The sequence below is a fragment of the Pinus tabuliformis genome, chromosome 6 (genome assembly GCF_031772625.1).
Source record: "Pinus tabuliformis cultivar Carrire ecotype Pingquan chromosome 6, CPIR1, whole genome shotgun sequence".
NCBI classification, from domain to species: Eukaryota; Viridiplantae; Streptophyta; class Pinopsida; order Pinales; family Pinaceae; genus Pinus; species Pinus tabuliformis.
The window spans coordinates 1298237482-1298309570 of record NC_142292.1 but is presented as its reverse complement, the minus strand read 5'-3'; the positions used below and the strand labels follow the sequence as shown (position 1 = coordinate 1298309570).

The following is a 72089-nucleotide window of genomic DNA, read 5'->3' as shown; positions in this document are numbered from 1 at the left end:
TCCACCTTGTATGATAATACAGATAGTGGGGTTTTTAGTTGAGGCTTTCCCCAAAGTACTCTCATGTGTATTGTGTGATTGATTCTTCTTCTTCTGGTTATATGTGTTCAGCTCGATCTCTAAGCTTCCACAAATTGATAATAGAAGTAGGTTATAATATTTTTCCTTAGTTATATTGCATTATCGGGTTAATCTACAGTCAGATTTTCTACATGGTCTCACAGCGAGAACTGTAGAGAATAGGAAAGAATTTCTACAGGAAAAACCCAAAGCAAGAAAATTGGTGTAGCAGTTCTAATGGTTTTATTATCATGCAGATTTCTTGAGTACAAGTAGGGTGCCAAACTGGCTCACCCAACAAAGATTTTTACACGACAGTAATACCTCTTCTTGGAGACAGGTATTCAACAAGTCTAACCCATGAAAATCCTTCTAATGCTTCTCCAAGGCTCTGCGTCAACCCTAATAGCATCAACGTAGCTCTAGAATGCTCTGCATTAGCCTTCTACCTCTTTTCATAAGCTCTCTGGCCTTCTGTGTCACCCACGCAGGCCCCTTAGCCTCTGGGTAGTCTCTAGCCACCTCTGCGTGGCTCCTGCTACCTCCACGTAGCTCCGACTGCCTCTACGTCAACCTCCTCATTTGTTTCGTTGATCCTTTGGCACTATCTTTGCGTCTTTCCTATGTACTCACTACCCCTTGCTGCAACAGATCACTTGTTAGAACTTTTTCAGCAAGCCCTACTCTAGAAAATCGAATAACTGATCAATCTTGGTGTGTCTCCAACTGACCCTCAAACCTCCTCTTATACTTTTCATGCTGAATCTTCAATGGCCAAGATTAAGTCCCTAATAAACAGCTAAGATTAGATTTGGCTTGATCCATTGCATTTAGAACATTATCACCCAATCTTATATTAATACCCGTTAATATTTTAATTTTCCTAAGTTTAGACTTAGGAACCCAATTAAAAATATTAATTATTTTATTACCTCTCTAATCGAGTGGAATTTCCCCAAACCCTTTCTGTGTCCTGGATATCTCATGTGCTTTAGCCTCTCCACGGATTTTCATGGCTATAACACATCCAATGCTACCACAAATCAACATTATTTTGGTTTTCTATATAATTGATAAACTTCACTATTACCACTTGTAATTAAACATAAGTATGTTTTATATTTTTCCAACAACATTTACACCTATAATAATATGTGAAGGGGAAAATAATCTAAGTAAATGCATTGGTATGGTGGAATTATGGAACATAGTGATGTAAATAAGGAATAATACTCACTTCTAAAGCCCTATTGAAACATCTACATGCATTTTTGTTCGCAATTAGGCATAGTATGGTTGAATACATACACATTTCTAGTAGCTTAGATGTTGTGCATGAATTTTGTTTAAACATGGTTGAATTTCTATGTAATAACTTGTAAATTTCAAAACATGAGGTGTAGAACAATTCTTTCGAGTGGGGTTTGGTCCCCACTAGATGTTAGGCTTAAAGCCTCTTGCGGAGGGGTTAAAGATGTAAGCGGAATTTGGGGGAATTAAACTATCCATTAGGGCAATTTTGAAGTGTAAAATGGGCCTCCTAAGAAAAATCTACAACAAAATATACTTTATAAGAACCAATAGGATTCAAGATGATGATATCAACAATTTTTGAAGTAAAGAAGTAAAAATATAAAAAAATAATAAAATAATAAAACTATGTTTTCAACTCATATTTTAAACTTATCTCCGTAAGGTTTTACTCAAATTTCAAGCAAGGGTACTCATTAGATGCGAAATTTAAGTCTTCATCCAAGGAGTACCCATCTTGCATGGTTTCTATGGACCATTCTACACAAAAAAAAATGAGAAATACATTAAAAAACATGATTGCAATCACGTTTTTCATGTATTTATCTTTTTTTCATGTAGCAGGGTCTATCGAATGTATGCAATATGGGTACTCCTTGGATGAGGATTCAAATTCTACATCCAACGAGTGTTATCACTCGAAATTTGAGCAAACCCATAAAGAGATAAGTTGAAAATACGAGTTGAAAAATGGTTTTCTTTCCCTCTAAAATTTGATGATGTAATCTAATATTATTTTATTATTTCCACTATTATTTTTTATTTCCTTAGGAGGACCATTTTAGACCTCAAAATTCCCCTAATCTCAAGAGGCATGCATGCTTAATTGAGCTTTTCACAATCTTGATGATAACATCTCATTGTGTATAGATTATTATTCCATCCAATAAATGAGCTATCCTCAACTTAGACTCATTCTAATTACAATAAAATTAACTAACAACTTGTAAATTTCAAAAACTAAACTATTAATATGTAATTTTAAATTAATCAAGAAAGTAAATATAATCCTTGATCTTGTGTCTAAATAGAGATTGTTGGACACCTAATCCTCAATGGGTTAGTGTGGAAGCCAAATAGACAAAAGGTTTCCAAGAGACCTTGGGATGTGAAATCCAACAGTCACAACATGTACTATAAATGTAAATCATTTGTTAATAAAAATTGTACTCTCATGTTTTATCCTTTAGATTCTCTTGCTGCCCATGTGTGTTTAACATCGTATCAGAGCAAGCGATTGTTGGTATTGCTCCAATTGGAGCCACTTATTTTGTGGTCTCTATATATATGTCAGTTCTCCCTTTCTCCTAATCAGAATTGAGCAGAATTGCCACCTTATAAAGCATTTTACTGTGTGCAGATCTGCCAGTTCTGCCCATTACCTGTAATGCTCCATTAATTCATTGTCCACCAGAAATATGCTACCCCTATTCATTTACATTGTCATATATTTACACTACTCCTATACAGTCTTGGGTATTGATCAAACAACTGAAGCAGGAAGCGCGGTCCTCGGTAACTTTTGGGTCGTTAAAATTTCCATTGCGTGAGAGCTGTTGAGTTTGATTTGTGGCCTCTATCATATATCCCATGCCTCCATCTCTGTGTGCGCTTGTGATAAATGATATATGTGCTGATGTATTAATCGTTATGGGTTTGGGTTGAGTCAGTGATTTATGTATAACAGTGTATTGAAAGAAGGTTTTGGAGTTTTCTCAGATTTTATGCTGATAAGGTGTAGAAGAACTGCGTTGCAGTGTGCCTCTCTTTGATTCGAACCTTGGACCGTTGGGCTGAGTGAGAATGACACTAGGCCATTGAAATAATGTCCAACAGCCACGACCAGATGTGATGTGCAGTTAACATGATAGCTCCGAAGGCCACAGACCATTTCTTGGAAAGATTTCTCTTCTTTGCCTTTTTGTTCTCTAAAGCTCCTTCTTTGGACACTGAATTCAGCTCCTCACTCAGCACAGCGGACTCGCAGAAGGCACTTCGTTCGAATGTTCATTTTAAATCAAAGTTTTGCTGCAGATTAATTTGATTTATATCCAATAGTTTGCTGGATAGATTCACGCGCCCGTCGAATCTCTATGTGTGTAGCGAAGACAAGTTTGATGTTTGCTGGCCCTTCATCTTTAGTCTTCTCCATGTGTGTCTAACATACAGAACTGTCCCTTTGTCTGTGCTATCTACACTTTGAAAATAGAAACAACAAAAAAAATTGTCAGCCTGCAAATCCAAACATTTTCTGTCAGCCTGCATTACCTGGGTTTGTCCTATTCTCTATTGAAATGTGTAGGTTCTATTGATACGTTGATGGTCAGTCTGCACTTGCCTTACAAGTTTGTCGATGCGGCACTATCTTTGAAATCTCCACATTATTTTCTCTCTACATTTATACAAAGCGTTATTTTTTCTCTGCATTATTCGTTCTCTACCTTTTTGGACAAAGAGTTCTCTGCTTTCTGCATTTAACAATTTAGGTTGCTCTGGGCTCTCCAGTGAATTGAATGTTATACCTACTGTCGGACAGTGCACTGATTAAACTATGAAGTTGTGGAACCTGGGTTGAATTGAATATGATATGCGTTTGACTACATCTTTGAGACCTCATAACCGCTCTCAGAAGTCGAAAGGAAGTGATGACTTCAATGATCCCGGTTTGAGTGGTGTCTATCAGAAATTTTTGAACCAGAAGATTTGTTGCTCTTCACCTCTCCTAGAGATGCTTGGGTAAAGGCGTATTGTGGGGTCTCCTTTATCAGTTCTAAGGTTGTGCTAAGAAAGCACCTCCCACCGTTATTAATCACTAGAAAATTATCCAAATAAGGTTAATGCTCTCCCATGCATCTGAATTTTCCCTTACAACAATCAAATCTACTTCTGGAACTGATTTGAGACATCTAGACAAGACTCGAGTGGAGACAAGCATTTTTGGACAGTGCTATATCAGGTTCACTATTCCTTGGAAATCTTTGCTATTATTTCTCTGGTTGTGACTGGTGTATGAACTTCTAAGTTCATTTATTTCACCGTATATCTATAACCAAATTTTACTTGCACTTTATACAATTTTGAAGTGCTAAATATTGAAGAAAAAATGGTGAACCCGACATGAGAACTGAACTGAACTGGAGATGACCGAGCATTTGAGGGCTTCGTAGTGTGGTTCCTGACAAGGGCATCTTCTGGAGCAGCTCGAGGTGACTCTTCCTCTTCCACACGGACAGGTATGCCAACAATCACAATCTACTATATAGAGGATGGTGGAGAGAGCTGGTGATAATGAGGCCATGCTTTTTAGGCTTTAAATGTGAATGACGAGATCCAACATATCATTTCGAAATTTAAAGAAATGATGAAGGCCCCAACATCTCAATCTGCACCTGAACCTGCAAACTCTTGGATGAACGGTTCGGCAAGTTTCCACGCATAATGTTTGCTAGTGAGATTTATCTTACAAAGGCACAGGGAAAGATTTTATAATGGAAGAGTTCTAGTCCATATTCATCCTTGCATTTTGGCAAAGATATATTGGTTTGTGTTCTATGTACATTGAAGCTGACTTGTGACAAAAGAGTTGCTGGGAAGAGAATATATGCCTCCTATATGTTGTATTATATGATTGGATAGCGTGAATGTACAGTAGTTCATGTGCTAGTTATATGCTTCGTGTGTCCTCACTCTTTACATGTTCATGAAGGTGCTCTTCACATATAGCGTTGAAGGCTATACGGTGAAATCATGTCTTTTGGAGTGGTATAGTATTGTTATTGAATTGTGTTGATGGTTGAGTGCTACGTTGAGCACTTAAAGCTGATGTTGGTTATACATGCACCTTGGAATGATGGGTCTCTAATTTTTAACATGTTTATGAAGATGTATTAGAATTTTGTTGCAAGCATTGTGATTATTTAGGGTACATTTTCACCTCAACTCATACTAAAACAAGCATCTAGTGGTGTATTTCTAAGTGTTGAGAAAAATGGCTACAATTACTAAAGTATTAGAGTTCATGAAAACTCTTATACAATCTACTGTTGATGACACATTCCAGATCAGCAAAGACTCTCTCTCAAAAATTCAAACATTTCTACAATGTGCACAAGAACAGATTGAATTTTTGCAGCTTGAATCTCAATTACAACGGGAAGAATTACAGTAGAGGAGTCATCATTTTGAACATGTTTCTATTCTAAAGATTGAAACAAACTCCCATAAAGCAGCAGTTGTACATGCAAACGCGGAAACTCGGTCTGCGATTCCCAAGCCCATCATCAGACCTTGGGAACAGCTTGTCCACAACAAGCACAGAACTGGTCTTGGGTATGATAAGGACTTGTCCTTTCATATTCCAGACTACTCAAAGCCCATTCAATTTCAGAGTGCTGGATTGATTCATGACAATTCACCTCCAGCTATTCTAGATTCTGCTCCTCTTCCACAACAACAACAACAACAGATTATAAAATGCCAACACTGTGACCGAGTTGGCCATCTGAAAGATCACTGTTTTGATCTTCATCCATGTAAGCACTGTCCTAAAACCAACCATTCTTCACACAGATGCTTCAGAAACAATGTCCTGCAATAACAAAGATTCATCTTGGATGGATTGCTTCTTGGCAATGGGCATTGAAAACCAAGAAGATAATCCAGTCACATGTCAGAACTTGTTCCCGAGTATTGAACAGTCTTGCAGTTGAGTTTTCTCCATCATCTCACCTTGTATCTGACAGGGGGGGAAATGATGGTCATCTACAAGCTTCAAAGTCACATCAAGCGAGCCTGAGCCACAACCTGCCACATCAGTTTCAGAGTTGTATCTAGAGACAAAGATGCCCGTGAACATGCCTTCAGTTGGTAATCTGGGACACTTCCCCTAGCAGAAGACTCCAGCTTCTTGCCAGTTTTGGAAAAATTCCAGGAACAAAATTAGGGACACTTCCTCTAGCAGAAGACTCCAGCTTCTTGCCAGTTTTGGAAGAGTTCTACGAATTGCATTAAGCATTCCCGAGTTGTTGGTAATCCTTAAACCATCACAGGTTGAGACTTCCCTTTTCAGGTTGAAGTACTCCCTTTTATGCGGGGTGAGACCTCCCTTTATTGGTTGAAGGTTTCCCTCTTCAAAACAATAGGGGCATTTCCTCTAGCATAAGACTTCAGCTTCTTTCAAGTTTTGCAAGAGTTCCGGGAACTACAATAAGCATTCCAGTGTTGGTGGTCATCCTTAAATCACCGCCCTTTATACCAACATTACATAGAGCACATTCAGCCTAGTGCTGCCATGGATTTTTTGCACATTTTGTATTACAGCTCTTTTCTTGGACTCATACATAACCCTTCGGATTAAGGGGGGGAATGTTGGACACCTAATCCTCAATGGGTTAGTGTGGAAGCCGAATAGGCAAAAGGAGTCCAAGAGACCTTGGGATGTGAAACCCAACAGTCACAACATGTACTATAAATGTAAATCATTTGTTAATAAAAATTGTACTCTTATGTTTTATCCTTCAGATTCTCTCGCTGCCCATGTGTGTTTAACAAAGATACTCATTCAAACATAAGAAAAATCTGATTCCATAAAAATTATATATTAACAAAATAGACAAATTATAAATATATCATTTAGACTAAAAGTAATCGATTATTATGCCCCATCTAATAATATTATTATCATTAAAAAAAACATAAATACATTATTCACATTTTAATAAAATAATAATTTATTTTTTTATTATATACATAAATATTTTATTGTTATTTTAATAAACTAATATACATTTTTTTCATATATAAAATTTTTTGTTTCTCTCATATGCATATGATGCATGTTGTAGTGACGTTGTTCTAGTGTTTGTAATTAAGTGTAAATATTTTAATATTTTAATATAGAGAGACATTGTACTAGATGTAAATGAGTATAAATATTTAAACATGGACTTAATAACAACATATCAAAAAAGAATAATAACAAAGCATAATGTTCACTCAATTGAAAAAAGTAATTAAAAGTAAAAAGTAATAAAAATAATAAATCAATTAAATTCGATTGGTTGTATTATAATTTGTTTTTATTAATAAAATTACTAACAATTTTTTGCAAGAAAAAATCATAATATACATATTACATTAAAATCATTTTAAACAAGAGAAACAAGTGTTGCAAGGCAACTTAGTGTCTTCCACTTAAGAAAGAGATTATGGAAAGTTTGCATAAAAATTTATAACCTACATTGGTGAATGCTAAATTAATGGTGGTCAATAGGAAAATAGAATCTTTAATTCTTGTTTTAAAAATAACTAATAAATTGATGTGAAGTGGATAAATCAATTACTTAAGCACAAGTAAATCTACACATTTACAATTTTACTCCTAAAAAAGTTCTCAGGAAAACATATATATATAAAAGAAAACATATATATAAAAAAGAAGTGACTCTTGGTAAATATATTTATATACATCATTTTTTTATCTAGTTTTTATACAAAGACTTGCCTAAATTATCGTGGTGAGGGTTCCTATGTATGAAGTATTTTAAGGATTTTATTTTTTGACTATAAAGCTTAAGAATAAAAAATCACCATACAATATCTAAAATTCATGCATGGATATTGCAACCATATCCATAAATTATGGCATAAAATATATGAGACAATTATCCACATGGCATTATATTGTACAAATTTGCAATAAGAACTTCAAATTATGGTGAAATCAAATGTTTGAAAATTAGTTTTTTTAATAATTATTGAAAAAATAGGGGTTTTTCATGGTGCTGAATCCATATATATAGTAAAAAAAAACTAGTTTAAATAACACAAATGCCAAATTTCGGCACTGGAAAATCCAAGAAATCACACTAACAACAACTCCCTAAAATATATCCATTGAATATATTCAAACATGATTATTTATAATTTAATTCAATATAATTTCACATATTCAAATTTAATATATATATATATATATATATAATTTATTAATATAATATTTTATATAAATAATATACATCATAAGCAATATGTTATTATTACTTTTTGTCATTAAAAAATACATATAATATGACCATATTATAATTTTTTTTTGCTAAAGCAAGAGTCGTACCTTCTTTATCATTAAATCAAAATTTTTTTACATAGAATACAACCAACCCAGTGAAAAAACTACCACCTAACAACTAAGGGCCTTGAGATAAGGGTGAAAACCCTAATTCTTACCAACAGAACAACAAAACCTTCAAAAGCCAAATCGTACCAAGGCCTGCCAAATGACTCACCACAACCCAAATGGGGGACTAGCAGTTATACCAATGAAATATCTAATATCTTTACAATGGAAGTCAGAGAAGAAACCTTTAATCTCCACTGTCAAAACACCAAGCCCGATTCAATGGTGGAGGAATATATCGTAGTGCACGAAGTCCGATGCTTAACTGTTATGAAACCAGCTCAAGAAAAAGATAGAAAAGATAGATCAACACCTTAAAATTCAGCCTCTTTGAGGGGGCAACCTCCTTTACATTACATAGATGAACAATTCTTGGATGATAAAAATGACAAAACCTCCTTTCTATATATAGGAGTCTAAGGAGTCACAATATAACCCAGCCGACCTAACAATAATAATACAAAGCCACAAAAATAACAATAGAGGGATTCTATGGGGCACAGTAATAACAATATGGGGATAATAGGGGCACGACAATATTAATAAGGGGTACAATTACAATAGTAATGGGGTAATCACTAGTATTATAGGGACCCAACATGCCCCTCTCCTTCAAAAAAGTGTTTTCCTCAATGCTTGAGTAGTTCTGGATACTTCTGTATAAAATTCTCATTCTCCCATGTGGAATCTTCAACGGATAAGTTCTTCCACTTGATAAGACACTCCGAAATTGATCGATTTCATAGCTGTTGAGTTCTTGCTTCTGGTTCCAATATAATTTTTCCTTCCTCGTCAAGTTCTGGCAATATTGTTTGAACTGGGAGCTTGTCGCCTATAACCTTCTTTAAACATGAAACATGGAAAACTGGATGCAATCGAGAAGTTGCAAGAAGCTCCAATTTGTATGCCATAGTACCAATCTTTTGCAACACCTTGTATGGACCATAATACTTTGGTGATAATTTATTATCCTTCTTAACTTACTTGAGGGACATTTTCTTATAAGGTTGTAGCCGTAGGAATACCCAATCACCTACATCAAAACTTCTTTCACTGCGATGTTGATCTGCCTGTTGTTTCATTCTATTTTGTGCCAACACGAGGTTATCCTTTAAGAGCTGGAGGACTTGTTGTTGATGTTCGATGTGATGTTCCACTGCCTGAACCTTAGAATTTTCTCTTAAATATGATGTGATAGATGGTGGATGATACCCATAAAGTGCCATAAATGGGGTCATTTTTGTTGCTGTATGGAAGGAAGTGTTATACCACCATTCAGCCAGAGGCAGCCATTTGACCCATTTTGCCTGTTTATTAGATACAAAGCAACGAAGATATCCTTCCAAAAATTTGTTTACTATCTCATTTTTCCCATCGGATTGAGGATGATAAGATGAGCTATGAGCTAACTGAGTACCAAGATAAGAAAATAATTCTGTCCAAAAATTTCCAGTGAAAATGGGATCTCTATCACTTACAATAATCTTAGGGTTTCCATGTAGCTTTTGAATTGTTTCCATAAATGTAGTAGAAACTGTACTGGCTTTGAATGGATGTGCTAATGCACAAAAGTGTGCATACTTGGTAAGTCTGTCAACTACCACCATGATGACACTCTTTCCCTTAGACTTGGGTAAACCTGTGATAAAATCCATTGAAACTTCCTCTCAACGTTGGCTTGGAATGGATAAAGGTTGTTATAGACCTGGTGTCTTAATTGTTTCAACTTTATTTTGTTGGCAAACCAAACATTCTGCGACAAACTTTTGAATATCTGATTTAAGGCCATCCCAAAAAAATTCCTTCTTAACCCTGCGTTAAGTTTTTAAAAATCCTGAGTGCCCTCCTAAGGGAGAAGTGTGCAATTCCATAAGAATATTTTGTTTTAGATGGGAATTTTTACAGAGGTATAAGCGATCTTTGTACCATGACAAATCATTTTGCCAGCTAAATGTATTAGACGTACTGGAGTCTTGTTGTAACTTTCGAATAAGTGCCCACACTTCTTCGTCATTCTTCCATTCCTCCCTTTCTTCGTTTATCCAATCTAGCTTGATAATAGAAATGGCACATAACAATGCTTCCACATCCTCATCCTTTATTGAGAGTGCATCTTCCACCACATTTTGCTTCCCTTTTTTGTAGATGATTTCAAAGTCATAACCCAACATCTTTGTGACCCACTTTTGTTGCTCTTCAGAGGATAATCTTTGTTCTAAAAAGTATTTAAGGCTATCATGATACGTTTTTACCTTGAAGTGTCTTCCCATTAGGTAGGGTCGCCATTTCTTAACTGCATGGAGTATTGCCAACATTTCCTTCTCATAAATAGCTTTGTGTAAAAACTTTCCCTTGATTGGATGACTTTCAAAAGCAATGGGTCTTTCATCTTGCATTAGAACAGCACCAATTCCATTTCCTGAAGCATCACATTGCACAATAAAGGTTTTTGTGAAGCCCAGTGTAGCTAAGACCAGTGCTTGGCACATTGCCTCTTTAAGATGTTTGAAGGCCTTTGTTGCTTCCGGAGTCCATGAAAATGCATCTTTCTTCAATAATGTTGTTAGAGGTGCTACTATTCTCCCATAGTTCTTAACAAACTTGCGATAATACCCTGTCAACCCGAGAAATCCTCGCAAATGCTTTATGGATGTGGGGATTTTCCATTCCTTAATGGCTTTAATTTTGCTAGGGTCTACCTTAACCCCTTCATGAGATACAATATGACCCAGCTATTCCACCTTTTCGACTCCAAAGAAACATTTGGATCTTTTTGCATATAATTGTTTTTCCTCTAATAGTTGTAGCACCCTATCAACATGTTCAACATGATTCTTCCAAGACTTGTTGTAGATTGGTATATCATCAAAAAATACTAACACAAATTTTCTAAGGAATGGTTTGAAAATTGAATTCATCAACCTTGAAATGTTGAAGGTGCATTGGTAAGGCCAAAAGGCATGACCAAAAATTCATAATGACCCTCATGAGTTCTAAATACTGTTTTCAGAATGTCTTCAATCTTCATTATGATTTGATGATATCTTGAATGAAGATCCAACTTGGTGAAGTAAATTGATCCATGCAATTCATCAAGTAATTCATCAATGACAGGAATGGGAAACTTATCTTTAATAGTGAGCTTGTTGAGCTCCCTATAATCCAGACACATGCGCCATGATCCATCCTTCTTGTGCACCAATACTACTGGAGCAGAGAAAGAACTTTGACTCGGTTGAATTATACCAGCCTCTAGCATTTCTGCAACCATACATTCAATTTCACTCTTTTGGGCATAGGGATATCTGTACGACCTGATGTTTGGAGGAACACTTCCTGGAATCAGATGAATAGCATGATCATGAACACGCATAGGTGGGAGACCTTTGGGAGTCTCAAATACCTTGGAATGATTGTCCAGGACTTTTTTGAGATATGGAGAAATAGATGATTCCGATGTGGAAACATCTAGCGAGCATAATTGTGCAATTACACCTCTTTGTTCCTTTTTTAGAAGCTTTGTCATACCATTAGAGCTGATTATCTTTCCTGGTTTCCCTGCAATACCCCTTAATTCAACTTCCTTTCCTTCCATAGAAAATTTGATGAAAAGTTCTTGAAAATGAAAAGCTATTGTACCTAAGGATTATAGCCATTGGACTCCTAGTACAACATCAGCACCTCCCATTGGAATGGAAAGCATTGGGCTAGTCAATACATATTCTCCCATGGATAGCTTGATATTATGGCACTTTCCAGAGCAATTTATTGTTCCTCCATTTCCAACCATCACTTGACACTCTGGTGCTGGATATAAGAAGCAATTCAATTCTTTTTCTACCTTACAATGAATAAAATTGTGGGTACTTCCTCAATCAATCAACACTATTACCTTTTTCTTCTTGATTTGTCCTTCTATCTTGATGGTTTGAGGAGTGGTAATTCCCACCAATGCATTACAAGATATGGTCAGATTCATTTCTTCTTTATCTAGGCTTTGTTCTTGGAGTATATCCTCTTCTTTTGACCTCCTTGCTCCTTTTCTTCTTCCTCTTCACAATCTATGTAAAACAATTTTTTCTGAGCACACTTATGACCTTTAGTGTATTTGCTATCACAACTGTAACAAAGCTCTTTTTCTCTTTTTTCTTCCAATTGTTGTGGTGTGAACCTTATAGGTTGTGGAAGACTAGGGGAAACAACACTTCCGTCTTTATAGTTGTGAGTGGTATGCTTCCTGGTTGCCATAATTTTGCTTTCCATTTTTCTTGCTAACCTGAATGCCTTCTCTAATGAATCAGGTTCCCAAAGGCGAACATCATGTTGAATATTATCCTTTAAAGACCCTATGAACACATCAATCCTATGCTCCTCTGGAACATTTTTTACCCTTATGTTCAATTTTTGGAACTCCTCAATGTGCTCCATTATTAAACCCTTTTGTTTGAGACTTATCAATTGGCTAAAGAAAGTGTTTCTTTTTGTATCCTCATAATGTGCTATCAATTCTTCCGTAAAAATTGTCCAAGTGATAAATTGTTTACGAGAGCAAAGCCATTGATACCATACAAACTGATTTGGTTCCAAATATAAAGTTGCAATACGTACCTTTTTGTGTTTTGCACATTATTGAGATCAAAAAATTGCTCCATTTTTAATATCCATGTTGCGGGATGCTTGCCATCAAACTTCCTCATATCAATTTTTGGAATATGGTGGGTCTTCAATCCAACATTAGATTCTATGAAATCATGATTAACATTTCTTTTGTTCTCATCATGAGTTCCTTTACTACCCTTTCACCAATAGTAAGCATTTCTTTTTAGAAACTTTGTTAAATCTGTCTTCAAATCTGTCTTCAAATCTTCCATGCATGTCTTCAAATCTATCTTCAAATCATCCATCTTAGCTTCCATGTCAATCATCTTAGCTTCTACGCCTTTCTTTAAAGAGTCCATATTAGCTTCTACACCTTTCTTTAAACCATCCATCTTAGCTTCTACATCTTTCTTTAAACCATCCATCTTAGATTCTATTCCTTTCTGTGCAAGGGACAGTTGTTGCACTTGGTCTTGTAATTTTGATATATCATGTTACATTTCTTCCTCTTCTTCATGAGTCATGCTAGAGCTTTCAGGTTCCTAACTAGGTGTTTGCATTTTCTTTCCTCAAGGCATCAGTTACCAATAATAATGCTCTACTATTCCCTTTGAATTCCTTCAAAATAAGTTTCAAACCAATCTTAAGAAAAAATTTAAAAGAATATACACACATTTTTTCACTTTGTAGGAGCTCGATATTGCCTCTAATGTATCTCTGTACATTCAAATCATCCAGTTCTAAAATTGTGACTTCCAATAGCCCTCTTTGTCCTCTTTCCAATGCCACCATTCTTATCCAAATTGGATTCTCCAAGAAAGAGTTATGTGAAATCTCCCACAGTGACCTAATTATAGACTAGTTCAGTAGAGCGAACTTGTACAACGGGCCATGATTCACTGTTTCAACATTTGGCTCTGCAAAATATATACAAGAAACTACAATCTGTCCTATTTCTATACCTTCTTACGAAATTTCAATCCAATGCTTAGAGAGAAAGTTATGACGATTTTCCCCAGCTCACCTGTTTGGAATGTAATTCAGGAGTCTGCAAAAAGACCAACTTCCTTAGATCTTATCTCCGCAAATATAGCGTGAAAAGATCTGAAATTCGGATCCAAGCTTCAGCACGATGTCTTCTCAAATGGTTTTTTTTTAGCTTCTTAAACGTCGCAGAAAGAAATTTATAGAGAAAATGCCATGATGACCTATTTGGAGCAGTGAAACCCTAGAATCCAAAGCTCTGATACCAAATGTTATGAAACCAGCTCAAGAAAAAGATAGAAAAGATAGATCAACACCTTAAAATTCAACGTCTTCGAGGGGGAAACCTCCTTTACATTACATAGATGAACAATTCTTGGATGATAAAAATGACAAAACCTCCTTTCTATATATAGGAGTCTAAGGAGTCACAATATAACCCAGCCAACCTAACAATAATAATATAAAGCCACAAAAATAACAATAGAGGGATTCTATGGGGCACAGTAATAACAATATGGGGATAATAGGGGCACAACAATATTAATAAGGGGTACAATTACAATAGTAATTGATCCAGGTGGATTTTGGTGGCCACCCACCTATCCCATTTGGACCCCCACAACTGTCTCTTTCAGTCTTTTCAGTTTCCTAAATTGTAGCACAGTTTACTATTTTTAGCAGTTTTGTGGGTCCTGAACTTCCGGAGCCGTTTTGAGGCCCTAAACGACGTTTTTTTGGGAATCTGGGGCAACATGGGTCCATGGACCCATGTTGCCTCCCAAAGTGGTAGTACTTGGATAGATCTTTCTAACGAGCTATCATACGCGTCAAATGGAGATTGTATGCCAAAGTTACGACCCCAGGAAATTGATGTACCAATTTACCCAAACGGGGCCCACGATTTGGCGTTTCATCTTCTAGGGTTAGGTTTCGGGATGTGAAGGGTTTTCCATTGTTTCTCAACAATAAATAGGCCTTCGAGCCTCATTGTAACACAGTTCGGAACAGTTCAGAGGCATGTAGTCGCCACATCTCTTCTCAGAGATAAGCTACCATCGCCCTAGCTGGTTTCTTTCCATTTCTATTTGTAAGCAGATTTCAGTATTTTCCATTAATGAAATGAAGCATTATTTCCGCTGCATCTCAGTATTTATGGTTATCTCATCTCTGTATTTATGGTTATCTCTGTAATTTGTTGCGTTCCTGTTTAAATCCGGATCAGTAATGGGGTAATCACTAGTATTATAGGGACCCAACATTAACCTTATGGCCCCAGTGACTTGCTTGAAGGTTCCTGTTCGTAGATTTCCCAAGATAGATTTGATGGCTGAGAAGTATATCACAATGCCAAAAAGCACGATACTTAACCACCCGGTCCCTTTGACATGCTCAATGGATCCTAGCCGTCAAATCTCCGTGCTTGATCCAATGGCTCAGGATCATATCACATGGGCCTAAAGCACCACTGGTTAGTGTGCGATGAGGGAAGTATTCGTACCCACCCCTCGGCATGTGTAGCGACTTGAATGGAATTGCTTCCAAAAATTGAAAACCACTTTCTGCTTAAAAGGTGTCCGATGACCAAAAAACCACTTTGTGGGCAGAATACATTCTCATGGAAAGAATCTAGGGTATTCCGACCACCACAAAAGCCCAGATTCTGGCTTCTCATTCCATCCTCTCTGTGCTTGTTAATGATCCTATGTGAAATACAGTCCTACTGCCCAAGCAGCTTACAACACCATGTAACTCAAGAAGGGTCAAAATGAGGAGAAAGTCGCAACTCATAACGGAACTAAATTAACTAAAACTAGCCTCCATGGTTATGTTACGATACACCATCATATCTTCATCTGCGTGGCAACCACACTGATCCTTGAATTTGTTCTGAGACAATCCTAACCAGTCCCTCATGACTATGCTAGAGGTGCAATTCACACCTTGATTAGCCAATAAATCCACCAGTTTGTTCGCCGTCCTTCTAACATGGTTAAAACTTACCGTGTGTAAGTTCATGAGGTGAAGTTGGATCTGTTGAAAGACTTGGATCAACCTCCAATGTTTAGAAACCTTTTCCGGCCCCGTGCCCCAACTGATTCTTTTGACCAAATTAATGATGAGCTCAGAGTCAGCTTCAATAATCACACATTGCCGATTTTCCTTCACTAGGAGTTCTAAGCATTGCTCCATAGCCAATAGTTCTGCCATATTGTAAGTGGCTCTACCTAGATTGCAATGGAAAATGGAAAGGATATTTCCCATTTCATCCCTTAACACCCCTCCATATCCAGCAATACCCGGGTTGCCCTTAGAGGCCCCATCAATGTTATATTTCAGAAAACCATGAGGGGGAGGATGCCAACAGTCCTGCTCCGTTTCCATCATCCTAACCTTTCTATCCAGGCCTTGAGGAATAAGCCCCTGCATGCCCAACTATCTGAAAATTCTCATTTCAGTCTCTGAAGGTTCTTAGGGGGATTTCTCACAATCGTACTCACCGTCTCCCTAAGTTTTCTTAAGGTCTACTAGAAAAGGCATTGGAAGGATCTCCTTTCACTTTTAAATATCATATTGTTCCTCTCTTTCCAGACATTCCATATAATGAAGCTAGGCGTGAGAGCCCAAGCTATGCAAATACTTTTAGAATCCGAAAAATTTCGCCTCTAGTTGTTTAGGGTATTGATAATACTCCCTCTATCCCTATCGGTCTTTTGGGAGATGGAGGCAAAAGAGTCCCACAATCTAGAGGTGAAGATGCAATTGTTGAGGAGGTGTTCCATAATTTCCTCTTGGGCCTCACAAAGCTAGCATTTGCAAGGCCCCAGAACCCCTCTTTTCCAAATGCTGTCCCAAGTCAAAATTTTCCTGTGGTGAACTAGCCACATGAAGAGTTTAATCTTCATCCATCCTTGATGCCTCCATAGATTCTGCCAAATTCCATCCAGAGCAAGAGATTCCAACTCAATGAGAATGAGTTTTGCCTCCTTAAGATTGAAGGTACCCTCATTTTTTTCGCCCCATCTTAATTGATCATGCCCCCCTGTAACTAGAATCTTCCTTTGTTCCAACTGTTTCATAAGAGCCTCTCCTTTGGCTTTCAAGGGGTTGTCTTCCCTGTAAATAATATTCCTCCAACTTCTCCATTTTCCTGTATTATTGGTTTGATCCCAAAAATCTTTAACTTTAGATAACACTATGTCATTTGTTGAGGAATTTAGACTTCTGTGATCCATAATATTGTTAGATAATCTTCGGCAAAATCACATAACCAATCTTTTGTCGACACGTTTCGAACCAACCAGTGTGGTTCATCGTCAAGACAAGTTGAAGAACCAATCCAGCTTAGCGTGATTAAATAGAGCGTGCAGAGACTCCAACAGCTATAATGCTAACGGCTAATTTTGACCTAATGATCTTGGTCAAACTACTAAAATAGTCAATAATATTTCTCGAAAAAGCTAAAATTAGGTAAATAAAGGAATCCATTTGGTAAATTTAAAATAATTAGGTGTATTATTATTATTATCCCAAATATTAAGAGACGTACATATTTTAATTAAGATGGTCATTATATCCCATAATATATATTAATTAATCTATATTTAATTATTATTCCAACGTAAAGGTAATCAAACCCTATTATTTTAAGAATTTAGTTATACTAGATAGTTGTGTGATAATTATTTAATGGTCTTTGGTAAGTTAGATCTATATCATATTTATTATTTTAATAAGTTATATAAATTAATAAAAGTTTATTAAATAATCTAAATCTTCTTGATAATTAATAGATCTAAACAAATTGTTAAACTATTATTATTCCTAGAGTTTAGTTATATCAGGTAAATATTATAACTAATATTATGGTAAATCATAATTACCTTTAAACCTAACGGTCAATAATCCATATTAATTATTCCATAGGTAAATCTATTATTACTCATAATTAAGGGTTGATATGTTTATTACTATAACTAATATTATTGGCATATCATAATTTATCCTTTAAACCTAAAGGTTAAATCAGTATTTATTAAAAAGATTTTTATTCCAAATTTATTAAGGTTAACTATGTCATTATTATTTATTATTATCATTTATAAGGTTTAAAACGTGTTTTTTAGAAATTAGTTAAAGGGAAACTCAATTCTAAGGTTAATGTAGAAATAATCAAATAGTATAAATACTGAAATTATGGTAAAAAAAATCAAATTATAATATGTCCAATAGTATCATAAACAGGTAAGGTTAATACAATAATAGCCCGAAACTAATTCCTAACTAAAACGCTCCAAAATAATAGGACAAAACTGCCAACAGAAAAATTAAGGAGGGGGAAGACAAAAACCCTAAGACCTAACAAAAGGAAATGAGGAGGCTAGGAAGACAAGGCTGGGACCCAGCAACTGCTAATCTTCCAACCATCATCCCTATTAAGGTTGTTCGGCCTTTTCTCAATCTCCACGGCCTCTCTAAATTTGCGATGGTGAAACTGCGCAATTTTGGCAATGACTTGAGCCTCCTCTATACACACATGATGCATAGTCTTTCCCGCATGTTCAGCTAGGGCTGAGGACTTGGTCCTCCCATGTCTTAAGTCAGCCGAATGCTCGCTAATCCGCTGATTAATAGAGCGACCAGTCTCACCAATATAAGGGGTCCCACAGGAACAGGGAATGACATAGACGCCCTTCATGTCCTTCGGGTCAATAGGGATGATGGCTGGAAGATTAGCAGTTGTTGGGTCCCAGCCTTGTCTTCCTAGCCTCCTCATTTCCTTTTGTTAGGTCTTAGGGTTTCTGTCTTCCCCCTCCTTAATTTTTCTGTTGGCAGTTTTTTCCTATTATTTTGGAGCGTTTTAGTTAGGAATTAGTTTCGGGCTATTATTGTATTAACCTTACCTGTTTATGATACTATTGGACATATTATAATTAGATTTTTTTTACCATAATTTCAGTATTTATACTATTTGATTATTTCTACATTAACCTTAGAATTGAGTTTCCCTTTAACTAATTTCTAAAAAACACGTTTTAAACCTTATAAATGATAATAATAAATAATAATGACATAGTTAACCTTAATAAATTTGGAATAAAAATCTTTTTAATAAATATTGATTTAACCTTTAGGTTTAAAGGATAAATTATGATATACCAATAATATTAGTTATAGTAATAAACATATCAACCCTTAATTATGAGTAATAATAGATTTACCTATGGAATAATTAATATGGATTATTGACGGTTAGGTTTAAAGGTAATTATGATTTACCATAATATTAGTTATAATATTTACCTGATATAACTAAACTCTAGGAATAATAATAGTTTAACAATTTGTTTAGATCTATTAATTATCAAGAAGATTTAGATTATTTAATAAACTTTTATTAATTTATATAACTTATTAAAATAATAAATATGATATAGATCTAACTTACCAAAGACCATTAAATAATTATCACACAACTATCTAGTATAACTAAATTCTTAAAATAATAGGGTTTGATTACCTTTACGTTGGAATAATAATTAAATATAGATTAATTAATATATATTATGGGATATAATGACCATCTTAATTAAAATATGTACGTCTCTTAATATTTTGGATAATAATAATAATACACCTAATTATTTTAAATTTACCAAATGGATTCCTTTATTTACCTAATTTTAGCTTTTTCGAGAAATATTGTTGACTATTTTAGTAGTTTGACCAAGATCATTAGGTCAAAATTAGCCGTTAGCATTATAGCTGTTGGAGTCTCTGCATGCTCTATTTAATCACGCTAAGCTGGATTGGTTCTTCAACTTGTCCTGACGATGAACCACACTGGTTGGTTCGAAACGCGTCGACAAAAGATTGGTTATGTGATTTTGCCAAAGATTATCTAACAATACTATGTCATTTGTCTGTATCTTGAGGTCCTTAAAATCCTATTTTAACAATATCGGTTCTTGTTGCCATTTGTCTTCCTAGAATAGATAGATCTCCCTCTATGATTTCCCAGAAGCTATTCTTTTGTACTAAGCCTTTATTCTCCCAGGCCTTATTTTAGATGTATGAGCCCTTTATATTACCAGACATTCTTATATGATCCTTGATTTTCCAAGTGTTGGCATATTTTTCTTTCCAAATATTAGCCCATTGAGCCTTTGGTTCTTTAACCCAACGCCACCAAATTTTAGCCCCTAAAGCTCTACTTAGAACCTTTGGATCATCCAAAACCAAGACCTCCATGTTTTTTTGGTTTTCAAATCTTTTCCCGGGCTACCAAGGCCCATTTCTTTCTATTCTCCCCCTTGCCCCAGAGGAAGTCTCTTTGTATGGTTCTAAATTGTTGTAAGACTCCTTTTGGTGCAGGAAGAGCTGAAAGCATGAAAACTGGGATAGATTGAAGAATAGCCTTTGTAAGCACCAATCTCCTAGCCAAATTTGAAGATCTGACGGTCCAATTCTTAATTTTATCCTGCATCTTGTTAATCATCGGCTCCCATCTACTTTTATGCAGAGGTTTAGCAGTTAGAGGAACACCCAAATATTTTGAAGGAAGAAAATCCCTTTGAAAGCCCAGTATTCTGGAAATATTCTTTTGAATAGCAATGTTGGTATTAAAGAAAATAATCTTGGATTTGGAAAGGTTAACCTCCATACCTGAAGCCATGGCAAAGTTGGTGAGCTCCAGTATTGTAGCAATAATGCTACAACTCCTGGGGCTTCCTGTCTCTCATTTTATCAACCCGGTAGTTCGTACAAACTTGGAAGCGACGGTGCTATATGCACAAGTACTAGCTCTTGTCGCAGCTGTCACTTGGTCAGCTGACACAAGTCCGCTAGGGCTCAAGCCAACTTCTATGGGCTCTCAGAAGAAGCTTGCTAATTGATGGACGAAAGCTAATCTCAAAGGAAAGCTACTTTACTTGACAAAAATGAACTGAAAGCAAATCAAAGCATGTAAACCTAGGAAACCCTAATTTAACTAGTCTGACCTCTACAGTGCAAGGAATGTAAATGCAACTTCTACCAATGCTGTCACTACCTCTAATAAATGAAAATGCATGGATCTAAACTACTTGCATCATGAAAGTTATGTTTTTGTATTTTTCCTTTAAGTGTGTGGAATGATGGTGATCTTGTGCTAACTAGGGTTTGGTTGTGCAGATGGGATGGAGAAGGAAGGAAAGCGTGGGATAGGTTGGGGAGGCTAGGAGAGGTCCCTAAGGATCCTTAGCATCCATCCACAGAGGTTCCTCGCATTCAGATGCTCAGCAACCGAGAGAGTGGCCTCCTACAGGATGGCTGTGGAGGATCCTACATGATACTCTGTTTTCTACAGGATGTCTACAAATGGCTACAGGATGAGCTACCGTGAGTGTTTGGAGTGATGGAGGAGTAATGGAATGGTAGGGGGAGATGTGTAAGGTAGGAATAAGGCTGGTGATGGCTTTAGAAGTGGAAGAATAGGATGGGAAGTGAGTGTAGGGAGGAGGATGGAAGGTAAAGGGATATGTCAACGAAAGGGCTAGAGAATGGAAGTACGTGAGGAGTGAAAGACTTTGGGAGATAACAGAGCGGAGCAGGGGTCAAAGAGATGTCTGCATGCATGATCAAGATGGAGGACGAAGTGATGGAACGAGAGAGAGCAGTGTAAGTGAAACAAATGCTTATGACTGTCACTCAACCAAAAATGCATTAACCTAAACTACCTGTGCTTGTAAATTCAATGAGCAGCAATCTAAACGCGAAGGAGAATGTGCATGAAGCTGTGGTAAGGGAGTGTGGTGCAGGTGTGAATCATGTGGAAGCATCTAACATAACGTGACTGTGTTTGCAGCAACCATGGAAGAAAGAAATGCGTATTTTTGGTGGTTAGTCATGGACTTCACTCCAATCCCAGATGAGACGGCAGTGAGCCTTAACAACCTTTTTGTTGGAGCTCCAATCGATTATATCTATCCTCTGCTACACTAAGCAAGTGGAAACAAATTCACCATAAGTAATTCCTATCTAACTCATGAAAAAGACCAACTCAACAACCTGTAATTCGAATTGCATGTGCAAATGAAAAGCTCAAAGTGCTGAAATGAAATGGAAACAACACTACAACAGAGGGGATCTATGGCTCTCAAGTTGGGCCCTAACCTGAGAGCTATAGTCTCCTTAAGAAAAACTCAGAACTAGATCAGAATTTGCCTTCTTTATTCATAATCTGATATCATGCCAAATTGGCTTACAAAAAGGAACGAAAACTAAGCTGTGCTCCAAAATTACAATAGCAATACGAGAGTTTCAACAACCTATCTAAGGCTAAGGCCTCCATACTTATACAAACACGATGATCCAACAAGTGTCCTTCATTTTAGGAGCTCGGCTGTCCAACTAGAGTTTAACTGCTGATCCTGTAGGATGGTCATAATTGCTGTTCCTGTAGAGCAGTTTATAACTGCTGTTCCTGTAGAACAGCTGGCTGCTTTTAAGCTCGGAGGGGAGATGGATTAGAGCTCGGAGTTCTTGGTGGGAATCACGAGGGATGTCCCTAGAACCGTGGACAACCTCTCCTAAAACCCGCAGTGCCACCTCGTTGTCTCCTTATCTCCTTTTTCGTTGTCTTTTGCTCCCTTTTAATGCCAAAACCTGGAATCATAATGCATTAGTCACGTAGAGAGAGTGCCTACCCTTCTTCCTACAAACAACATGAATAAACTAAGAAATGCATGCATAAGCAATAAAAAATGAATGGTTTGAGCAAGTAGAATAGGCCAAAATGAGCCCAAATTGTACCAAAATTGGGGCTCATCATCACCCCCCAGCTGAACCATTTGCTCATCCTTGAGCAACCTTGCTCCTGCTCCTTGTCCTGGGCCGAGGACTCGGAACCGGAACAGGCTCTTTCTTTTCTGCTTTTGATGGCCCTGCCTTCTCTGCGCCTGGTGGTGATGAGGGTGATGCTTCCTTCCCCTTTTCTATTTCCTTGAGTCGGGCTTCGGAAGGCGATTGGCCTATCTTTCGTGTCCAGGAAGTTATTTTTGGGCTCCCCTTTTCGGGGGTGGCTGATGTTTTAGAGGGGGTCCTTGCGCTGGGTGAAGTAGGGACATCCCCTGAAGTGGTTTGGCTGCTGGGTGGAGGCTGTGGCTTGTCCGTGGTCATCCTCTTGCTTCTCCTGGCTTCAGGTGGTAGAGGGGTCTCCCTCTCCCTTTTCTCTTTCGGTTTTGGAGGTGTGCTGAGGGCAGCCAGTGCCACTGCTGCCTCTTTTTCGAGAATGCCAGCCTTCTCTTTCTTGCGTTTTGCTCTCTCGGAGCTCCTTGTAGAGGGCCTCTCCTTTTTAGATTTCGGGCTTCCTGTGGAGGATTCTTTCTTTGTCTTCGGACTCTCTATAGGAGGCTGTTTCTCAATGACCTTCGGGCCTCTTGTAGAAGCCCCTCTTTCCAATCTCGGGCTTCTTGTAGAAGCCCCTGTCTCTGTCTTCGGGCTTCCTGTAGAAGCCTGTGGTTGCACTTTCGGGCTTCCTGTAGAAGCCTCTTTCTCCGTTTTTGGGCCTCCTGTAGAAGCCTGTCCTCCAATGATTTTCGGGCTTCCTATAGAAGCCTTGGTTTTTGCTCTTGGGCTTCCTGTAGAAGCCTGCTCCTTACTGATCTTCGGGCTTCCTGTAGAAGCCTTTGTCTTTGTTTTCGGGCTTCCTGTAGAAGCCTGTTTTTGTGTTTTCGGGCTTCCTGTAGAAGCCTGTGCTTGCGTTCCTGCATATGCAACTCTCGCCACCTTTTCTTGCTTGGCTACATGGATTTTGCTTTTGGCTTTGACTGCAGGAGCTGACGAGGTGCTTGGGCTGGCAGGGACCACCTCAGTTTTGACTGCCCTACTTTTCAACCTCTGTTCCCTTGCTGACAGGATGGGGGTGTCCTCTTTTGCTCTGTCATCCTTTCCCTCCTCCTTCTCCTTTCGTTCTTTCTTCTGTGTTGGAGTCGGGACCTTTTTGCTTTTCCCTTTCTTACTCTTGGCTACGGGCTCTTCTTCTTCACCGCTAGAGGACCCCGTTTCTTCAAGCAACATTTTTATGTCCCCTTCTCTTGTTAAGTTCCTAAATGATTCCCATGCGAGGGGGACTTTATATGAGTGGAGAGCATCCTCCACAAGCAATTTTATCAACCCATGATGGGCTATCTTATCGGGGATTCCGTCCTTGAGCTTTGTAGAGCATTCCATCAAGGACTGCAGTAAAAAGTAAGGAATGCTCAGCCTCTGTGCTGCAGGGAGGTCAATCTGGTGCCTTAGTTCATTGAGTAGCCTGAAGTGATACGCATATATGATGCTGTAACGACCCTCACAGGTGATATATTTCATAATCTGCAAACTGACTTCGTTCCACGGTGGCAACAGGCTTGTCCTTTTCACCCCATTTTTGTCCTCTGTGAATGATTCTTCAGGTGGGAAGAACTCCTTCTTTGCTTGCTGGCTCTGCTTCCGCTCTTCTTTATCCCACGGCAGACCCATGGGCAGTTCTGTGATTCGACTTATATGCTCTGGGGTGAGTTGGAGGCTGAGACCTCTGAAGCTTACCGTGGCCAGTGTCAGGGATTTAGGCTTCAAGGCCTGCAAGAATTCCTTGGCTACTTCATCATCGTAGCCTTGTAGCTTATCACAAAAAGGCATCCATTGTGCCCTGGTAAAGAGATCTACCACTGCTGGATTTCTCCTTAATTTGGCGGAATCTGTGGGTTCTCGCCTGATAAATCCACCCGGCATGATGCACAATTTTCTTAACCGGAGGTGGTGATGGTGGAAGAGAGTTTAGTTTCGGTGACAGAGTGCAGAACAATGCGTATAACCCACAAAAATTTTACAACACAGTATAACCATGCAACAATCTTGTAGAATTGCAGTATGGGCACACAGACATCAATTGATCTACTTTCTCCTTTACCCTGACAGTAACTGACAATCCTACCACCTTAAATGAGCAATTGCATGAGAGGTCCAGTGTTACCTCGTTACTCGGCCACCTTTTTTCGTGAACACCCACGTTCCTGTAGGAACTGTTCCTGTAGGAGCAGTGTGCAAACTTCGGGGAGGACTGCAATTGGACTGCGGTTGAGGTGCGCTTCGCTGGTGTTCATTCGGCCGAAAGCTTGGTGTATCAACATGCAGAGGTATTCAGAAGAGTTACTCACGTTCTGAAGTGGAGGTGGATGGATATACGCGCACAATCTAGCCGATTAGATTTTGAATCGGCGCAGCTCGTGGCGCGGAGGGTGAGCTGTCCCCGCCGGACCGTTGGGTGACGTCGCCCATCATCCGCCTGCACATTCACTTGCTGCCGCATTCATTCCCACAGATCTGCTGCCGCCCTTTTCGGTTAAACTCGTTTTTTGGTTGACGGGACTGATCTTCACGTGTGTGCTGCGTGTTCCCTTTGTCGTGGCTGCCACCCCATCATCTGACTATCACTTCACTAGCCAACGTGGCCAGTCAACTGGCCTTACGGCCACTCAACCATTCATTTCTACGCCATGCAAACAAATCAAAGCAATACTCATGCGATTTGATGGAAGGAAGGATTAGAACACTTACCTGCGCGCATCTGCACATGATTTTCAGATTTTTGGACGACGGATCTACCTGCTGCATGTGGCTTACACAGTCCCGGAGGCTCATGGTTACAGGATGCTGGCGCTGTGGTGGACGCTCTGGTTGCATGCGCCCGCATGTTGCTTGCAGATGGCTGGGCGATGAATGGTATCCACTCCTGTAGGTTTGACTGCTACAGGATTCCCGCGGGGGGCCTTGCAACAGTCTCACCTCCTTGGGTGCATGCTACTTGATAATGGAGATGACCTGCTAGTCGCGCTCCCGAAGTTTCTGATGCTCGTCATGGACATGGTATGAGCTCTCGGTGTTCATTTTTCTCTGACAACTGATTTTCCACGAGAACTCATTGATCTGGTTTGCTGGTGCAGGGATCTTAGTTGCATGGTGACGAGGATGGTGGAGCAAGGTATCAGCGTCGTGCATGGGCCCAAAAGAGGCTTGCATGCGTCCACACCAACCCGTAGTCATCAGATCTGCTCATGCAACGCATTCTAGCTCTTTCTAAGCTTCTACAGGAAGTCTCCTGTAGAAGTACAGAGCTTCCTGTAGACAGACAGCTCTTCCTGTAGAAACTTGCACCTTCCTGTAGAAAATCGCACCTTCCTGTAGAAAATCTGTGTCTTCCTGTAGAAGACTCAGTTTATAATAAAAGTGCTCATACCTTGAAGAACATAGGCATTCTTGGAGGAGGTGCTGGTGAGGTGTCCTGGCTACATGATAAGGACTTCTGGCTTTGAGTTGAGAGGCTTCCTCTCCACCTTAGAACACCTGCAATCTGCATGCAAATTTCACATAATGACTTATTGTTTTTTTCTTTTTGTTTTTTTTTTCTTTTTTTTTTTGAAAGATAGCAGGGGCGCCTCAATGAGGTTTTCACCCCTACCACCTGCCTCAAGCGCCTCAGAGATGTTTTCACTCAAGGATCTTCATTTCTTTTTCCTCTTTTTTGTCTTTTTTTTTTGAAAGATAGCAGGGGTGCCTCAATGAGGTTTTCACCCCTACCACCTGCCTTGGGCGCCTCAGAGAGGTTTTCACCCAAGGATCTTTATTATTTATTTTTTCTTTTTTCTCCTTTTTTTTTTTTTTTTTTTTTTTTAGATGCTTCAGGGTGTGCCCAAAGTAGGGGCAGGACCCTTCTCTATGACCAATACTGCCTTCTCCATTGTTTTCATGAACTCTTGTCTTGAGGGAGGCTTCCTGTAGATCTTCAATCGATGCCCATTGACAAGCATGGGAATGGCTTCCTCATCAATGGTTCGAATGAGGACAGATCCATTGTCATGACACTTTTCCACTGAATATGGTCCTAGCCATCTGGTTCTCAACTTCCCCTTGAAATCTTTGTATCTGGAGTCATACAACAAAGCCCAATCTCCCGGCTGAAATTGCTTGTCATGGAGATGTTGGTCATGCCACACCTTCCTCTGATGTTGAACCACTTCTGAGTGAAGGAGGGCCTGCATACGGTGCTCATCCAGTCCATTCAGCTGCAATAACCTTTCTTGCTGTGCATGGATGAGATCTAGGTCCAACTGAGCTGCCATCCTCAAAGTGTTATACTCAAACTCAATGGACAACAAAGCTTTCTTCCCATAGACCAGCTCATAAGGTGTGAAGCCGGTGGTGGTCTTCCAAGTGGTGTTGTAAGCCCATGTGGCTTCAACCAGGCGATCTGCCCAGTCCTTTCTGCTGCTGCTCACCACTTTAGTCAAGATCCCTTCTAATGCTCTATTGGTGACCTCCACCTGCCCATTTGCTTGAGGATGATAGGGAGTGGAGGTTCTATGCTTGATCTTGTGATGAGCTAGGAGATCTTCAACCAAGTGGGAGGTGAACTGGCTCCCTTGATCGGTGACCAGCTCTCTTGGATAGCCAAACTTATAGAAGCTGTTCTCTCTCAAGAACTCGGCCACTTTTTCTTCTGTTGTTGCTTTGATGGCTTTGGTCTCTGCCCACTTCGTCAGGTAGTCAGTGCACACAATGATGTAGGATCTTTGCCTCGAAGAGGGATTGATTGGACCCACAAAGTCCATGCCCCACTTCTCAAATGGCTCAAGAGTCACTTGAGGTTGGAGAGGCATCTCATCCCTTTGGGTCGGTTTCCCCATTCTTTGGCATTGGTCACACTGGCTGACATATCTTCTGACATCTTGATGCAGTGTGGGCCAATAGTAGCCTGCCTGCAGGATCTTGAAGGCAGTTCCCTTTGCTGCAAAATGTCCTCCACAAGGCCCATCATGACAGGTGAGGAGGATGTCAAAGACTTCCTCTTCCCTTACACAACGCCTTAAGATCTGATCGGGGCCAAGATTGAACAGAATGCCCCCAATCCATGTAAATGAGGCACTCTTTCTGATGATTTTGCTCTTCTCTTTTGAAGAGAGGTGCGGAGGGAACTGAGCTGAAACAAGGTAGTTTGCTATATCAGCAAACCATGGAGAGAGTACTGAGATAGCAAACAGATGCTCATCAGGCATCTGGTCATCCACCGTCCCATCTTCATCTGCAGACAAATCCAATCTAGACAAGAAGTCAGCAACAACATTTTCTCTCCCTGGTTTATCAACAATGGTCAGATCAAACTGCTGCAATAAAAGTAACCATCTAATAATACGAGCATTCACATCTGGTTTATTCATCAAATATCTAATAGCAGCATGGTCAGTATGTACAAAATTCTGGTAACCAGTAATATAATGTCGGAACTTGTTCAGTGCATGGACCACAGGTAAGAATTCCTTCTCAGTTACAGTGTAGTTCAGCTCTGCTTTGGACAAGTTTTTGCTAACGAAGTAAATGGCATATGGAAGTTTTTGCTCAACCTGTCATAAGGCTGCACCTATGGCTTTGTTCGAGGCATCAGTGTGGATGTGGAAAGGTAGAGCCCAGTTTGGACCTCTCAAGATTGGTGCTGACACCAACTTGTCCTTTAACTCATTCAAACTCCTCTGACAATCGTCAGTCCACTTAAACTCCACATCTTTTGCCAACAGACCAAACAATGGTGAGGCTAACTTGCTGAAGTCCTTAATGAATCTCCGGTAGTATCCTGCTAATCCCAAGAAACTCCGGACATCCCTTACTTTTTGAGGAGGTGGAACCCTCTTGATGAGAGCAATTTTGTTGGGATCCACCTGCAATCCTTGGGAAGAAATAGTATGGCCTAGCACGGTCCCCTCAGTCATTAGGAATTCACATTTTTCAGGACTAAGGGACAAGTTCATCTCGGTGCACTTGGTTAGGACCTTTCCTAAGTTGGACAATGCTTCCTGGAAGTTGGCCCCATAAGGAGTAAAGTCATCCATGTATATTTCCACTGCATCATGGACCAACTCCGAGAAGATGCTCAAGACAGCTCTCTGAAAAGTAGCAGGAGCATTGCATAGCCCAAAGGGAAGCACTTGGTAGGCAAAGGTACCCCAAGGACAAGTGAAGGTGGTCTTATCTTGGTCTTCCGGGCTGATTTGGATTTGATTGTACCCGCTAAACCCATCCAGGAAAGAGAAGAACTTCTTTCCTGCCAGTCCATCCAACACTTGATCTATGAAAGGTAGGGGGAAATGGTCTTTCTTGGTAGCTTTGTTCAGCTCACGGTAATCTACACAGATCCTCCACTTCCCATTCTTCTTGGGAACCAACACTAGAGGGGACACCCATTCACTATCTGAGATGGGGTAGATGAATCCGGCATCCAACAGTTTTTGCAACTCTTCCTTGACAATGTCCGTAAGGACTGGATTCATTCTCCTCTGGGGTTGCCTAACTAGTTTACAATCCTCTTTGATGTATATATGATGGGTACAGACCGAGGGATGGACTCCTTTCATCTCCTTATAGCTCCAAGCAAAAGCATCTAAGTGGCTAGCCAATAGGCTACACAACTCCTTCTCCTGGGAAGGAGATAGGGAGGAGCTGATCTTTAATGCTCTCTCAGGGCCGAACTCCACACTTTTGACTCTGGGAGTGACAGGGCCGGTTGTACAAAGGTCCACTGAGGTGCTAGCTTGGGCATCCTCCACCAACTTCTCTAAAGATAGTGCACTGGAAGGTGGATTCTGGATCAGGGTCTCAATCAAATCATCCTCGGTAGGAGGGTCTCTTCTAGTGGTATCTAGGGTGCGCAGAGGTGCAGAGTACACCTCGTCTTCCTCTCCTTCCTCCAACCAGAGTGGTAAATCATGCTCTAAAGAGGGTATAGGACTAGTTGCTTGGACATGGGACCATTTTTGATGGTCATGTTTCCTGCCCGACAACTTATGTAAGCATCTGCAGTAGCTAACCAGGGCCTTCCCAAGATGAGAGGATATCCAGTAAGCTTGGCCTTTGGTTGCAGAACCAGGAAGTCTGCAGGGTATTCCCAAGAATCAATAGAGACCAAGACATCCTCCACAATCCCTTCGGGAGTCACGGTGGAGCGATCTGCTAATTGCAGTACTGTCGAGGTCTTCCTCAAGGAACCCTGAAGGTTGAGTTTAAGCATGGTATCCCTGGTCATCACATTGATGGCTGCCCCCAGATCAATCAAGGTGTGGGGGATAATGGTGCCATTGATGTGAACATCTACTACAGGACTTCCAGGATCTAGGTACTTTGGGCAGATGACTTGTCCTAGCATAAGGTCAGACAACTGTCCTATGACATTGATAGTTGAGGCATCTTTCTTCCGTCTGCCTGGGTGTTTGAAGCACTTCTCCTTAACCAACTTGTTATATATAGGCACATCCTTGATGGCTTGGAGAAGTGGGATTTTTACACACAACTGCTTGAGCTCACCCAAAAGCTCATCCTCTTCGGGGTTAGGTTGTGTGGTGGCTGTTAGTCTCTCTGGAAAGGGTGGAATAGGCTTTGGTTCACTCTCCTGATGGTTTTCCTCATCCTCTGGGGGAGGAGGTTGGTGATCTAGAAGAGTCTTTCCAGATCAAAGATTGATCTCCTGGATCTCCACAGCATAGGTAGGGCATGAGGTCTCCCTAGTATATACCTGCTGAACCTGTCTATTGTTGGGGTTCGGGTTCGGTTGAGCAGGCATCTGAGGTTGCCTTGGAGGAGCAGGAGGTAAAGGCTGAGGTTGAACTGGTGGTGGAGGAAAAATGGCAGGAGGAGTGTTGTATTGGGGCCTCCACCCCGACTGAGGAGCACTCCATTGAGGCTGCGACTGGGTATGTGAGTGATATGGATGAGAAGGAGGTTGAGTAGGGTACTGAGGTGGATAAGACCATGGAGGAGGCATGGACCATGAAGGATGAGCAGGGGGACCCCAGGAAGGCATAGGAGTTGACTGGTTGGGGTTGTAATAAGCTTGAGATGCCCCTTGCATCCCCTGCTGATAAGGTCTAGATCCTTGAGGCCTCCTTTGGTTGATGAAGTAGAGAGGTTCAGTGTGGGCTTCGGTTCCTTGGTACATGGCTTTAAACCCAGGTAAGGTTGGACACTGATTTTTTGGGTGGTCCTCCTCACAAACGAAACACACTTCAACCGAATGCAATGGACATTCGTTCTTAGGGTGTCTTCTGGTGCACCTAGGACAGAAGACAGCCAAGGCTCTCTCAGCTTCTTCTTTCTTCTGCTGGATCCTGAATGTGTCTAGCTGCATGGCAATGGTCTGTCTCACCTCACTCTTAAGATCTTCTAATTGGTTTGTAAACTCATGTTTGGAGAAAGGGACACCAGTGGAGAGGAGATTTCCTCTACCTCGTTTTCTAGCTGCCCTGGAATGATTTCGAAACACAGTCTTGATGTCCTCATAAGGCAGTTGGTAAATGTCCCCCCCAGCTAACATGTGAAGGGTGCCTAAGAGATCTTCAGGGACTCCTCGGAGTAGAACCAACTTGAGGGATTCAAGGTCAAGTGTGCACCTGGCCCATTTATAGCTAAGTTGGAACCTCTCCTCGTAATCCTCTAAAGACTCATCATTCCCCATGGTCATTCGAAAGATCTCTCCCTTGGTTTCCTTGGACCTACAATAATCCCTATACTTCGTATTGAAGGCTTGCTGCATCTGAGCCCAAGTAGCTATGCTATTCCCAGGTAATCCCATGAACCAGCGTAGGGCTGCATCCTTAAGAGTGGAAGGGAAAAGCTTCAGCTTTTGCTCATCTTCAGTATAGTCATAGGTTCTACAAAGGACAGCAAACTCAAACAAGAAGGTATCAGGATCCTCAGTGGTCAGTCCATGGAAGTGAGGCAAGGCGGAGGGGTTAATGTTTTTCATTTTCATATCTCCATTGGTCTCTCGGATGGGGAAAGCTCCTTCTATTCTCTCATCTTCTCTCCTATTATCAGCCATGGCTTCAGATGGAGTGGTCTCTAACTCTTCTTCTTCTATAGGGTCTTGGTATATCTCCGGATGTTCACCTATAGGTTCCTCTGGGTCACTGTCACCAAAGAAGAGAGAAGGGTGACTCAGTGATGTGGTGGGGGTGTTTGGTAGGAATTTGCCTGATCTATCTCGGTTCCTACGAGGCATGAAATGGAAAGGACTTTTCTTCTTTTTCTTTTTTTTTTGAGTGCTTTTGCTTTTTCTTTGGTACCTGCAAAACTGAAACAAAGTGATCTACAACTAACTATATTGCTCAAATGAAATTGCAGAATTGGAAAGCTAATCTAGGAAAGCAAGAAAAATTACTCTAGGAAAGCAAGAGATATTAATATAGGAAAGCAGGAAATGCTAATCTAGGAAAGCAGGAAATGCTAATCTAGGAAAGCAGGAAATGCTAATCTAGGAAAGCAGGAAATGCTAAGCTACCTTTGCAAAATGGAAATGAAATAAACTACTGAGCAGAAGTAAGAGTACGAAAGTAGAAGAAAAGCAACAATTACTAATACTCTGACGCTTCCCCGGAAACGGCGCCAAAAAGGATGGTGAGCTCCAGTATTGTAGCAATAATGCTACAACTCCTGGGGCTTCCTGTCTCTCATTTTATCAACCCGGTAGTTCGTACAAACTTGGAAGCGACGGTGCTATATGCACAAGTACTAGCTCTTGTCGCAGCTGTCACTTGGTCAGCTGGCACAAGTCCGCTAGGGCTCAAGCCAACTTCTATGGGCTCTCAGAAGAAGCTTGCTAATTGATGGACGAAAGCTAATCTCAAAGGAAAGCTACTTTACTTGACAAAAATGAACTGAAAGCAAATCAAAGCATGTAAACCTAGGAAACCCTAATTTAACTAGTCTGACCTCTACAGTGCAAGGAATGTAAATGCAACTTCTACCAATGCTGTCACTACCTCTAATAAATGAAAATGCATGGATCTAAACTACTTGCATCATGAAAGTTATGTTTTTGTATTTTTCCTTTAAGTGTGTGGAATGATGGTGATCTTGTGCTAACTAGGGTTTGGTTGTGCAGATGGGATGGAGAAGGAAGGAAAGCGTGGGATAGGTTGGGGAGGCTAGGAGAGGTCCCTAAGGATCCTTAGCATCCATCCACAGAGGTTCCTCGCATTCAGATGCTCAGCAACCGAGAGAGTGGCCTCCTACAGGATGGTTGTGGAGGATCCTACATGATACTCTGTTTTCTACAGGATGTCTACAAATGGCTACAGGATGAGCTACCGTGAGTGTTTGGAGTGATGGAGGAGTAATGGAATGGTAGGGGGAGATGTGTAAGGTAGGAATAAGGCTGGTGATGGCTTTAGAAGTGGAAGAATAGGATGGGAAGTGAGTGTAGGGAGGAGGATGGAAGGTAAAGGGATATGTCAACGAAAGGGCTAGAGAATGGAAGTACGTGAGGAGTGAAAGACTTTGGGAGATAACAGAGCGGAGCAGGGGTCAAAGAGATGTCTGCATGCATGATCAAGATGGAGGACGAAGTGATGGAACGAGAGAGAGCAGTGTAAGTGAAACAAATGCTTATGACTGTCACTCAACCAAAAATGCATTAACCTAAACTACCTGTGCTTGTAAATTCAATGAGCAGCAATCTAAACGCGAAGGAGAATGTGCATGAAGCTGTGGTAAGGGAGTGTGGTGCAGGTGTGAATCATGTGGAAGCATCTAACATAACGTGACTGTGTTTGCAGCAACCATGGAAGAAAGAAATGCGTATTTTTGGTGGTTAGTCATGGACTTCACTCCAATCCCAGATGAGACGGCAGTGAGCCTTAACAACCTTTTTGTTGGAGCTCCAATCGATTATATCTATCCTCTGCTACACTAAGCAAGTGGAAACAAATTCACCATAAGTAATTCCTATCTAACTCATGAAAAAGACCAACTCAACAACCTGTAATTCGAATTGCATGTGCAAATGAAAAGCTCAAAGTGCTGAAATGAAATGGAAACAACACTACAGCAGAGGGGATCTATGGCTCTCAGGTTGGGCCCTAACCTGAGAGCTATAGTCTCCTTAAGAAAAACTCAGAACTAGATCAGAATCTGCCTTCTTTATTCATAATCTGATATCATGCCAAATTGGCTTACAAAAAGGAACGAAAACTAAGCTGTGCTCCAAAATTACAATAGCAATACGAGAGTTTCAACAACCTATCTAAGGCTAAGGCCTCCATACTTATACAAAAACGATGATCCAACAAGTGTCCTTCATTTTAGGAGCTCGGCTGTCCAACTAGAGTTTAACTGCTGATCCTATAGGATGGTCATAATTGTTGTTCCTGTAGAGCAGTTTATAACTGCTGTTCCTGTAGAACAGCTGGCTGCTTTTAAGCTCGGAGGGGAGATGGATTAGAGCTCGGAGTTCTTGGTGGGAATCACAAGGGATGTCCCTAGAACCGTGGACAACCTCTCCTAAAACCCGCAGTGCCACCTCGTTGTCTCCTTATCTCCTTTTTCGTTGTCTTTTGCTCCCTTTTAATGCCAAAACCTGGAATCATAATGCATTAGTCACGTAGAGAGAGTGCCTACCCTTCTTCCTACAAACAACATGAATAAACTAAGAAATGCATGCATAAGCAATAAAAAATGAATGGTTTGAGCAAGTAGAATAGGCCAAAATGAGCCCAAATTGTACCAAAATTGGGGCTCATCAAAAGTCACTTATAAATTATTTATATGCTAGCGCCTCTTTGACCGTAAGGATACCTTGCAGCATGGTGTCATCCACAAATTGTTGATGAGTCAAGGACAATCCATTCTCAGAAAGTTGGAGACCCTTGATTTTACTGTCTTCCTTTGCCTGCTTGATGGATCGACCCAATCCTTCCATCATGAGAATCAAGAGAAAATGAGAGAGTGGATCACCTTGCCTGAGGCCTCTTGAAGGAATAAAAGTTTCGGAGGGAGAACCATTAACCAAAATAGAAAAACTATGGGAAGTGACCAGGACCATGATCCATCTGACCCAGTTATGATCAAATCCAAAAGTAATAAGAACCCTCCTAATATAGGTCCAATTCAACTTGTCATAAGTTTTGGATAGATCTAGTTGCATGATCATTCCAACTTTCCTGTTGTTGGTCAATGTGTGCACCACCTCCTGTGCTTGAATGATATTATTGAGAGTTTGTCTGCCTTCCATATAACCAGATTCTTCCCCAGACACAAGAGTGGGCAAAAGAGGTTTGAGTCTGTTGGCTACCACTTTGGATATTATCTTGTAAACCACATTGCACAATGTTATGGGTCTAAACTTATTTGGAGTTAGGGCATTTTCCTGTTCAGGGATCAAAGAGATGAAGGAGGTGTTGAGTGTATTCAAGATAGTTCTATTCCTCCTGGAATCTTCTACTACATTCAGAGTGTCATGTTTAACAATGTTCCAGCAAGCTTTAAAAAAATATACATTGAAACCATCAGGGCTTGGCGCTTTACCATTCTGCATTTCCTTGAGGACCTCATTGATCTCCGCTTCAATCCCTAGCCTATTGAGGTTGAAGTTATCCTCTCTGTACACTAATCTTGGAATATATTTTGTTAAGTCCTTGATTAACTGCTCTCTGTCCAAAGTGGGTTCCTTGGCAATCCCACGAAAGTGTTGGACTAACACGGCTACTATGTCTTCATGCAAACTGAGAAGTTTCCCTGCGTCATCCTTGATCGAAGAGATTCTATTATGGGCTCTGTTTGCCAATGTTGATCTGTGGAAGAATCTAGTGTTTCGCTCTCCTTCTTTTAGCCATTGCACTCTTGATTTTTATCTCCAAAATGTTTTTTCTTGTTTACAATAGTTCTCCCTTTCTTACTGGAGTTTGGTAGCTTTCTCATCTCTAACTTTGTCAAAGCCAACCTTAATAAGGGTTTGGTTTAGTTCTTGCAATATATTTTCAACATCTTTTCTTCCTTCAAAAATATTACCAAATTCATTCTTGTTGCAATCTTTTAGCACACACTTTATATGTTTTGATCTTTTGTGAAGAAGGAACATACTTGTACCTTGAATGTGTAGACCACCAACCTGAAATGTTGTTGATGAAATGTGGTTGGGTGAGCCAGATATTTTCGAAGCTGAAAGGTCTGTTCCTGGGGGTGCCTATGCCTTTGACCTCCAGTTGGACAGGCCAGTGATCTGATCCTCCAAAGGGGAGAATACTAGCTGCCATTTCCCTATTGTTGAGCAAAAGATCCTCTGAGATGATGAATCTGTCTAACTTTGATGCCACTAGAGACTCTCCTCCTCTTTTATTGTTCCAAGTAAAGAGACCATTACTCGAAGCAATATCAACTAGCTTCATAGAATCCATGAAAGTTTGAAAAGCTGAGGAGTCTTTATTTAGAGTTCTGGTTCCCACTTTTTTCTCTGATAGTGATTTGATCATGTTGAAATTGCCCCCAAAATCCATGGTATATTTTCATATCTCACTCTGAGATCCATTAGAGAATCTATGAATCTAAGTTTATCATCCATTCTCTAAGGGCCATAAACATTCATGACCATATAGATCTCCCTATCCCCCACCAGTTGAATAACCACTGATAAATAATTTTTGGAAGCTTCAGCATCTATTATACCAATCTTTTGGGGGTTCCAAAGAGTAAGAATGCCTCCTACTATATTTTTTGCCTTGACTTCTAAAAGCTCAAAACGATTGAGCCATTTGCTATGTATCTCTTTAATTTTCTAAATGGAACATTTAGTTTCCTGGATGAAAATCATATCCGTAGCTTCTTGTTTCATTCTGTTACTAATTAATCTTTGTTTCCTTTTACTACCTAGACCCTTGATATTCCAAGAGGTGAACTTCATCATTAAAGATTTGTGAAGGAGTAACTAGTTAGGTCTTTCATCTTACCTGAATCTATCATTAGCCTTCCACATTCCATCAATAGCTCATTCTACTTTTTCTGCCTTCTACTTTCCTAGGCATCAAGGTGCTAATCCTGGTGTGCTTTTCATAGTTTTCACCCCTTCACTACCCTATCTTGCAATGCTACTTTGCTTGTCCATACCTGTGGTCCGGGTTTTCCATAAATACAACTGTTGTACTCTAGTGAACTCTCCTTGAGGCAACAAGTCTACCCCTCCCATGGTTCCCTGTTGTAAGAACCCTTCTAAATCTAGGTTTTCTCTTTCAATAATCTCCTATAGTCCATGGTCCTCCATGTCCATCTCGCTCTGTGTCATTTCTTAGTCCATATCTAGTTCTACATCGCTCATCATAGCTTCTTTTTGTTTATTGTTATCCTTTGTTCCTTGTCTTCCTCATTCTCTTTCTCCTCTGGACTTCCTTCCATTCTCTGATCTGCTTTATTTGTCTCTTCTTCTTCCTCGAGCACTTGATACCTGTTTTGACTAGCCTGAGGCCATTTTGCCTGATGTTGCTTAAGTCTTCTTTTGCCCCCTTTTCCTATACAGCTTACTTTATGAAAGCTTTCAGTGTCTTTCATAGTGGCAGCTTTGCTTTTATTATCTATTTTTCTGGGAGGACAATCCATGAAAAGGCGTCTATGCTCATGGCATCTACGACATCTAAATGGGATATGTTCATAATCAACTATCTGAACCCATTCTTCATCATAAACTTCCAAGATAACCTGATCTGATAAGGCTCTAGATAGATCCATTTCCACACAAGTTTGTGCAAAGGAAGTATATTTTCCCATTCTGGTGGCTTCAGAGACTTTGAAAAAACGTCCTAATTTATTTCCTATGGCTGTTAACGACTCAGTTTGCCAATAATCAAGAGGAAGGGAGTAAAGCCTTACCCATACCGGAACCAAAGTGAATGTCTCCCCCTCCAAGACAAATTTCATCATCCACGGCCTCATGTAGAGGCCAGTAGCTGCGAAGAAGTAGGGCCCCCCTTCAAACACTTTGTCTTTGTCCTCAATATTTGTGAAGACCACAATAAAGAATACCTTTGACCCAAGATGTATGTCAATGCTTCCTTTTGGTTTCTAATGATATTTAATCCAAGTCTGTAAAGATTTTTCAGTGGGTGATATTCGCATGAATTTACAAATGATAGCATACATCTGCATGTGTTCCCTGTGTGCCTGCAAAGCCGGATCATTCAGCACTACTCTGGGTCTCACTTCAGTTCTGGGTTTACATGGACCCGTCTGCACCTTGGTTTCTTCCCCATGTTTTTTGTCCTCTTCCTCCTTGTCTTTTGTGCTATTATACTCCTCAGATGTGATTCTTTCTTGCTCTTATTTCGTGCTTTCTTTCCCTACTTCAGCAATGCCTCTGATCTCTTCTATTGGTTTATTACCACGACTGGCTACAGCCTGCTTGTAGGAGGGAAAGGAGCTCCCTCCTTTGCGCCCTTCCATGGAGTTCAACACCTACTAACTATTGTAAACCCTAGCTATTCCGTCATTCCCAATCCAATTCCCGCCTCCAGTTTTCTTGTAGAAGACTACTGTATTATCATTTTCTCTCCTTCGAGGTCAATACGGAACATCCTTGAACCAAGTCAATATCTTTGAAATAAAAAACCCTTCTATATTATTAATTGTTACATTGTTAAAGACTAGAATTTTTATTGCTTTGACATGTGTTGAATCCCCACATTTTTTTGAGAGTTTATTGTAAAAATAATTTTAAAATTTTCAAGAAATTTTATTTCCATTTTTCTAGTGGCTCTCACAACTAGAATGGAAATACAATTCCCACAATTTTTTTTAAGAGTTTATCCTAAAAATAATTCTAAAATTTTTTTCTAATCTTATTTCTAGTTTTTGAATAACTCTGCGAGCTCTAATGAAACACAATTTTTTAAATCTTTGTTTGTGCAAAAAAAACTGCTAGAGCTCAGCGCTGAGGGCTTTTAACCATGGATTCAAATTATCATTCTCCACACTCCCGCAGAATTTGATATTAACCATGTGTATTTATGTCCACCGGTGATTGCGGTTGTCTCAACTATACAATAGGTTTGTGGTTCGATTAGTTTGTTTGTTGCTTCTCCAATAAAAATACCGTGTGTATTTTATGTCAACCAGTGTTCGTGGTTGTTTCAACTATACCGTGGATTTGTGGTTCGTTTAGTTTTTTTATTGCTTCTCCAAAAAATTTCTTATTTTGACGGTCTGGGTACATCATTAGTAGCTGATCATTGTTAGCTCGCTCATGATAGCAACAAAAAGTGTCCCTCCAATCTCACAGTAAATTGCAGCTATTTAAGGTTGCAACATTTTGTCCATTATTGCTCATTATTCTCTATAGGCTGCTTACCCAATATTGCTCATTGTTTATCCAAACAAGTTTCATGTTGATCTTCCATCGACTCGTCCAACCAATGTACTCTGATCGATTTGCGATCCATTTTCCCAAGTAGTTTCCAAGTATTTATGAAGTATAATAATTAACGCAGTTTCCAAGTATTTATGAAGTATAATAATTCATGAAGCTTTGCATATATGTAATTTGATTGAAAATTAAAGATAAAATTCAAGTACAAACGATGAAAATGTTTTTTTATTTCTCATCTACGGGAAGAAGTAATAACAATCAACTGTCTCATATGAAATAGAGGAGGACCATGTATAGCTTAGTTGCTGGTTCATTTTATTATTACATGCACATAGCATTGGTCTAAAGGCATAGTTTTAAAACTAGAATCAGTGATCGGACCAGTTTATCTAATATACCAGATTTCAAATTGAAATTGGTCAAATTCTTCTTTGTTAAATCTTAATGAACCAAACTTTAAAAAAACTAAATGAAATAATTATTTTTTATTAATAAAAAAAATGAAGATTTAAAATCATGATTGTAAATCAATAGATACAAAATATGCAAGGTTTTCTTATCTATATACCATGTGAGGGGGAATATATCTAAATGGCACAGAGTGCAATACATATCAGCAACAAAATACATAATCAATGGGGCTTTAAATGACCTCTGAAGTCCAGAAACAATGCTCTAAGCTATGAGGACATTGACCCACTACAAGTCTAGATATGAGTGATCAACAACATGATCATTCCTCATCATGATCAAACTCATCACCACTACTAGAAAAAGAATCGTGAACATGAGCTACATAATATGGCTCAGAGTTTGAAGACTCCTAAAAATCCTCTACAACTTTAGCATTACTAGGAGCAAAAATAGACATCAAAACTACAAATCCTTGATCAACATGGTCACTCATGAAAATCATCATTGATTAAGCGCTACTAAAAATGGGATCATCAACAAGAGGTACATAAACATCATCTAGCTCAAAGTCTTTAGACTTGGATTTCTCAACCTTATAACATGATAGAAATTGAAAAAATTTAACATGTCTAACCAATGATTCTGGTTTGAGTGAAGGGCTCATCTTCTCAACCTTATATTGTGGTAGAAAAAGATTACCATGCCTAACGAGTTGTTTTCCTTTGAGTGAATGGTACATTCTTGTTAAGACGATGGTAGAGGAGTTCAACAATCAATACCACCAACATCCACAAAGTTTAACGGTCAATGCCACCAACATCAAGGTTCATAAAGGGCTTCATGCTCTTGATCAAATATCAATCTCATACCCTCACTCATGATAGAATCAAATGGAAACATTGCAAACCCTCAAACCATTAAATATGTTGAATTTTCAGTAAAATTGAAAATTCTAGTTTTTCCATATGAAATCCATTGAGGTCTAAACCACTCTTCAATATTACCATCAATTGCCAACATTGATACGGTTGAGATGTCAAAGGCAAATGGGAAAGTAGGTATGATTCCCTTGGAAAGGTTTTTTTTTAGGAAAAAAACCCAAAATTTACCTCAAAACACACAAAACTGCATTATGTGAGGTGAGTAGCTGGCCTAGTAATAAACAAGCTGGTTTGTGATGGAACAGATTGGTTTATTACGGTGGGTTTCTTCATAAACCAGTAGGTTTTTAGATTTTTGTAAATGTTTGAAGAAGTATGCCATTAAACCCAATTTTTTTAATCGGGTTTTCTAATGAACCAACCCATTTAACGAGTGTCGGATTCATACATGACGGTTTTTAAAATCATACAAATGTCATATTTATAATTAATAACCAAACAAATATTACGAGATGGAGCTACATTTTTTAAATGTCAGTGCATTGGAATTTAGCCGTAGAATACTTTTTTTTTTTTCAGGAACGAAAAAACGTAATTATATTATATAAGGTATATAATGATCAGAAATACATTTGCTAGAAACTGCATATAAGCTAGAAATGGACTAAAGGGCAATCCGTTACAGAAAAAACCTGAGAAAGAGGATAAAAATAGTAATCCCCAAAAACATAAATATGTTGATCAACTAGATAGGCGGCAATTCTCTATAATAGAGGCCTCAAAGACGATATTTTGTAAATACAAACATTTGGAGTATTAAGATCCTTCATGGAGGAAACAATGAAAATTCCAAAAAGTGATCGACAAAAAGATACTGAGGAGAGCAAGGACAAAATTGACCAAAACATACTTGACACCAACAAGATGATATTATGCATCAGGTAATGAAAATTTTGTGATAGAGAAAACATGCTTATCTGAAATTACCTTCATGTGCCATATACCTGGAGCTGTTAACAGGCCTTCCTTCGATAAATTGTCTACCCTCTTGTTCTGTAACCTGTAAATGTGTTGTATGGAACATCCTTCCATCCTTTCCCATAGGAAAACAATCCTGTTCATCCAACCTACAAGGTGAGGATTTCTAATATGGATTTTTCCCAGAAAAAAATCAACCATTACTTTGGAATCCCCAAATATTGAGACGTACTGGATGTTAAAGAATAAAAAGAAAGAGAGAAGCCCCGCAAGAGCCATCACCTTCGCTTTGCAGCTGGATCCGTTTCCTCCATTCCACAAAAAAAGAAATTGAGTATTTTCATCCATGATGATGTAGATTCCATAGCCACAAGAGTTGTTTTGTGCTGCTCCATCAAAGAACACTTTCGGGAACATGTCATGAAACAGATCATCCATGTTGGGATTTATTCTTTTTTCCTTGGGAGGCTTTTCTAGTAAGGAATTAAAAAGAAAAGATATGATTTGGATGATTCCCATGAAAGGCTCCTTGCTTTCCTTAAAAATTTTGTTGTTCCTCCATCTCCATATGCACCATAAGGTAATGATAAGGATCGGCCTCCAAGATTCCTTTTGCCTGCTCCACCAAACAAAAGCCTCTTGTATAGATTGTGAGAAGCATGAGGGAATCCATATAAAATTTCTAGAGTTTTCCATATCTGCTGTGTTTTCTAATAGAGAATGAGCATATGACAGTTTGTTTCATCCTCAAATTTGCAAATTGAGCAGAGACCTGGACCCTGCAATCCCCTCTTTTATAAATTTTACCTTTTATTGTGGAATACCAGCCACGAGAAAAAAATAGATTTGGAGAGGCATCCTTATTTCCAGAAAGTTGATGGAAAAATAGAGCTGGGAATGGCATTTCTTGAGGTTATTAGATTCAGGTAAATATCCTTTACTCGTACCTGGGATATCCCTTTCATATTTTTCCATGTTAGGACATCAATATCCAAGGAGCGATGAATTCTGCAGTTCGTCAGACAAAATTTTAAATTCGTCCATTGTCTTGCTACACTCTCAGTCATCCCCATATTGCCATCTTCTTTCCAAATAGGGAAGGGTCCATGCCATTCTACAATAAGTTTGTCCCAAGTAAAATAACCTTTTCTGTGGAAAAAGTTAAGGAGTGCCCGCTCAAGAAAGTATCAAGTCGTATGAGAATCTTGCTACCAGTTTGGAAACTCCAAATCAGATTCTTTGAGAAAAACCCTTCTATCTTACAAAAACTTAGCCATATTGCTGAACCATAAAAGGATCCAATCCTTCCCAACTTGAACATGTATGAGATATCCTTACTGCCCATATACTTCCTTTTTATGGTATTGCTCCGTGGACCCTCTCCGAAAATCCCTCTCCAAAGAGATTTGCATAGAAGGGCATTTCAAAAACTCCGCAGGTCCAGTAGACCCTATCCCCCAAGATTTTTTGGCAACAAGATGGCAGATAACTTAGACAAGTGATATTTTCTTTTATCAGCCTGGACACCCCAAATAAAATTTGTTGTTATCTTGTTCATTTTTTGAATAATGGTTGCTGGAAGAAAAGAAAGGTGCACCAATATACCACGAGTTGAGTTAGGACTGATTGAGCCAGAATGACTCTTCCTGCCATTGGAAGGCATTTGTATTACCATATTGAAATCTTTTTGTATTATCTTTCTATTATCCATTGCCAGTCCATTTTAGAGTATCCTTTTGCTTTTAGCTGGAATCCTAAATATTTCATTCCCTGATTGATGGACCGTGCCTCTATCCCAAAGAGAGAGGATATCCACTCTATTAATTCCAGATTGCCATCATTATGAAAGAGAGCAGATTTGGACTCATTTATTTGTAAGCCTGTGGCCCTTTGGAACTTTTTGAGGATATCATATAAGCATAACCAAGTGAGCCTGCAAAGCATTCCAAAAATAAGTATATCATCAACAAATAGATTATGCGATATATAATTGTTCCTACAGATCCTTAGTGGATGACATCTATTTTCACTAACTGCCTTATTGATGTGCAGGCTTACAGAGTTCATTTCCAGGATAAACAATAAGGGAGATAGCGGGCATCTTTGGCGCAGACCCCTGGCAGCTAGAAAAAAAGGAGATGGAATCCCATTTATTATAATAGCATAGTTCACCTTCTCCACACAGGCCATTACCCAGTTTATCATGTTTTCTCTCAGTCCAATCTTTGCAAGAAGGCATCTAATGAAACCCCAATCAAGGCAATCATATGCCTTTCGGAGATCAATTTTGAAAATGGCAGCTTCATGTTTTTTGGTGTGCATGGAAAATAAAACCTCCTGAGTGTTAGCAACAGCGTCCAAAATATTTCTTCCTTTCAGAAAAGCATGTTGATCCTTTGTTAAATACTTTGACAAGGTTCCTTTTAACCTTTCAACGATAATTTTTGATATGATTTTGTATGAAATGTTGCAAAGAGAAATTGGCCTGTACTCTTGAAAAGATTCAGCTTCCTTTTTCTTGGGGATGAGGGCGATATGAGTGGATCAGGTAATCTAGTGGATGCTTCTTGATATTCTTGAGCCCTCGACCATCCTTAGCAGATCTTATAGTGGATGAAAAATTCGATCGTCCAGCCATCTGGACTAGGGAATTTATCCTCTTTAAAGGATTTTATGGTTCCTAGAAGTTCTTCCTCCATTATTGGCTAAAATAGATATTCATTTTGTTCCCCATCAAACATTTGGGGAAAGAGATCAATTCCCCACAGAATGTCCTGAATCCTACAAACCTGAGATCTTCTCTATTGGTTTCCAAAATATCTCACAGCTTCACTTGAGATATCTTGTTGAGAGTATAGAAAGTCTCCCTTTCGGTCCTTTATTTTCCATATAGAATTATTTTCTCTTCTTGAGCTTGCAAATTTGTGAATTTTTTTTGAATTTTTGTCTCCTTCCTTTAGCCAGATTGCCCTTCTCTTTAATCTCCATGATGCCTCTTCCTATTCCAGGATTTTTCATTTCCTCCTTTGCCGTTCCTTTATACTACATCTTATGTTGAAAGGGATACCGTGAGCAACTAAGTTTCAAAATATGCTATCCAATTCCTTGTGAATTTCCCGAAGGGCTGATTTGTTTTGTTGTCTTTTCTTAAACTGCCACTCTTTTACAAAATTTCTAATGGAAGCCAGCTTATCTCTAAGAGTTAAGAATGGAGGCATATTTTCTTTTGATGATAATTCCTTCCATTGTCTAATTATGGCTTCATTGAAATCAGTGTCTTCCAAACATAGCCTATTAAATTTAAAAGGATACCCTTTCCTGAATCCCTTTCCTCTCCATCCTAAGAATACTGACCTATGGTCTTATTTAAAATCATTTCCTATTGATGTAAAGGGCATGCCTAGTCTGTCAATTATAATTTCATGAAGAATGAAGCGATCAAGTCTCTTTGCTATATATGCTCCTTTAGTTCTTCCATTGTCCCATGTTGGCATCATTTTAGGCGGATTTATGTCAACAAGATTCCTGTGCAGCAGCTCATATCTAATGCGGTCAGCAAGAGGATCTTTTTTCCGACTGTTCCCCCATATTTCATCAGAGCTTAGCGTGACATTTAGATCTCCTGCAATCATCAAATACTCAATATCAACAATTTCTGATGCAAAAAATTTCTCCCAGTATGTTATCCTGTTTTTGTAAGGAGCATACATGTTTAAAATGTTTATGGGCCAGTCTTTCCCCCTAATAGACGCTGATATGAGAATGCCAGCTAAGCATTTGTATGCTTTTGCTCTAATCCAATCGGGGTCCCATAAAACTGTTAGGCCCCCAGAAAGACCATTTGCCTCTAAAGAAACCATATGCCAAGTAGGTAACATTTTTTCTGAAATAAGAAATAGATACGGGAGCGCTGTGCGGTTTCTTGGATTAGAATGATTTTGGGCTATTTTGCAAAAAAAGGATTTTTAAGGGCTAAATTTTTTTTATCAGCCCCCGGCCCCCTTATATTCATGGATAAAATGAAAGTCATTTAGAAGGCTTTGCAGCCACACTTGCTCTAATAAGCCCTTCTTCCATCATATCAATGATAGGCATGTCTACTAAAGAGAGATTTCGAATTCCTCTGCCAACACCATCAGCCCTTCCTCTGAAATGCCTACTACCCCTATTATTTTTCCTTCTCACTGTAATATTTTTTGTAGAGTTTGGAATTATTTGAGGGGATGATGGCTTTCCTGGTTTATGAATGGTTAGGGGTCTGAGCTCAAGCGATTTCTTGCTAAGGAGGTAGTCCAGGTCACTACCAATCGAATTTGATGGGGATGAAATAGGGGAGTTTAGAGGGGTCGCCGAAACCATAGGCTCCTTACCTTTCTGAGATTGAGATAGTCCCCTTTTCGATGAAGGAGAGGAAGATGAGATTAAAGTGATTTGAGAGTCCACTTTGAAAGTATTAATAGATTGGGGAACCGGAAGAGGGACTGGGAAATCTTTGCTAGCAATAGGTTCGGAGGGGGTGTGCAAAACAAGATGGGATTCCTTTTTTCAGATGAGCCGAAGGGTCTACTCGAGCTTTCAGGCAGGTTGCATTGATTTTGAGTATATGTTGATGGAGAGATATGGTACTGAGTCATAGATTTCTGAACGGGGGAAGAGAATTTTTGACAGTCATCTTCGGGATTAAAAACCCCCTTCAGTTTACCAGATTCTAAAGGAGATGAGCTTATAGTAGAGGATTCCTTTGCCATTTCAGAATAGGAAGACCTTGTCCCCAATTTTTTTTTGCTGATAGATATTTACCATGATATATTCGGTTCTTTAACACAGGCCGACGAGGAGAGTTTTTATGAAGATGTCCTGTCTTGTGGCATACTGAGCACCTGAAGGATACTCCCCAAAATTCCAATCTTTGACTAATCTTTAAATCCCTCCATGATATCTCGATATGGTCGGGGAAACCCTCTCTATGGGCTTTCTCAATGAGTACCCATGCTACGCGTTTGCCTTTCTCCCCCAAACATCTTGGATCCACATATACACATCTTCCTAAGGCATTTCCTATCTCAGCTAAAGTTTCCTTTGACCATAACTCCAGGGGAAGGCCAGGGAGTTTGACCCAAATTAAATTATTTATGGGAGTATTCTTCAACGGATTATAGCCAATGTACCATTTGTGTAGCACCAGGAAGCTCCTTCCATGCACCCATGGATGAGCCTGAACCACTTCCAGGTCGCTGGCACTCAGAAAATGAAAGCAGTACCATTCCTTCATCAGTTTAGCTATAATGGGGATGTAGCCAATCAAAGGTTTCCATTGAGACTCTAACCATTTTCTCATCCTGGCATCATCCATCTCAGGGAAGTGCCATCGACCAACCAAAGCGTTTTCTTGCAGGCTTTCAATATGGTCAGTTAGATAAATGCTATCTAACTTAATCGCCACCAGTGGCGGGATGGTTTTAACAGGTTTTATATTCTTCTTGAAACAATATGTGGGCTCATGTTCTACATGTTCTCTATGGAAGTGTTCACTTTGGATTCCTTCCTGGGAGGTTTGTGGATTATGACAACAATTTCCATCCAGGTCATCCGTTTGCAGCAAAGGATTGACAGTCACGTCAGCCAGCATGGACTGCCAGTCATTTGTCAACGTGGTGATACCCTTACAAGACTCGGTCTGCATTTCTTCTTGGATCATGGCCTCCATGGCCGATACGTCTGACCCCCAGTCCATAAAAATCCACCCCCTATGTACTGTGAAATCCTAAAAAGGGATTTTCTAGATTGGGAAATAAATCATGCAATAAGTTGACCTAACCTCTACTGAATATTATACCCAGAGCAGATAAGAATCGGAAGGGAAAAGTGAATTTTTCCTGACGAAAGTACTGACAGAAAGAAGTCTCGGGAACTAGAACACTTCCTTTCCAATGCGGGAACAGATACCAAAGTAGCCAGCAAGTCTTCAGCCAGCGTGGACAGCCAGTCGTTTGTCAACATGGCGGTACCCTTTACAAGACTCAGCTTGTACAGATGCTTGTAGCATGGCCTCCGTGGCCGATGCAACTGACCCCCGGACCATAAAAATCCACCCCCTGTGTACTTTGCAATCCTAAAAAGGGATTTTGCAGATCTGGAAGTAAAACCTGCAATAAATTGATCTGACCACTACTAAATATAATACCCAGAGCAGATATGAGTCAGAGGGGGGAAATAAATTTTGCCTGACATAAGTACTGACAGTAGGTAGATTGGGAGTTAAGACAGCTTCCTTTCCAAAACAGGGATCAGATACCAAAGTAGCCGACTAGACTTCAAGATTTATGAGGAAATGATGTAAACCTGAGTCAGCATTGGTTAGCAATAAAGTAATGGCTGCTTTCTAATGACCCACAAGCTCCAATGCCATGTCATCGAGTACCATTCCTTGTACTCCATAAGCTGTTGAATTCAAAACTCTGCTAGAACCAAATCCCAAGGAGAGGAAAAAACGAGAACCAGGAAAGTGAACTCCGATTCTGGTGAACGGAAAATTCAACCCGGAAAAACCAGGAGACAGAAACGTTCCAGAAGGAGCATTCAGTCTCAGTCAAGAGAAATCCAAAACTTCCAGAATGCAGTCCAGGAATCGTAAGGAAAAACAAGGAATTGGATTACACGATAGAGAAGTCTTGATTCCCTCTCCTTTCTCGGTATCAGAAGAAAACAAAGATTAAAGTGGCTTTTGGAGATGTTTCAGGATGAAACATCCAGGCATACAATACAACAACAACAAAACTCATACACACACCACCAAGAGCCTATCTTGAACCAGATATCTACACAGGGCTTAGATATGACAAAGAAATTCTTCAAATTGAAAAGAGATACCCACGACCTTATTGATTCTACAACTCCTGGCATATGAAGACGAGGGAGAGAAAACCTAAAGCGATCCTCCTTTTAAACAGAAGATATCCTAAAACTGAACTCCAGGATGATATATATTCATAATCTATACAGATGAAAATATAGTCATGCAGAAAAGAAATCATACTCTGTATATACCATCCCACTCTGTATATCCATCACACTCCATAATTGGAAAAAGAATAGCTCAACAAAAACATCTAAATTTACATAATGGATGGACAGTATTACTAACCTTCATTATAGCGCAACCGCGAAGAGACGAACACTGCCATAGCCAGAAAGACACCACCAGCCCGAAGCAATCCCTGCCAGCTTCCCAAAAGCTTTGATAGAGAAAGTAAAATACTAAACTGAAGCTGGTTATAAGAGTAACTCAGGAGAATCACCCTGTAATCTGGATAACAAATGTATGTAGTGAGGGAGAAAAAGCTTAGCAGTAGGAGAGGAAAGTCGAGGAAGTGTAAACAGACCTCCCCGCGTAGGGGTGCCTAGAGGAAAAAGGATGTCAAAACTAAAAAGGATGGAAAACGAAGTTGATATAGTGTAGGCTGCCACCAGGTTCGAAAACTTGCATTCAGATAATGGCTTTGGGAGGTGACAGATGGAATTTCATGCAAAAAGAGGCTCCAGGAGATGACAGGTGGTATCTCATGCAAGACACCAATGGAACCTCGCAAGAAACAAAGACCTCATTACAAAAGAAGCCCATTTGATGGGTGACAGAGCGGAAAAACTTGGTTGGCCGCCATGACGGTGCTCTCTCTCGCAGGTTGGCCGCTCCCTCAGAGACTTCCGCCTAGTGTCATATGTCACTTTAGCTATAGAATAAATGTCACTACGTTATACAAAACCTCACAATAAGTTAATCTAAATTATGCAATTCCTCATGTGACTAGCCGAAAATTTCCAACTGCACGGTGTACTAGCTATATCCATATTTATGGCAAGAACATAACGTTTTGGCCCTCTCCAATTTGGATAAGTTAATTCACTATATTTTAGTTCACCTAAAGTAACGAAATCCTTACAAAAACAATAAGTTAATTCACAATGCCTCTAATGCTAAGGATAATGCTTAAAATAAAGTTATGTAATTTCTCACAAATTAGCTAGCAAATTTTATGTTCTGAGCTATCAGAATTAGGGCAGTAAATTTATAGATGTAGTCAGTGATCATTCAGCAAATTATTAGGGACAATAGATTAGTGAGATAATGGGTAATGAAATTAGAAATATGTAGGCTATATAATAATGTATTCATTGCTCCTATGAAGATATGAGATTCCAATAAGAGTTCAGCTCATAGATTGAGAATCAGACTTCTCTTATTTTTTTCCATTAGTTTTGTTTATGTTTTCATATGCATGCTCTTGCTAGATTTAACATGGTATCAGATCTAGGTTAAGAGAGTTGATTTATATGTAAAGTGTGTGTTTTTTGGAAGGAGGTTTCAAAAGTTTGTGAAAGCCATTTCCAAGAGTTTTCATAATTTTGTGAAGCCTATGCAAATTCAAGTTATTGGTGGGAGTGCTCAGCGGTTAGCAGCAATGGCCAACAATATGAATATTTCTTAGCCACAAATACCAATGTTTAAAGGTGATAACTTTGGTTTTTGGAGCATTAATATGAAAACATTGTTTCTCTCACAAGATTTGTGGGATTTCGTAGAAAATGGATATACAGAACCAAATGCACACACACTTGCCCGCTGGACTCAAAACAAAAGAAACCAGCTAAAGGAAAATTGTAAGAAAGATTCAAAGGCTCTCTTCCTAATCCAGCAAGAAGTGCATGATTCTATTTTTCCAAGACTAGTTGGAGTAACAAAATCAAAGGAGGCAGGGATGCTTTGCAGCAACCATATCAAGGAAGTGATGAGGTAAAAGTTGTTAAGTTGTAGTCATTAAGAAGAGAATTTCAAACCTTGTGCATGAAAAACTCCGAATTTATTCAATATTTTCTCACTAGAGTTATGGGTATAGTGAACGAAATTAGGTCTTATGGAGAAGATTTAAAAGATCAAAAAATTGTTGAGAAGATTTAAGAAGTTTGCTTGCAAAATTTGATGGGGCTGTTGTTGCTATTGAGGAGTCTAAGGATCTAACTCAGCTGTCTATGAATGACCTAATGGGGTCTCTTCAATCTCATGAGAAAAGAGTCAATAGATCTTCTAAAAAATCTATTGAGCAAGTTTTTCAAGCAAGAGAAAATATTTTCAAAGCCAAAAGTGCTTCCTCTCACGAGGAAAGCCATAACGCTTTTGGAAGAGGAAGAGGAAGAGGACAAACATACAAAGGAGGCAGAGGTCGAGAAATATTTTTTCTTTTCTGCATAAAACAAAGGAAGAGGTAATGATGACAATGATGGAGGTAAAAGATTTAATAAATACCAAGTTTAGTGTGTTTATTGTAAAAGATTTGGCCATTATGAAAGAAATTTTTGGAAAAAACAAACATAACAAGTTAATTTTTTTGAAGAAAAAAAAGAGGTTGGCACTTTATTCCTGGCTTTTGATTCAACTAATAATGTTTCCAAAGAGGTGTGGCTTATGGATAGTGGTTACAACAATCACATGATAGGAAACAAAGATGGCTTTTTAGAGATAGATGAATCTATAAAATCTGATGTACTATTGGGAGATGACAAGCCAGCTGAAGCTAAAGGTAAAGGAACATTGGTTGTGAAGACAAAACAAGGAAAACCAAAGCACATTAATGATGTTTTATATGTTCCTGGTCTAGCACATAATTTGTTGAGGGTGGGGAAGCTCCTTGAAAAGGGATATTTAATTGTTTTCAATGACAAGCAACGCATAATCTATGATAAAAATGATAACAGTAAAATTATTGCTAAGACTAATATGCTGGAAAACATAATTTTTGCTTTCAATTTCCCTTGTGAAGCAAATACAAAAATAAATGTTGCTTATGATGATATTTTCTGGCTATGGCACATAAGGTATGGACATTTGAATATGAAAGGCTTGAAATTGTTATATAACAAGAAAATTGTCAAAGGGTTACCACTTATTGGTTCTACTAATAAAGTCTGTGAAGGGTGTATTCTTGGTAAGCACATAGAGATTCATTTCCAGTAGGAAAATCATGGAGAGCAAGTAAACCATTGGAACTAGTGCATGCAGATATATGTGGTCCTATGAAAACCTTGTCTCTCAACAAAAATAAGTATTTCATTATTTTTGTGGATGATTTTAGTAGAAGAACATGGGTATATTTCATTAAAGAAAAATTTGATGCATTTGTCATATTTCAACAATTTAAAGCTCTTGTGGAAAATCAAAGTGGATATTCTCTAAAAACATTACCCACAGATATAGGGGGAGAATTCACTTCTAATAAGATTGATTCTTATTGTAAAATTAATGGAATTCAAAGGCAATTGACACCTAGTTATACTCCCCAACAAAATGACATTGTTGAACGTAAGAATAGAACAATTGTTGAGATGGCTAGGAGCATGATGAAAGGTAAAAACCTTCCAAAAAAAATTTGCACTGAAGCTGTAGCTACATCTGTTTATCTCCTTAATAGATGCCCAACAAGAAGTGTGAAAAATATTACCCCTTATGAAGCATGGTGAGGAATAAAACCCAATTTCTCATTTAAGAGTCTTTGGTTGCATTGCCTATGCTCATGTTCCTACTGAAAAAAAGAAGAAATCTTGATGATAAAAGTGTGAAATGAATTTTTATTGGATATTGTAAGGAAACCAAAGGTTATAGATTGTACAATCCAGAAACTGAAAAATGAATGATTAGTCGTGATGTGTTATTTGATGAGAAAGAAAAACGGTAGTGGAATCGTGATGTGCAACAACAGACTCCAAGTATTGTTGTACAAGAAGATGAATCTTCTGTTTCTGCAAATCCATCAAGTAATCAAAATACTTCAGAGGCCACATCCACTCCATCATCTTCTGCTACTTCAAGTCCTGTTTCAAGTCCAAGACCTCCTCCAAAAAGGAAAAAATCTTTAAATGAAATTTATGGTTATACTAATTTTGCTTTGATGTAGTGAACGAGTTAGTTTGGTGCAAAGGAATGGATGAAAAGATGACAACAATTAAAAAGAATGCACCATGGGCAGTTGTGGATGCTCCTACTGAAAAAGAAGTCATTGGGGTGAAATGGTTGTATAAAACCAAGTATGCAGTTGATGGATCAATACAAAGGAACAAAGCAATGTTAGTAGGAAAGGGATATGCTCAACAACCGAGTATTGACTACAATGAAACATATGCTCCTCTTGCAAGATTTGATACAATAAGAACCGTTTTGGCATTGGCAGCACAATATAAATGGTTAGTTTATAAATTTGATGTTAAATCACCCTTTCTAAATGGTGAATTGAAATAATATGTATATGTTCACCAGCTCTGAGGATATGAAGAAGCAAAAAATGAACACAAAGTCTACAAACTAAAAAAAGCTCTTTATGGGCTTAAACAAGCTCCAAGAATAGAAACTTGTATTTTGAAAAATGGGTTTAATAGAAGTGAAAATGAACACACATTATATATCAAGTCAAATGGTAATGATATAATAATTGTGTTCTTATATGTAGATGACTTGATATACACATCTTCAAGTGATTTGTTAGTGGAAGAGCTCAGGGAGGCTACGATAGCTAAATCTGAAATAACTCATTTGGGTTTGCTCCATTATTTTCTTGGCATAGAAGTGACACAGATGAATACTAGAATTTTTATTTCAGAAGAAAAATATGTTTCAAATCTTCTTAAAAATTGGAAAATGGGAAATTGTAAACCCATGAGCACACCCATGAATACAAATGAAAAATTTTCTGTAGAAGATGGCGCTGAAAATGTAGATGCTCAATCCTATAGGAGTCTCGTAGGAAGTATTTTGTATATTACTACCACTAGGCTTGATATTATGCATGCAGTAGGCTTGATTTCTAGATTCATGCAAAGTCCAAGTAAAATTCATTTTGGAGTAACAAAATAATTTTGAAATATGTTTGTGGAACAAGAAATTATGGAATTTGGTATACTTCATCAAATAATTTTGGGTTGGTTGGTTATACAGATAGTGACTGGGCTAGATGCTTTGATGATAGAAAAAACATTTCAGGTTATGTAATCAGCCTTGGATCAGGTGCAATATTATGGTGTTCAAAGAAGCAAACAACTATTTCATTATCTTTGTAGAGTATATTGCAATAGCAACAACATGTGAAGAAATTTGGTTGAAGAAATTATTGTTAGATCTAAAAAAATAACCAAAATATGCCACAACTATTTACTGTGATAACTTGTCTACCATTGCCATAACTAAAACTCTACTATTTCAAAATCATACCAAATACATTGATATCAAATATCATTTCATAAGAGACTATGTGGCAAAAGGAGAAATTCAAATAAAGTTTTGTACAACAAATGAATTGCTTGCAATATATTTATCAAAGCACTACTAAAAGGAACTTCAAAAACTTAAGGGATATGCTTGGAATCACCTCATTAAGCATTACCTCATTAAGCATTAAGAGGGAGTGTTGAGGATAATGCTTAAAATAAAGTTATGTAATTGCTGACAAATTAGGGAGGAAATTTTGTGTTTTGAGTTATGATAATTAGGGCAGCAAATTTATAGATGTAGTCACTGATCATTTAGCAAATTATTAGGGACAGTAATGGATAATAAAATTAGAAATATGTGGATTATATAATAATGTCTTCATTGCTCCTATAAATATATAAATATATAAGATTCCAATAAGAGTTTGGAATCCTTAAAAAAACAACCTAAAAACAATCTAAATTAATTCTCTATGCCTCTAGTTGACCAAGTATAAATGAAATTCTTCCAATGCCAGAAAATTGCTCATCATAATCATCTAAGATACGGGTGGAATTTCTCTTTGCAGGGCGGTTCAAAAGGTGCAAGGCATGGAGGTTGTGGTGACAAAGGGAGAATGGAAGTGCTGAAAAATTTATCAACCTCGTAACGCAAACGACAGTTATTAGATTTGATTAGTGTGCCAATAGCTCCAGTTTTGAATGATTCTATTGCTTAGTATGCATAAGTTAGGCATGCGATGATCCCATAAATGGCCATATTCAACAAATAGAAGAAGATTTAAATAACAACTTCACGCTATGACCGAATGCTGAGATCCTGCAACGTTTTGAGAAGCCTGCATGCAAACCCTCTTCTCAATGCCTCTCAATGCCAATAACTTAAGGTTCAACCCTACACACACTTGGCCCCGTTCCTTTCATTTTCTTTAGCTCAACGAAATGAATGGATTTCATTTATTGATCGTTGAATGAGAAGGATTGTTGATCAACTTATTGGAACAAAGATAGTGATGGCGATTGACCTAATAAATCACACGAATGGAATGATTAGACAAAGTACCCCGATTGGGTGAGAAGACATGATCTTGCTTAGCATTATATTCTTCCGCCACATGACTTGGAACTGGAGCATAGCTTTGTGGAACCTAGTCACCTGCAGCACGTCTTCCACTCTGTACCGGTACAGTCATGCATGTGAACAAGAAGATCCAGTGTAAGAAACACACAAAATCAGCAATGGAAACTATGAATCTTTCACAGCTTAAAATGAAAAATGCAAATACTAACACAACTATAAATCTATGCTGCCTCTAAAATTATATATATAAACCTCTGAAATAACTTATAAACTCTTTACAACTCAAAATCAAATCATGTATTTTCTTCAATATGTGCCCATTCAGCGACGACAAGAGCATACGATCATTGCATATTAGCCACGACAAGAGACCGAAATTTATTTCAAACTTTTGGTTATTGCAACAGCACCATAATGGTTTGGCTATTGATCGAGATGATGCCAAATGGAATCTTGGCGAGTGAAATACAAGCGAAAATTCTCCATGGGAAACTAGGGAATGTAAGGGGTGTTTGATAGTTTGTTGGTACGCATCTATGCAGTAAAATACAACCTAGAGGGGTTTCAATTAAATTGTGGTGAGTTAAATCTTTTTGTATTGTTATAAAGACTATTATTTTTAAGTGTTTTAAATTTAATGTGTTAAAAGGTTATCTTAATATGTAACATAAGTATTATTGTATATAACACAAGTATTATTGTTTTTTAGGAGACAATTATAAAAAAAAGTTGTGTATTGTTTTAAATATTGTTTTTAAGGGAGTGTCTCAAATTAATGCCTTAAAAAATTGTTTCTGTAAAGACAATAAATAACACAAGTGTTATTGTCTGTTAGAAGACAATTTCCTTTTTGTCTTTCCATAGACAATAATTTGAATATAATATCTCACCATTGATATAAATCAATATAAAATGTATTTAATTAAAAATAAACAACAATATGATTGATTAATTCATATTAGGGCACAGTGGAATAGAGAAACTAGCCTCTTGCATGTAAAAAAGGTGCTCTTCCATTGAGTTGACACCCTTTAAAGAAATAATTGATCAGGTTAAGAAGTTAGAGAATGTGGGAGAGATATAGGAGGTTATGATGGAGCCTCAGGAGGGTTGCCAAGATGAAATGGATAGGACGGAGGTGGATGAACTTTCACATTAAGTATCCAAAAAAAATTGAACATCTTAAAATCAGAGGAATTACACTGTTATTGAGGTATTGTTCCATGAAAGTCATCCGCACAACGTCCAAAAGAAGAGTTAGCTTAAATAGGAATTGTAGAAATTTCTTAAATAAGATTAAAAAAAACTATTCTATCATTATTGTTGAGTTGGAAGAACATGCAAGATTCAAAACAATTAACTTTCTTGGGAATAAGCATCAGATCACTAAATATTTGATTTATTTGAAGTGTTAAATTTTTTGTCCCCAAAAATTATAGGAACACATTTACAAGTCAATTGATATAGTAATAGAGGGTGGGAGTAAGGGAGGATTCCCCATACAGGAAGAAGAATAAATTGTTGCAAATGTAAAGGTCATATAGTTTTCTAGCAACACCATAGATATATCTATGAAATAGAACTTGCTAGACTTCATCACTCTCCAACAAAATATGACATAAGCTCTCACAGATTAAGCCTTAGATAGAGATTTTGCTTTCATTTTTTGAGTATGAACTACAAAGATGAAAAATACAGGCCACAACTTGAGCCCAAACTTTCAATCACTCATTCACTTGGTGGGAATGGTCTCCTAGGTTGGAGATTTTAAAATTGGAAATAGGAGATTGTGCATAACTATAACAACCCTCATGAAAATTCCATGTAATAAAAGTTAAAAATAATAACGAAGGTTGGTGGGACACTTATTCCAAGCTTAGTGTTGGGCAAGACATCTTAGGGGGTGTTCATTTGTTTGTTTATGGCTTAGGAAACTGACAAATACAATAGATAAGACTTCAAAAATACATGAGGCATTAATTGGCATTTTATTTATGAAAATAATGAAAAATAGGAAAAAAAGGGAGGTGAAAGGTCACACGTTGAGTGTGAGGAAAATGAAGAAAAAAAAGGCCTCATTCATAGAAAGGCTTCTTAGGATCAGTTGGTAAGCTTTTTTCAATTTAGCTTTGGAGCTCTCCCATTATTCTCTCTCTTTTTCTCACTCTTGGACACTTAGAGTTTTCTTGGAGAACTTTGGAATTGGAGCAAGAAATACAAAGAAGGCAAGAGGAAGCAAAGATCAAGTAGGGGAAGGCATGATCAAGCAGCTATAATATGATTCATTGAAGGTATCGACTTACATGTGTGTTTTTCGTGGTAGATTTGACATGCATGGGATTGCATGTGGTTCTTTTCTATCATGACATGGATTTTACCAGGTGTGACACTATTCTTTAGCATATCCTTGCAATTTCCTGATAGATTTGATGAGTGGGTTCTCATATTAGGTTAATGTGGGATAGTCGGATGGATTTGAAGATCACTGGGGAGGATCTCCGAAATGACAAGCACATGGCCTAGTGGTCCCTGAACTGGAGTGTTGATCATAATAAAACCACTGGCCTAGTAACCCTTGAACTAGACTGTGGGTTATGGTAAAGCTAGATTGTGTGCCTCAGTGGGCCTAATAATCCTTGTTTCTCAATGGCAGGATGTACGGTAAAGCCAAGAGGTGGGTTTCTCTTCGTTGGAACTAGTAGTGCTGGGATGGATATATGGTAAATCTTGGAGAGTGTGTCTTGGTGTAGGGCCTAGTGATTCCTAGATGAGACTATGAATTACGAAAAAACTTCAGAGACTAGGAAGCACTCAAATTCCTTAGGGTGTAGGTGAAGAACTCTGGTGGAATCCATGCTTGTTGGTGTTTTTGGTGTGTTCTATGAGTTCCACATTCATGCTTGGAATATGGCATAGGGGTGATTGGCTAAAAAGGGACTTAGCCCAACAAATCTATGGTTAGATGGAACGTGGTCATCCCATCTTTGGTTGGTTTATCGCATTCATTAATGAGAAATTCATTCCCTTGAATTTCATGTGTAAATGTATTGATGTATATGTGATTTTTATCATTGATATGTTTATGATATTTCTGTCCCTATCATGCTAGTTATATGTATGCTTTTTGAAAACAACTATGTATGGCTCTCAAAATGTTGTTACCTGTAAATGAATGGATAATCTGTCTATGACCTAATAGATGATAATGCAACAAATGACATGAGGGAGCAATGGTTCATAGTGATTCTCAAATAAGTATGAGATCCCTACACTTAATTTTGTTGTTTACACATGGAGGATTACATGTTGATGATATTTTTTACGAAATGCTTGTCATGGCTAGTAGGGGTCTCGTTAAGGTCTTATTCAACTTATTGCTTTTGTACATTGATTGTTCCCATGTTCTTTTATTGATCTTAAGTTATCACTCCATTCAGGGAGGTGACCTAAGCTCCGGGCTTGAAAAATTGGCTCAAATCCAGGGGTCATTGGCACAAAACTGGAAAATTGGGTCTCTCGACGATGGCACATAAGCCCATGAGAGTGAATTTGGGTTTCTAGATGCTATCATGCCTATAGCATGAGAGGGACTGAGGCTTAAGTTGGTCAAAACTTCAGTAGGACCCAAGGGAAAGATGTCTAAAGTGTTGGATTGGTTCTTATGGGTCTTGAAGCTAATGCTGGATGTTTTTGTGTTATGTTTCCACCAATTCCACTTCCTTAAGGTCACATAGGAGGTTGAATCCAATCATAGTAGCCTCTCCTCACATGTTTACCCTAGTTTGCTAGTTACTTGGGTAGATGTGGGAGGAGGGTGGTTACAAACTCGTATTAGTTCTACTCTCTTTGGATCATATTTGATACCACAAAGTGGTATCAAAGCATGGTTCACCTCTCAGACTGGATGGGTTGTGTGCGTTGGTCATGCATTCATGTAAGTTTCATCTGTGTCTCTTACACTTGCATTCCATGCACTTATTGCATTTGCTTGATGATTGATTATGGCTGTAGTAAGGTTTTCATGAGGAAATTGATGTGGATTTTGTGGAATGCATTTGTCATGAGTATATTACTACTTATATATTGGTATATGTCTCTTACATGCTGATTATATGTCACCTAATTACATCCTTGAATGATAGGGTGCATCCTTCTAGGTTTTACTACATGTATGAGTCTTGTTGATTAGCTACAAGAGTTGATCGCTTATGTTTGACTACATGAATTTATGTGTAGGAGTAGTTGATTATTAATTGCTTACACATGTTGTTGGTTACATGTGTCAATGTGTACAATGGAGTAATCATTGTTGTCATGCATGAGGTCATAACATGCATTATTGATATGGCCTTGTATTGAGGACCAGACCCTAACTAGTGTGATGTGTATGTGTTGATACATTTATTTGTGTATGTATATATGTTGTTATGTTTATGTTATACATGTATCACGTTGATTTTTGATCTTACAAATGAGGTATCCTCCCTGAGTCATGCTGAGGTACATTGATTTATTGTGATTTAGTTTATCTGACATATCATGCATTACAGGAAAGAGATCAAATGGCTAGAAAGATGGTAGATTACATAGAATCTGCCTATGAATCAGATCGGTAGGGTGGTGTGGGAACTCTTCTTATTTGGTAGAAACATTGAGAAGCTTGAAGGAAGAAACAAGGAGCTGTAAGGTAGATAATAACTGGATCATACATGCACAATAGAAACAAGGAGAGGTTAATGTTATACTTCTTTAGTGTTTGTCAGATTTGCAACAATAAGGCCACTTTCGACCAGCCATGGACATGATGAAAAAACTATTGTGACATATGGCAGTAGGTCTCCTCATAGATATAGGTTGGATAGATATGACATTGTGAAATATGAAAGGTTGTTGGATGCTTCAGATAGGAGGGGCTATGAGTATAGGTATTGTGCTAGTTCTAGTTGTAATATACATCATGATCCTCATCATTATAATCCTTATAGGAGGATTGATAGGGGATACTTTCCAAATTAATTCGAGAAAGAAGAACAACCTATTTTTGATGGAGATGTGAAGAATCTAGAAGAGGCGGAGGCTTGGATACTTGGGATCAACAAATTATTTGAGTTGCATGAGTACACAGATAACATGAAGGCTAGAATAGCTATATTCAGCTTGAGAGGTAAAGTAGACATATCATGGGAAGATGTTAAGCGGGTAAGAGACATCAAGACAAATGACTTGATTTGGCGGGAGTTCAAGAGGATTTTCAGGAAGATGTACTTGTTATAAAGGTACTATGATAGTAAGGCCAAAGAATTCTATGAGCTAAAATAGGGATCAATGACAAATGAAGAGTACACAACCAAGTTTCTAGAGCTATTGAGGTGTGTGTCATATCTTACTAATGATAAGACTAAATTTCAATGATTTGTCAGTGGTTTTCCATTAACATTTAAAGATGGGATTGAGTATGATTAGATTCGGTCACTTGAGGAAGTTAATGGGAAATTGAAGAATTATTATGAACAATCAAAGTGTAAGAATGAATATTAACAATGATGGAAGGAAAAAGAGAAATGAAAAGGTAAATGACAGCCTATGAGAACAAGACCTCAAAATGTAGATGGGAAAAAAAATATGACACTGCAAAAAAAAATTAATCCAGCTAGACAGGGACATGGGTCACAACATCAACAATGACATCAAGGTGAGGGAACTGGTTGGTTGGAGTGTTGGACATGTGCTGAGGAACACCTTAGGAGAAATTGTCCACAACATCTGGGTGATGGGCCTAAGATATACAATGGACTGGAGGCGCAGACTGTTGGGGATGTTGGCCAAAGTATTCCTCGTATTTATGCACTCATGGACAAAATGGCAAGCAGAACACTAGGCATCTATCGGTTAGGTGGATGGTAAGGTTTGTGATCAAGTTATTTCTATTATGATTGACCCTGGATATAATTACAGCTATGTTAGTCCTCACTTGGTGGATAAGTGTGGTTTGAGTAAGAAATTTTATGTAGACTCTCGGTTAGTGCAGTTGGCTACAGGTACAAAGAAGCGAGTTCATAATTGGGTAAGAGCTTGTGCGTTTGATTTGAATGGTATACCTACCACAACAAATTTGGATGTATTACTGTTGGGTTCATAAAATATGCTTTTGGGCATGGATTGGTTGTATCTACATAGAACCAAGGTAGACTACTATGACAAATATATTGAGTGTGTTGATGACAATGGGGAAACAATAGTCTTATAGGTTAAGAAGAAAGCCACATCAGTTAGGATGGTGATATTGCACACAAAGCGTAGTTGTAGGAAAGGTTGTATGTTATTTGTAGTACACACTTCTAGTGATAAGGGTAAGGAGGTTGAGGAATGCATATTTATTTAGCAAGTACTTAGTTTTGCAGCAATTTCAGGATGTATTTCCAGAGGACATTTCAGATTTTCCACCTCACAAGGAGGTAAACTTATCTATTGAGTTAGTGTCAGTGGAAGCTCTGGCATCAAAAGTACCTTACAAGATGAGCACACCTATGCTGGTAGAGTTAAATTCGTAGTTGAAGGAAATTTTGGAAAAGGGATATATTAGGCCAAGTGTATCACCTTGGGGCGCACTCATATTGTTGGTGAAGAAGAAAGATAGTACTCTCAAATTATGCATTGACTATAGGCAATTGCACAAAGTGACCATCAAGAATATGTACCCTTTGTCGAGGATTGATGACTTGTTTGATCAGTTGAAATGAGTAGTGATGTTCTCGAAGATTGATTTGAGATCCAGATACCATTAGCTATGGATCAAGGGATAAGATATTTACAAGACTTCGTTTAGGACCTGATATGGGCATTATGAGTTTTATATTGTTACATTTGGATTAACTAATGCTCCAACTACATTGATGTGCTTGATGAATAATGTGTTTCTTCTATATTTGGATAAGTTTTTTATTATGTTCATTGATGATATATTTGTATATTATAAAAATGAGGAAGAGGATGCCAAGAATTTAACAACAATGTTGAGGATGTTGAGAGAGCATCAGTTGTATTCTAAGATCAACAAGTGTAGTTTCTTTTAGAGTGAGTTACACTACTTGGGACATGTTGTCTCCACGGAGGGAATTGTAGTAGATCCAGAGAAGATAAGGGCCATCATGGAGTGGGTATCTCCTAAGAGTGTGGATGAGATGAGATATTGCATGGGTCTCGTAAGCTATTATAGGAGTTTCATTAGGAACTTCTCATATATTGCTTATCCTATCACATCATTTCAAAGGAAAGGTAAGAAGTTCGAATGGAAAAAGGAGTGTGAGCCTAGCTTCGAACAACTTAAACAATTGTTGAAAAATGCACCAGTACTACATCTTGGAGATCTGGACAAAGAGCTTTTGGTATGCACAAATGCTTGCAAGAGAGGACTTGGTGGAGTCCTTGTGCAAGATGAATAGGTGGAATTCTATAAGTCACGAAAACTAAACGAGAACGAGCTGAGCTACCCAAAATATGTCCTTGAGTCTAAAATGATAATACATGCATTGAAGATGTGGAGACACTATCTTCGTGGAGGGAGGCTTCTACTTATGAGTGATCATGTTGATTTGAGATATTTGTTTGATTAGATAAATCTTAATGCACGACAAGCTAGATAGTTGGCCATGAACAGTGAGTTTGATTTCGATATTAGGTACATCAAAGGTAAAGAGAACAGGGTAGTAGATTCTCTCAATGGGTGAGTACATGTAAATGCCTTGGAAACTATGAGCTCCTATGGGATAGATCGATAGGATAGGATCTTGCAGGTAGGTCAGCAGGTTGTCAGGTATATGGAGATTGTGGATAGGTTACAATAGGGTACAAGTACAGGTGGTAGTATGGGTACAAGTATAGGGTAAGGTACATTTATAGGTAGTGGTATAGGTACATGTGATAACATAGGTACATGTACAATTGGAGGAATAGGTATAGGTGGTGGTATAGGTATAGGTGGTAGTACAAGTACAGGAACAGGTACAGTTACAAGTATAGGTGCAGGTACAGAAGGTATGGATTATTGTCTTTCACTGGATGGATTGATCAGATTTAGATACAAGATATATGTGTTAGATAACAGTGAGCTAAAAAATGTGATCTTGAGGGAGTTTCATGCGAAACCTTATTTAGGTCACCTAGGCTATTAGAAGACAATGACTGCAGTGAAGAAATTTTATTATTGGCCGGATATGAAGAGGCATGTAGAAGATTTTGTGGCTAGGTGTTTCAAATGTCAACGAGTGAAAGTAGAGTGTAAACATATAGGTGGACTACTAAAATTGATTTCACTCCAGAGTGGAAATGGGAGGTCATTTCCATGGACTTCAACACAGTGTTGCCAAATATAGTGAAACACCATGATTCCATCATGGTTGTTGTGGAAAAGCTACCAAAGGTTGCACACTTCATTCCAGTGAAGTCTACATTCTCAGCTAGTGATGTGGCACAGGTATTCATCAAAGATGTGGTCGGACTGCATGGTGTTCCAAACAATATTGTGTCGGACAGGAATGGGAAGTTCACTTCCAAGTTTTGGAAGGAGTTATTTTTAGGTTTGGGAATATAGTTGGCCTTCAACGCAACTTATTATCTGTAGATAGATGGAAAAATAGAAAGGATCAACAACATATTGGAGGACATGTTGAGGATGTATGTGATGAATCAGAAATGAAAGTGGGAAGAGTATCTCCCCTTGGTAGAGATCGCATACAACACCAATTATCGTGAGTCATTGAGGATGAGTCCTTTTAAGGCATTGTACGGGCGGAGTTGCAATACTCCCATCAATTAGAGTGACTAGTTAATAGGGTGTTGATCAGACTAGAGATGTTGGAAGACATGGAACAATAAATGAAATTTATAAAGAAAAATATAAAGGAAACACATGATAAGAAGAAGAGATATGAAGATCGGAACAGGTTTTTCAAGGATTTCTAGGTTGGGGAACATGTGTACTTGCACATCAAACTAAAGAAAATATCCTTGTACATTGGATCATGTGCCAAGATGGCACCAGGGTTTTGTGTACGCTTCAATATCATTGAGAGGATTGGGCCAGTAGCGTATCAACTTGTGTTACCTTTGACAGTGAAAGTCGATGATGTTTTCCATGTATGCTTGCTTAAGAAGTATGTTAAGGATTCTGATCATGTGATTGACTAGTCTATATTGTAGGTGGAACTAGATGGAGAATTCCATCTAGAGCCTCTATGTATATTGTAGAAAAGGGTGCTCATGCTCTATAACTGAGCAATGAATCAAGTTAAGGTGCAATATAAGCACTTTTGGCCTAATGAAGCTACATGTGAGATGGCGGATCAAAATCAGACTATATATCCTTCCTCATTTTTCGGTTGAGGAAAAGCAATTTTGATGGTGTTTTGGTATATGCCTTGATATGGTGTTTTGGCGTGTGTTTTGATATGATGTTTTAGTATATGTTTTGGTATATGATTTTGGTATGTGTTTTGTTTATATTACTATATGTACATATGTATATGGTCATAAATACAACCATGAGATATGTTATAAAGCTCCACTAAGCGGTATGGGTGTCATATCATTATAATTACGTTGTCATGTACTAAGCTATCATGTGGTTATGTTATCATGATGTTTTGATGTCATGTTGGTTCGCACTCAATAGGATTCTCATTGTAAATACTATATCTAGTTATGCTATAAAGCTCCAACAAGAGTATGTCTTCTTCCCAATGGTTTGTTGAGGTATATGTGTGATTGAACATGGAGGACGGTGTCCCCCAAGGGGGAGGGTTATGTAACAACCTTGGTGAAAATTCCATGTAATAAAAGTTAAAAATAATAACCATGGTTGATGGGACACTTATTCGATGTTGAATGTTTGGAATGACATCCTAGGGGGTGTTCATTTGGTTGTATATGGCTAAGGAAATTGACAAAGGAAATGAATAAGTTGGAAAGGCATGAGGCATTAATTGGAATTTTTTTTATGAAAATAATGGAAAATAGGAGAAAAGGGATGTGAAAGGTTACATGTTGCATGTGAGGAGGAAAATAATGGAAAATGAGGAAGATAAAGACCTCATTCATAGAAAGGATTATTACAATTAGTTGGTAACCTTTTATCAGTTTAGCTTTAGAGCCCTCTCATTACTCTCTCGCTCTCTCTCTTTGACACTTAGAGTTTTCTTGGAGCACTTTGGCATTGGAGAAAGAAAGGAAAAGAAAGCAAGAGGAAGAAAATATCAAGCAGGGAAGTAGGATCAAGCAGCTACACCATGCTTCATTACAATTATCGATTTGCATGTGTGCTTTTCTTGATAGATTTGGCATGCATTGGATTGCATGTGGTTCTTTTCTATCATTGCATGGGTGTTTCCACGTGTGACAATGTTCTTCAACATAGACTTGCCATTTCCTAATAGCTTTGATGAGGTGGGTTATCATATTTGGTTGATGTGGGATGGTCGGATCGATTTGAAGCTGAATGGGGTGGATATCTGAAATCAAAAACACGTGCCCTAGTGGTTCTTGAACCAGACTTTGGATCATGGTAAATACACTACCTAGTAACCCCTAAACCAAACTATGTGTTGTGGTAAAGCCATATTGTGTGCCTCAGTTGGCCTAGGAATCATTTCTGGTGAATGGCGGGATATACGATAAAGCCAAGAGGTAAATTTATCTCCATTGGGCCTAGTAGTCTTGAGATGGGATATACGATAAAGCATGGAGAGTGTTTCTCAGTTTAAGGCCTAATGATCCATGGATCAGACTGTGGATTATGGTAAAGCTTGAGAGACTAGGAGGCACTTAGATTCATGGTAGTGTACATGGAGAACTCCGATGGCATCCATGCTTGTTTGTGTTTCTGGTGTGTTCTATGAGTCCCACATTCATGCTTGGAATATGCCACGTGTGTGATTAGCTGGAGAGAGAATTTTCTAAGACAAATTTTGGTTGGGTGGAATGTGATAGTCCCGTCTCTAGTTGGTATATTGCATTCATTAATGAGAAATTCATTCCTTTGAATTTCATGAGTAAATGTACTAATGTATATGTGAATTTTATTTTTGATATGTTTATGGTATTTCTGTCCCTATTATATTGCTTATATGTATGTGTTATGACAACAACTATGTATGGATCTCAGCATGTTTTTACTTGTCAATGAACGGGTGATGTGTCTATGACGTAATATATGACAACTCAATAAATGACATGAGGGAGAAATGGTTCATAGCAATTATAGATAAGCATGAGATCCCTATACTTAATTTTGTTGTTTACAGCTGTAGGATTACATGTTGATGATATGTTTGACGAAATACTTGTCATGGCTAGCAGGGGTCTGGTTAAGGTCTTGTTTAGCTTATTGCTTTTGCATTATTTTTTCCCTATTGTTTTACTGATCTTAACTTATCACTCCATTTTGGGTATTGACCTCAGCTCTAGGCATAAAAAAGTGGCTCAAATCCTAAGGTCGCTAGCATAGAACTGGCAAATTGTGTCTCTGGACTCTGACACATAGGATTGTGAGAGAAACTTTGGGTTTCTAGACATTTTCATGCTTATAGCATGAGAGCAAATGAGGGCTAAGTTGGTCAAAACTTCAGTAGGACCCAAGGGAAATTTGCGTAAAGTGTTGGATTAGCTCCTATGAGTCTTGAAGTTGATTTGGGATGTCTATGTGTTATGTTATTGTCAATTCGACTTCCTTAAGGTCACATAATAGGTTGCTTCCAATCATAGTAGCCTCTCATTGCATGTTTACCTGGTTCTCTAGTTACTTGGGTAGATGTGGGAGTAGGGTGGTTACAATAACCCTCATTGTTTGGAGAATCCCTATTATCATGAGTAGACACAAGGAAATAGTTTTTATGGTGGTCAACTTGAAACTGTTGGTTGATTGCATAACATAACTCCAAGGCTAGCAAGGTATTGAGAGCTCAAACATTTCTTCATAATTGAAACTGAATCCCAGATCTAGACACCCATTCAACTCATCTAATTCCATGTTTTTAAGCTTCCTAACTCAGGGAGTACTAGAAGTATGTCTGAAAGTTGAATAAGGAGAACCAACTTTGGGCTCTTTGTTGTCCGAGTCAAAAATTTTCCTAGAGGATTGGAAATCACTAAAATTATGATAACTGCAAGAAAATTCATGTGATAGAGCTTGATCTATTTTCCTTTCCCAATCCTTCTCATGCTAGTATTCTCTACTAGACCTATATAGGCTTCTTTTTCTTCTACTTTTCTTAGATTGACTAAAATCTCTACACTGATCTGCATCTCCATAAACTACGTCGATTGGCTTGCTGAGAGGCTTACTTAAATCAGAGAGTGGGGACTTTTTGTTGTACATTAATATAAAAGATAAAAAAATCCCTGATTAGAAAAGTATTTCTTTTTCCTTCACCTTATGAGACTACCACACAATATTGCAGTCCACTCACCTCAATCCCTAAATTCTAGATGCAAAAATTCAGCTCTCTATACACCACAAAATCTTTAGTTTTGTAGTAATCTAAATTATCTCAAAGATCTATATAGTGCCCAATCTTCTAGAACTTGTAGTACAAGGCCTCAAAACCTCAAACCCCAACCTTATACTATATTCAAACACACCACAAATAAACAAAAAACGTTGTGATCTGCTAGTGCCAGTCCCAGAGAGAACCATAATGACCACCAGAAAGGTGTCTGAAAGCAATTAAAAGATAATTAGGCTAAGTCATAGACCCCACTCACTCCATTGATCCATGATTAATTTACCTTTAGAACAAAAAACTGATAGACACATTTGTTGATAATGATATGTGATTGCTTTCATCCTAAGAGTGACCATAGAATATTATAATTGGATGAATTCAAATATCCAATAGAATGTTCTCTATCTCATTCATGCCTATTAAATTTTGATTATTTGATATGGTAATTTTAAAAGGCCTAGTTTAAAGTATTTATGAGTTATTCCTTTTATGATCGATTACTTATCCAAATCATTACATGTTTTGGTGAGGAGAATCTACTCTTCCAAATTGTGTTACTGTTTCTATGTGTAGTTCATCCAAATGATGCTAACTAGACAACCTCTCAAGTCTCAACTCAAAGATTGATATAAGTGAAGTATGTTTAGTAGATGCACACTTTAATATCACTGCCATCATCCTCCCTCTATTTCAATTACTTTCAAAAATAGAAGGCTCATTTGTTTTGAAGCATTGCTATGGTCTATCATTGGCCCTCCCTCTTATATTTCAGTGTTTTCAAGAGCTATGGGCCCACTCATTTTGATGCATTGTTCTAGTCTACCAGTGAACGAATAATTTCAAAGCATAAAGAACATAGAAAAACAACCATAGCTACCAAATAATAGATATTAATAACCAAGAGTGTGTGCAAGTCACTAGGAGTAGATCTCGACACGTGGTGAATATCAGATTGAAGAAAGGCTCCCAGGGAAATTCATATTTTCATATACTCATGTAATTCCAAGCTTCCTAATAAGATTGGAACATATTGCCTAATTTCCTAAGAGAGTTCATTGATGGAGAAAATGTGTGTGTTGCCCCAATGCAACCATATTTTTTATGTAAAGTGCCAATACTAGATTATTGGTCTTTAATGAACATGAACAAGATTTAGAATATAACTAGTTAGCCATGAATTTCACAAATGGAAATTACAGTGACATTTATTATTTCTAATCTGACTTCAGAGATGAATTAAACAAGAAATGATCAAGTGGATGAAAAACCTATTTGTTCTCTTATTGAGAGAGATCCTACAATCTAGTGGCACATTAATTACCATCTCAATGCACAATAAAATCATTAAATATTTTCCCCAACATAAGTAGGAACTAAATAATTAAAATTGACCTAAAAATTAACATATGATAATACACGAATTTCATATGGTAATGATTGTAGATCTAGTTTATTAAAAGCAAGCAACGATTCCTAGTTAGAACCTTAACCTGGATGGCTTTGGGGTGCAAGTCCACAAATTGATGTGAAACCATATTCTATAACTCTCATTACTAGTACTAACATTAGTAATAGTTGTTCATATGCTAATGTGGCATATTTTGTAATGCCATATCAGTGCTTTGAAAATAGTTAATCTGCATTAAATATTAGAGAGTTGTGTTGAACACATTCACATGTTATTATAGTGGGTGTGACATGGAAATCCCCTTAATAATATTTGTAGGTATCATTAATAAATTCCCATGTGACAACCCTAATAACACTATATCACACAAATACTTGTAACTTTTCTGGAACTTAGCTTGATCAACCCAATAATCTATCGGTGCACTTCATTCCCTTGTGCATGAGTGATCCCAATAAGGGTGAAATGAACATAGATATTTCTTATCCATTGAATAATAAGTAGTTTATAATATATTCTCTATTTTTTGAGAGTACACACATATTTTTTTTTTCAGTTTACATTTGTTGCATATGGGAAACAATTTAGCTCCAAGAAAAGAAAAGAAAAAGTCATGATCCATTGCTTTTTCAGGTTTGGCTTTAAGGAAGGTTGCGGATATAATGTTAACAACAAAAATGCTACCATCTTAAGTTAATGTGGGGTAGGTGTGTTACATTTGTAATGTCACATATTTTGACTAAAACCTTTGGACTACTTAGCTAGGAGTGAAAAAGAGTATATACCAGGACTGTTGCATAGAAAGAAACTACTACCAAAAGGTTTATGTTGATGTCACTAATTTCTAAACATTCCAAATAGATAAACTGAAAATATAAGAAAGAACCTCAATCAATATTTCCAAAGTTTACTGAAAGATATGTCCCCCAAATATATGCTAGAAGACCTAAATTCAATACCCATTGATAGATAGAGAAATACATACTTTGAGACCATATATTTCAAGAAAATACCAAATGATAACATGTAGTAAAAGTATGGAGAATACTGTGAACCCAAATCTTAACAAAATGAAATATGGAAACCTGCAGTAGAATTAGTGTTGGTGATCTTCTGGTATGAATGTCACCAAATGTTTTAGCTCTTAGTGTGATGAATTTTTTTATTAATTCCATCCTTAATATTCCCAATAATTTAATGAAAATATGTGAGATCAAATCTAGTTTTAGATATCAATTTCAAATTTCAAGAGACAAAATACAATAGTCCTAATAATAAAAAAACAAATTGACCTCCTTGTATCTGGGCATTAAAATGATCTTCATGTTGAAAAAATTTTAAAATTTCCAATTCCCAAGGGAAATATCACATCCATGCTAGAAAATATGTAAACTCAGATACACGGAATCGTTATGATATATGCACCAACAGAACCGAATATTTTTGCAATTAGTATTAAGATCAAATGGGTACTTGAGATTGTTAATTTGAGATATGTGTGTTCTTAACTTACATGATCTCTTGGACATACTTGTGGATTCATTGATGGAAAAAACTAGGGCTTGACACTACCATGTATACTATGTCCCACCTCTTAGTCCAACTCCACAACCTTAAAAAGAGAAAATGGTTATTCTATGCAATGTATATATTATCACACCTCTTAATCCATATTCATGACCTTTAAAACAAATTGTTATTTTATACAATATATAGGGTCCCACCTCTTAGTCTAGTGCCACAACCCTAAAAAAGGGAAAATTGTTTCTTAAATGTGTGGATGCATAAAAAATAAGTATAATAACACATGATATCATCCTGAGAAAATGTGAACTAGCCTCACAGTCGTAAAGAAAATGATTTCTTAAATGTGTGGATGGAACCCAATTATAAAAATAATAACCAAAAAAACATGCTAAAAAAATATGAATCATAGATTAGTTGTTTCAAAAATCAATAAAATTAATTGTTCCTACTATTTCTATTCAATTCCAAATATGCTTGTTTCGTTCCAAGCCCCTAAAATGTAGCATATCGATGTAACTAATGCATACTTGGCCTCAATGACTTTGCAGATTTAAATTTTAATTGGTTATAACCATTTGCATTGTAATAAAGAAAACCATTTATATGTCTGAAAGTATTAAAACCCTCAAAGTGCACAATTATGAAGCTACTTAGAAAATATTAGGCACCTAGAGAGGGTAACAATTTTCTTCTATGATGAACTGAAATAATCGTTTACTTCTTTTTTAATTAACTTATTTTCTTGTGACTGCTAACATATTTTAATTAACTTAAATTATTTTTATGGACAGTTTTTCATGGCACATTTCTAGCTACATTCACATCCTTTTATGTCCTTTAAATTATTTTTATGGACAGTTTTTCATGGCACATTTCTAGCTACATTCACATCCTTTTATGTCCTTGAAATAATTAAGTTTCACTTTTAGCAATTCTACTTTAATACAACTTGCGGAAATAGGAGGGAGAAGAGCCGAAAATGAGCCTAAAGATAGGAAGTTAGACTTTGTTACGTGGTTTGATATACTTCACTTTTATGTTGATGTTTCAGAATGCTAATAATCCTTTTTGAATCAAAGACTTTTTTTCTCTTAAATCCAACTCCCTATAGAGTCGACACAACTTTCAACCAAGAGAAGTATAAGGCTGTGTAAAAATCGAAATTATGTGCAGGCCAATCCTTTGAGGTGATTATCCCTTGATCTTCAACAAACTAAAATCAATGGGGTTAATATTGTTAAAAAAAGGTTTTTTTGGTCTATAGAGATGAAAAAAGGAATTATAATGGATGAATGATCCCTCAAGATTATTTTTCTCTTTCTAAGGAAGATCCAACTTCACAAACTTCTATAATGGCTCAACAATGTTCTTTAGATAGGGGAAGAATTGTATTTAATATTTAATAAAATTTGAATAAGGTATAGGCTATCTATTCTCCTAATATAGTGTCTCATAAAAATGAATAATTCATTCCATTGCATGGGTTTTTCCTTTGAATTAGGATTGGGCTTGGCCCTGGATCATTCTATTCAGATTATCTAGAATATGTAGTTTTGAAGGGAAAGTCCAAGGAAACAAATATGGATAAAACTTCAATAAACATGTATATTTTTTTGTTGAGATTAAGTTCTTTGAGTTAGATGAGCAGTATGTCAATTTGGGGCCAAATGATGTCTACAATGCTCAAAATCAAGAGAGAATTGTTGAAGCAACAAAGGAAGGTATAGTTCTTCTGAA

General features: G+C 38.0%; 1 pseudogene; it reads right to left on the bottom strand.

Annotated features, from left to right (window-relative positions):
- Window positions 1-47407: 47407 nt before the first annotated feature.
- On the bottom strand, window positions 47408-67290 carry LOC149263378 (uncharacterized; annotated as a pseudogene).
- Between the last annotated feature and the right edge of the window lie 4799 nt (window positions 67291-72089).